Below are 57,315 nucleotides of genomic sequence, written 5' to 3'. Positions count from 1 at the left end.
AAGAAAAGTATTGGTGTCTTTTAGGTAAGTCTGTTGCACCTGAATCACAGGTTGTAGGTAATGATCCAGGTACCTGGCCACATTGTAATAGATGGAGTCCCTAGCGGACACAATAGGGCGTCCAGGAGGGTTGTTTTGATCCTTATGTAATTTAGGGACTGTATACAATATAGGTATCTTGCTGTTGGTGATTTTTAAGGCTTTTCTGGTGTCCTCAGTTATGATGCCATCCAACACCGCTTTGTTCAGTAATTGATCTAGTTCCCGTTGATATTGCTGCGTAGGATCTGCCTCCAATTTTTGGTATACATCTGTGTCATTTAGCTGTCGATAGATCTCTGTTTTGTACTGTTCCAGATCTTGTACTACAAGGGCCCCTCCTTTGTCCGCCGGGCGGATAATAATGTCTCTATAGGAGGATAAATCTTTAAGGGCATTGTTTTCTTCCCTGGTTAGATTATGTCTCCCTTGGTATTTGGTTTTTTTTGTAATTTCTGCGTTCAATGTCCTGGTGAACGATTTTATAGCTGGATTTATGGAAATGGGGTCAAAAGTAGATTTGGTTTTTATTGGACAAATATTTTCTCTTTGTTCCACTGGGTCTTTTTTGTCAAAGTACTCTTTTAAACGTAATTGTCGATTGAGACGGGTCAGATCAACTTTGTTTCTTAATTCATTGGGCTTGTTCGTCGGCACAAAATTAAGTCCTTTATTTAATACTGAAAGCTCTGCAGAGGACAACTGTCTGCAAGAGAGGTTATGTACTATTTGGCTTTTTTTGCCTTCCTTCCTTTGGTTCCTCTCGCATTGCTTTCCTCTTCTGGTTCTGGCGGTGGTATGCCTCCTCTTTGTCCTCTGGTACGTACACCTAAAGGGTGTGCACGAGATGATTCTGCTTGTTCTCTGGATGTTCCTTCAGATTCACTGTTGCCACTAGATGTTTCTGTGTCGAATCGGTTTTTAAATGGTCGTCTGTTATATCTTCTGTTCGATCTCCCTCTATTAGGTTGGAAGCCCGTCCAGTTATAAACACGGTTATCTTCATAGTCTTTATTTACTGATGCAAACTTTTTCTTTTTAAACGCTATGAGTTCACTCTTGTATTTATCCACTTCTTTGTTAAGTTTGTCCATCCAGTCGCATGTTTTGTCCGCTATTAGCAGGGGTATGGTTGTAGTTTCAAACTCTGTTATTCTTTCCTTTGTGAGGTTCAACTCCCTAGTTGCTTCCTCAATAACTAGGAGGATAAGGTCAAACGATGCCTTATTGAGAACTGCGGCCCAACGTCTACAAAAATCAGGATTGTTTCGTCCTATGGTGGGTTTGTTTCGAATTCGGAATCCTCTAGGGATTTTGCGGTCTCTGAAGTAGTCGGATAGACATACTCCATGCAAGTAATAGTCGGTTTCCTTGTTCCTCAATTTAAGTAATTGTAAATATTGAGTTTCACAAGTCTCCTGCGGCTCGGTGCTGGAGAATTTGTCTTTGAACAGTATACGATTGGCGTCCACATCAGATAGTGAAAGTATTTCCCCAAGTGGTAGTTGGGTGTTGCGATATCCAGCAACTACCTCCTCCGACAAAGGTTCCATAGGTAACGAGTGAAAGTAGTGTTTCCCAAGAAAACCCTTTTAAAAGTATATCCTTTTTGTAGAATTGCGCAGGTGCCTTAGAAAAAGTCCCGTAACAAGTGATGTTGCAGTCAATATTCACCAATAAATTTGGTCTCGGCACTCCGGCTGTACAATCATTCAACGCTGCGGTGCCCTCCAAGAACCAGGCGTTCAAATATAACAATAAAGTAGAACGGCGGCACTCGCTTTCAACAATGAACTGAGACCACTCAGTAGCTGCGTGTAAACGTTTTCGGTTTATTCAACCTTCATCAGACATATAACAGACAGTGAGTACTCACCAAATATATAGACGTGCCTTAACCCATTCTCGTGTTCACCCTGTGTGCGCCGTATCTCTTCCCTCCTCCTTCCGTTGCGGGTGGCTGGAGGGGTGTCGGATCCGGCTAAGACGTTACTATGGTGACCGGTAAACAATAGTCACTGTTAGAGAGAGATCTCTACAGCGGTGTCGGGAAAAATTTGTACTGTAGCACACAGGGGGAATTCACGTGTCCGGGTGTGCACAAATACATCCAAAGTGTAATTCAGCACGTAAACTTAATGAAAAAGCAGTCTTAATAATAATATATACGTTTTATCATAAGAAACAATTCAGTGGCAATTGTTCATTAAGTCCCGCTGGTGCGACTGTATTCAGTCTCAGTATCCAGTATGATTCGCGCTGTAATAATTTCAGGTTGCGGTCTCCCCCTCTGCGATCTACAGGGATGTGATCAATCATGATATATTTTAAACTTGACAGGCTGTGTTGACATTGTTGGAAATGCTTGGCCACAGGTTGTTCCGCTGGTTTTCCTTCCAAGGCAGTTTTAATGGCACTTCTGTGCTGTGCCATCCTCATTTTAAAACTGCATATCGTCTTGCCAATGTAGTATTTACTGCACGGGCAGATTATGCAGTATTTATTGTATACAGTCCCTAAATTACATAAGGATCAAAACAACCCTCCTGGACGCCCTATTGTGTCCGCTAGGGACTCCATCTATTACAATGTGGCCAGGTACCTGGATCATTACCTACAACCTGTGATTCAGGTGCAACAGACTTACCTAAAAGACACCAATACTTTTCTTACGAAAATAAAGAACTTGAGTAACCTGGCTGAAGGAGATTGGTTATGCACGGCAGATGTCATTAGCCTGTATACGAGTATCCCCCATGGAAGAGGAATACAGGCAGTCAGAGACCTCATCACTGACAATGTGAATTATGAGGGGCCACAAGTTGACTTTTTTCTTGATCTCTTACGTTTAGTTCTAGAAAGAAACTTCTTTCTGTTCAACAAGGAACTGTTCCTACAAACACAAGGATGTGCGATGGGGGCATGTGTCTCGCCTTCCTATGCTAATGCCTTTATGTCTAAAGTAGAACAAAATCTTTTTTTCAGCAATCAACAACATGCATCAAAAATCAAAATGTACACGAGATTTATTGATGATGTCTTCCTAGTGTGGTCGGGCACAAAAGAAGAATTTGATCAATTTATGGGCCAAATCAATACTCAGGATCAGCACATCAAATTCACTTACAACATTCAAGCTGAAGAAATAAACTTTCTGGATGTCAAACTACGAATCAAAAATAAAGAAATAAGCACATCAATATATTCCAAACCAACTGATTGCAATAATTTACTATTAGCTTCCAGTCACCATCCAGAACCCTTAATAAAAGGATTGCCATACTCGCAGTTTCTAAGAGTGCAGAGAATCTGCAGTGACCAGGAGCAGAAGCTAGCGGAGATGGAAAAGATGAAAACTAAATTTCTTCAAAGAGGCTACAACAATAAGCTTATTGGAGAAGCTATGAACAAAGCGTTAAAACAGAACCCAGCAACAACAACGTCTACTAACACCCAAACGCAAGAAGATCGTATGGTGTGGGTGAATAACTACAATACAGAAACGACTAAAATAACCAAATTGGCAAAACATATCTGGCCAATTATTCAAAACGATCCGGACCTAAAAGGTTTCCAGAACAGAAGATTGCTACCTTGTTACACAAGGGGTAAAAATGTTAGAGACCATGTAGTGAAAACTGACATTTCTGAATTTGACAAAAGAGAGGAAACACACTTCCTCAGGAAAAAGCTGGGCAATTTCAAATGCACAGGTTGCACTACATGCATGCATCTGATTGTAGCAGACTACATTAGACACCCGCATGATGGATACAGAATTTCCATCAAACATAGATTGGGATGCAATAGCAACTATGTGGTCTACTGCATAATCTGCCCGTGCAGTAAATACTACATTGGCAAGACGATATGCAGTTTTAAAATGAGGATGGCACAGCACAGAAGTGCCATTAAAACTGCCTTGGAAGGAAAACCAGCGGAACAACCTGTGGCCAAGCATTTCCAACAATGTCAACACAGCCTGTCAAGTTTAAAATATATCATGATTGATCACATCCCTGTAGATCGCAGAGGGGGAGACCGCAACCTGAAATTATTACAGCGCGAATCATACTGGATACTGAGACTGAATACAGTCGCACCAGCGGGACTTAATGAACAATTGCCACTGAATTGTTTCTTATGATAAAACGTATATATTATTATTAAGACTGCTTTTTCATTAAGTTTACGTGCTGAATTACACTTTGGATGTATTTGTGCACACCCGGACACGTGAATTCCCCCTGTGTGCTACAGTACAAATTTTTCCCGACACCGCTGTAGAGATCTCTCTCTAACAGTGACTATTGTTTACCGGTCACCATAGTAACGTCTTAGCCGGATCCGACACCCCTCCAGCCACCCGCAACGGAAGGAGGAGGGAAGAGATACGGCGCACACAGGGTGAACACGAGAATGGGTTAAGGCACGTCTATATATTTGGTGAGTACTCACTGTCTGTTATATGTCTGATGAAGGTTGAATAAACCGAAAACGTTTACACGCAGCTACTGAGTGGTCTCAGTTCATTGTTGAAAGCGAGTGCCGCCGTTCTACTTTATTGTTATATTTGAACGCCTGGTTCTTGGAGGGCACCGCAGCGTTGAATGATTGTACAGCCGGAGTGCCGAGACCAAATTTATTGGTGAATATTGACTGCAACATCACTTGTTACGGGACTTTTTCTAAGGCACCTGCGCAATTCTACAAAAAGGATATACTTTTAAAAGGGTTTTCTTGGGAAACACTACTTTCACTCGTTACCTATGGAACCTTTGTCGGAGGAGGTAGTTGCTGGATATCGCAACACCCAACTACCACTTGGGGAAATACTTTCACTATCTGATGTGGACGCCAATCGTATACTGTTCAAAGACAAATTCTCCAGCACCGAGCCGCAGGAGACTTGTGAAACTCAATATTTACAATTACTTAAATTGAGGAACAAGGAAACCGACTATTACTTGCATGGAGTATGTCTATCCGACTACTTCAGAGACCGCAAAATCCCTAGAGGATTCCGAATTCGAAACAAACCCACCATAGGACGTAACAATCCTGATTTTTGTAGACGTTGGGCCGCAGTTCTCAATAAGGCATCGTTTGACCTTATCCTCCTAGTTATTGAGGAAGCAACTAGGGAGTTGAACCTCACAAAGGAAAGAATAACAGAGTTTGAAACTACAACCATACCCCTGCTAATAGCGGACAAAACATGCGACTGGATGGACAAACTTAACAAAGAAGTGGATAAATACAAGAGTGAACTCATAGCGTTTAAAAAGAAAAAGTTTGCATCAGTAAATAAAGACTATGAAGATAACCGTGTTTATAACTGGACGGGCTTCCAACCTAATAGAGGGAGATCGAACAGAAGATATAACAGACGACCATTTAAAAACCGATTCGACACAGAAACATCTAGTGGCAACAGTGAATCTGAAGGAACATCCAGAGAACAAGCAGAATCATCTCGTGCACACCCTTTAGGTGTACGTACCAGAGGACAAAGAGGAGGCATACCACCGCCAGAACCAGAAGAGGAAAGCAATGCGAGAGGAACCAAAGGAAGGAAGGCAAAAAAAGCCAAATAGTACATAACCTCTCTTGCAGACAGTTGTCCTCTGCAGAGCTTTCAGTATTAAATAAAGGACTTAATTTTGTGCCGACGAACAAGCCCAATGAATTAAGAAACAAAGTTGATCTGACCCGTCTCAATCGACAATTACGTTTAAAAGAGTACTTTGACAAAAAAGACCCAGTGGAACAAAGAGAAAATATTTGTCCAATAAAAACCAAATCTACTTTTGACCCCATTTCCATAAATCCAGCTATAAAATCGTTCACCAGGACATTGAACGCAGAAATTACAAAAAAAACCAAATACCAAGGGAGACATAATCTAACCAGGGAAGAAAACAATGCCCTTAAAGATTTATCCTCCTATAGAGACATTATTATCCGCCCGGCGGACAAAGGAGGGGCCCTTGTAGTACAAGATCTGGAACAGTACAAAACAGAGATCTATCGACAGCTAAATGACACAGATGTATACCAAAAATTGGAGGCAGATCCTACGCAGCAATATCAACGGGAACTAGATCAATTACTGAACAAAGCGGTGTTGGATGGCATCATAACTGAGGACACCAGAAAAGCCTTAAAAATCACCAACAGCAAGATACCTATATTGTATACAGTCCCTAAATTACATAAGGATCAAAACAACCCTCCTGGACGCCCTATTGTGTCCGCTAGGGACTCCATCTATTACAATGTGGCCAGGTACCTGGATCATTACCTACAACCTGTGATTCAGGTGCAACAGACTTACCTAAAAGACACCAATACTTTTCTTACGAAAATAAAGAACTTGAGTAACCTGGCTGAAGGAGATTGGTTATGCACGGCAGATGTCATTAGCCTGTATACGAGTATCCCCCATGGAAGAGGAATACAGGCAGTCAGAGACCTCATCACTGACAATGTGAATTATGAGGGGCCACAAGTTGACTTTTTTCTTGATCTCTTACGTTTAGTTCTAGAAAGAAACTTCTTTCTGTTCAACAAGGAACTGTTCCTACAAACACAAGGATGTGCGATGGGGGCATGTGTCTCGCCTTCCTATGCTAATGCCTTTATGTCTAAAGTAGAACAAAATCTTTTTTTCAGCAATCAACAACATGCATCAAAAATCAAAATGTACACGAGATTTATTGATGATGTCTTCCTAGTGTGGTCGGGCACAAAAGAAGAATTTGATCAATTTATGGGCCAAATCAATACTCAGGATCAGCACATCAAATTCACTTACAACATTCAAGCTGAAGAAATAAACTTTCTGGATGTCAAACTACGAATCAAAAATAAAGAAATAAGCACATCAATATATTCCAAACCAACTGATTGCAATAATTTACTATTAGCTTCCAGTCACCATCCAGAACCCTTAATAAAAGGATTGCCATACTCGCAGTTTCTAAGAGTGCAGAGAATCTGCAGTGACCAGGAGCAGAAGCTAGCGGAGATGGAAAAGATGAAAACTAAATTTCTTCAAAGAGGCTACAACAATAAGCTTATTGGAGAAGCTATGAACAAAGCGTTAAAACAGAACCCAGCAACAACAACGTCTACTAACACCCAAACGCAAGAAGATCGTATGGTGTGGGTGAATAACTACAATACAGAAACGACTAAAATAACCAAATTGGCAAAACATATCTGGCCAATTATTCAAAACGATCCGGACCTAAAAGGTTTCCAGAACAGAAGATTGCTACCTTGTTACACAAGGGGTAAAAATGTTAGAGACCATGTAGTGAAAACTGACATTTCTGAATTTGACAAAAGAGAGGAAACACACTTCCTCAGGAAAAAGCTGGGCAATTTCAAATGCACAGGTTGCACTACATGCATGCATCTGATTGTAGCAGACTACATTAGACACCCGCATGATGGATACAGAATTTCCATCAAACATAGATTGGGATGCAATAGCAACTATGTGGTCTACTGCATAATCTGCCCGTGCAGTAAATACTACATTGGCAAGACGATATGCAGTTTTAAAATGAGGATGGCACAGCACAGAAGTGCCATTAAAACTGCCTTGGAAGGAAAACCAGCGGAACAACCTGTGGCCAAGCATTTCCAACAATGTCAACACAGCCTGTCAAGTTTAAAATATATCATGATTGATCACATCCCTGTAGATCGCAGAGGGGGAGACCGCAACCTGAAATTATTACAGCGCGAATCATACTGGATACTGAGACTGAATACAGTCGCACCAGCGGGACTTAATGAACAATTGCCACTGAATTGTTTCTTATGATAAAACGTATATATTATTATTAAGACTGCTTTTTCATTAAGTTTACGTGCTGAATTACACTTTGGATGTATTTGTGCACACCCGGACACGTGAATTCCCCCTGTGTGCTACAGTACAAATTTTTCCCGACACCGCTGTAGAGATCTCTCTCTAACAGTGACTATTGTTTACCGGTCACCATAGTAACGTCTTAGCCGGATCCGACACCCCTCCAGCCACCCGCAACGGAAGGAGGAGGGAAGAGATACGGCGCACACAGGGTGAACACGAGAATGGGTTAAGGCACGTCTATATATTTGGTGAGTACTCACTGTCTGTTATATGTCTGATGAAGGTTGAATAAACCGAAAACGTTTACACGCAGCTACTGAGTGGTCTCAGTTCATTGTTGAAAGCGAGTGCCGCCGTTCTACTTTATTGTTATATATATATATATATATATATACATACATATATATATATATACACACAGGGGTGTCAACAGCAGTGTAGACCCCTGGGCATAGCAATGTATTGGGGCCCCTACTGATCCTCCAGTGGTAGGGGTGGGGGGTGCTATGAGCGGAAGCTTTGATGTCCCGCGGGTGGTAGAGGGTATTATATCAACTGCTCAGCATGTAGGGCCTGGATCAGTTATTTCCACTAATTAACCCTTTACTGCACAGATGGTGTGGGAGAAGGGGGCATTGGGCTGAATTAAGGGGCCCTGATACATAACTTCCTGGGTGGTAGAGGATGTTTAATACGCAGAGGAGGGGTGTATAGTGGAGTGGGCTTATTATTCATAAGTTTCTGGTGGGAGGACAGCTTGCTTGACTGCAGATATCCACAGTTCCCGGAAATTGATTTCTTGGATTTTAATGGAATTAAAAACTAGAGAATCCCACCTACCAAATGGTACTGGGGACTAGGGGATCATAGTTTAGGAGGCAGAGCAATCTGCCAACGAGAATATAAAACTACATACCAGGTGTGTGGAGCTGGAGCTGTAACCAGCTGCTGGAAGGCAGATACCTCTGGTTCTGGGAAAAGTAAGGACAAGCTACTAGTGTCCATCAAAGGGGGAGAGTCCCAGCTTTTGGAATATACACTTGGAAAAACTCTAAAGGACCATACACACTGGGCGACTTTGAGCTAAAAGTCGCTCAAAACACCCAGTTTGAGCGGCTTTCAGCTCAAAGCCACCCAGTGTGTATGCCCCGGCGATGAGCTGTGATTGCTGCTGCGCGCTCCCGCATAATCGCCGGGTTATACCAGCAGATGAGCGGCATTGAGGTGCCGGGCAGGGGGAAAGCCGCTCAGTGTGTAGGCACTGAGCGGCTTTCCCCACAGCGATGATTGGCATCATCGCTGTCCATACACCCTGGGCATAGTTGCCCAGGGTGTATGGACCTTTAGTCAGACAGATCCTGAAATATCTGACTGGGAAGAGCAATTAACAGGCTTGGATGGGGACCACAGCTTTTAAGCCTGGTGCCCTTAGACTCCAGGGGGGTTTCTGGGTACTCAGAACCCCCCCCTGCATACGCTGCTGCCCCCACAACCCCCCTCCCATATTTCGCAGACCCCTCACGAGAAGGGGGGATGCCGTGCCACCCATAGGCTAGTAAGCTTGCGAGCAGGGCCCTCCTACATTTTGACTGTCTGTAAATATTCTGTTTGTTGTATCACTGTCTCCTTTGTAAAGAATATGCTGCGCTATATAAGAAACTTAATAAATAAATAAATCTTGGTACTTTGTTTCCTAGCACGTTTCCCGTCGGGTTGATCGCATGCCTTAAGTTTAAGGTACTTAAGGCATGCGATCAACGCGATGGACCCGATTTTATGTCAATCACAAGTGTATTTGCCGGTGATAGACAAAATCGCATTGATCGGGTCCATCGCGGCCCATTATAATGGGCCGCGATGCTACCCGATGCGATCAACGCGATTTTCCCATAGAGAATAATGTTAACCCGATTTTACATAGGGAACAATGGGAAATGGGCCTGGTTAGAAATAGTTCATGCCCCCCATTGTTAACGCCACCCCACTATTGACGCCAAGCCGAAGCGTGGCGAGCGCAGCGAGCCCGTGAGGGGCGGTGGTACGCGTCCGACCTTTTAATACCCCCACTATCCACGTCGGCGTGGAGTTGATTTTATATAGTGTGGCAAGCGCGGCGAGCCACCGAGCCCGAAGCGTGGCAAGCCCCGCGAGGGGACGCGTATACCTGTGAAGTTATGCGCGTGCGCTCGCCACACTATATAAACTCAACTCCATGCCGACGTGGATAGTGGGGGTATGAAAAGGTCGGAGGACGCGTCTCAGGGACCATTTTACATTGATTCCAATGTAAAAATCGGGTTGATCGCATCGCATGCGATTTGGTTGGCATGCGATGAACGCGATTTTTCCGACCCGATCAATACAATCAAAATCGTGGGCACTGTGCTAGGAAACAAGTACCTAAATCTGGCCCTGGGTGAACCACTTTCCCAAGTACAAAACTATGGAAAGTGGTTCACTCGGCTGGTAAAATAGCCCAACGGATAGCAGTGGCCGGCTGACACAGGAGCACGCATCAGTGCTCCTCGCCGGGCCGTACACACTGGGGTATTTTGAGCTGAAAGTAGCTCAAAACACCAAAAGTCAGCTACTTTCAGCACGAAATCAACTAGGTCTTTTTTTGTCTCTGACTGCACCTGCTATCAAGACCGCAAACAGAGGTTCTAAATCAGGCATGTCCAAACTGTGGCCCTCAAGCTGTTGTGCAACTACACATCCCAGCATGCATTGCCAAATTTTTTGAATTCCCTAATAGCAGAACTGGGGCAAGGCGTGAACGGACTTGTAGTTTCACAACAGCTGGAGGGCCATAGTTTGGACATGCCTGTTCTAAATGAAAGTTAAACACAAACACAGTGGGCAACAGAAGAATGACCCCACGTGCGCCCTTAAGTTCTAAGCAGCTACTCTATGTCCCCCCCTGTTAGTGGGAGGCAATATTTAGATAGGAAGGATAGAGATATAGAGAGCGCTTTTTAACCACCAAATGGAGATTCCACCAACAGATTGTCAAAATACAAAACAGTACAAGTATTTATAAAACCAGTGTGCCTTTTATTAAGTAATTTTTCAGAATCACATCTGGAAATTGTGTCCTTTTCGGAAATAAAAGTAACCCGACGCGTTTCGTCTTGAAAAAGACTTCATCAGGGGTTTAGTACTGCAGGTGGTAAAAATAACAATAATGGTATATTAAATACTGATATTTACAGAAACATACACATTTTATACATACATTTAAAAGGTATTAATAAGAACCAGCGGACCTGTCTGGTCACTAAAAAGCTTATATATATGTAACTTAAGAAAACGAGCACAGAAAAATGGACGAAGTAGAGTGCTAGATAGCATAAAGAGAGGACTGGATGGAAAAAAGGACTTGAGGGTTATTAGGAGGGTATTAAACATACCGCAGTAATATTATAACGCTTATACCAGTGTGTGTTTCCTCAGTTTTGCGTAGATAGTAATGACCTCCCTCAGTGGGGCAGCTTTCAGGAATCTGTAGGAAAGCCATGTGTACAACATCATTTCTATACGTTTTTATACTTGATGTGCAAAAAATCATTTTTTGTATATTAAATAAAGAAGGTTTGGAGGAAGTTGGACGTACCAAAAATAATTAAATAATGCTTATTGTCAGCTTGTTACTCTTCCATATTACGTGGGTGGTAGTAACCTCCCTCCCTGGGACAATTTTAGATGTCTGAAGGAAGAGAATCATTTTTTATATATATATATATGTATAGGTTTTATACTTTAAAAGTTCATGGAAAGGTAGTGTAAATAATAGACATACCTAAAAGATAATTTTGAACATATATACTGACGTATAATTTCTTTTGAGGTGGGGGGCTGTAGAAGCCTTCTCTTCAGAGGGATTATTACCTAATGGTCATAGAAAAAATGTATAATGAGCAATATCTCAAAACCATTTGAGGTAGAGGAAATTTTATACTTCACATACCCGAATTATCCCCTTAAAGGGTCAAGGTAACCACGGTGTGTCGAAAATCTTTGTAAGTCTCGAATATGAGTACCTTCAAAATACTTTCTAAATAGATATGGATGGGACCATCATATTGCAAAGAGTTGCCAACAAGTAAAATTCAGTGTTTGACCCGGTCCAGTTCAGTGTTTGGTCCGGTTTGAGTCTGCAATATCTGAAATAATGGGCATCTAAGTATATGGCGGCTATTATTAGTATACCCATACCAATATAACTGTGGGGTGGGTGGGAACATTTACATACCTACTGGTCCGTTGTAAAAATGGATAAAACGCACATAGGAAGCAGAGCAGAAGATTCAATTTCTGTGAATAATGTAAATTGTACCAAATTAGATCTATACGATTGAGAGGGTAAGTGTCAGTCACATTCATCTAAGTGCAATATTGGTTAGTTACACCTTCAGGTATAATAAGCTGTTAGCCCTTTCATTAAATTAGTGCAGAGCACAGTATTGTTATACTAACAACATGGGGTGTATGGGCTTATAGCCCTTTGTTGAATTCCCACAATGAGTGTGATTGCTTTAAACAAGTAAACAATTTGACCTTAGCAAGGCTCTATGTGCAAAATGTAGCATTATTATCAGTACATCAATGTCATAACAGTACATCTGTGCTGAAACATTGTTGCTCTAAACAAATAATAGCAATCAACAGTATATCTGTGACATTCATGGCAATTGCAACCAAAATGGGTTTAGTGCAGAAAGTTAACAACAGTTCTAATAACCATGGTCAAACAACACACCACCTCCTCTTACCTGGTTTCAATGGGAAGTTCAGTAATGCTCTGTCAGCCAATACAACTAGCTGTTAAACTGGCTGCCTTATAAGCCCAGGGGTAGTGACATCACTTCCGTATGTCAGAAGTGACACACTGAGAGGATTCGTACTAATTACTGGGGACAGCGTTCGTCCTGTCAATATGTGACGCTGCTGCAGTTAATGTGAATTAAATGCTGGCGTTCTAGATGTTAGGGAGCTGGGGTTTAGGTCCCCTGGGTCCCCACGCGTGTCAATTAGGTACCCCAGGGGACCTAAACCCCAGCTCCCTAACATCTAGAACGCCAGCATTTAATTCACATTAACTGCAGCAGCGTCACATATTGACAGGACGAACGCTGTCCCCAGTAATTAGTACGAATCCTCTCAGTGTGTCACTTCTGACATACGGAAGTGATGTCACTACCCCTGGGCTTATAAGGCAGCCAGTTTAACAGCTAGTTGTATTGGCTGACAGAGCATTACTGAACTTCCCATTGAAACCAGGTAAGAGGAGGTGGTGTGTTGTTTGACCATGGTTATTAGAACTGTTGTTAACTTTCTGCACTAAACCCATTTTGGTTGCAATTGCCATGAATGTCACAGATATACTGTTGATTGCTATTATTTGTTTAGAGCAACAATGTTTCAGCACAGATGTACTGTTATGACATTGATGTACTGATAATAATGCTACATTTTGCACATAGAGCCTTGCTAAGGTCAAATTGTTTACTTGTTTTAAGCAATCACACTCATTGTGGGAATTCAACAAAGGGCTATAAGCCCATACACCCCATGTTGTTAGTATAACAATACTGTGCTCTGCACTAATTTAATGAAAGGGCTAACAGCTTATTATACCTGAAGGTGTAACTAACCAATATTGCACTTAGATGAATGTGACTGACACTTACCCTCTCAATCGTATAGATCTAATTTGGTACAATTTACATTATTCACAGAAATTGAATCTTCTGCTCTGCTTCCTATGTGCGTTTTATCCATTTTTACAACGGACCAGTAGGTATGTAAATGTTCCCACCCACCCCACAGTTATATTGGTATGGGTATACTAATAATAGCCGCCATATACTTAGATGCCCATTATTTCAGATATTGCAGACTCAAACCGGACCAAACACTGAACTGGACCGGGTCAAACACTGAATTTTACTTGTTGGCAACTCTTTGCTATATGATGGTCCCATCCATATCTATTTAGAAAGTATTTTGAAGGTACTCATATTCGAGACTTACAAAGATTTTCGACACACCGTGGTTACCTTGACCCTTTAAGGGGATAATTCGGGTATGTGAAGTATAAAATTTCCTCTACCTCAAATGGTTTTGAGATATTGCTCATTATACATTTTTTCTATGACCATTAGGTAATAATCCCTCTGAAGAGAAGGCTTCTACAGCCCCCCACCTCAAAAGAAATTATACGTCAGTATATATGTTCAAAATTATCTTTTAGGTATGTCTATTATTTACACTACCTTTCCATGAACTTTTAAAGTATAAAACCTATACATATATATATATATAAAAAATGATTCTCTTCCTTCAGACATCTAAAATTGTCCCAGGGAGGGAGGTTACTACCACCCACGTAATATGGAAGAGTAACAAGCTGACAATAAGCATTATTTAATTATTTTTGGTACGTCCAACTTCCTCCAAACCTTCTTTATTTAATATACAAAAAATGATTTTTTGCACATCAAGTATAAAAACGTATAGAAATGATGTTGTACACATGGCTTTCCTACAGATTCCTGAAAGCTGCCCCACTGAGGGAGGTCATTACTATCTACGCAAAACTGAGGAAACACACACTGGTATAAGCGTTATAATATTACTGCGGTATGTTTAATACCCTCCTAATAACCCTCAAGTCCTTTTTTCCATCCAGTCCTCTCTTTATGCTATCTAGCACTCTACTTCGTCCATTTTTCTGTGCTCGTTTTCTTAAGTTACATATATATAAGCTTTTTAGTGACCAGACAGGTCCGCTGGTTCTTATTAATACCTTTTAAATGTATGTATAAAATGTGTATGTTTCTGTAAATATCAGTATTTAATATACCATTATTGTTATTTTTACCACCTGCAGTACTAAACCCCTGATGAAGTCTTTTTCAAGACGAAACGCGTCGGGTTACTTTTATTTCCGAAAAGGACACAATTTCCAGATGTGATTCTGAAAAATTACTTAATAAAAGGCACACTGGTTTTATAAATACTTGTACTGTTTTGTATTTTGACAATCTGTTGGTGGAATCTCCATTTGGTGGTTAAAAAGCGCTCTCTATATCTCTATCCTTCCTACAAACACAGTGGGGGAGTGTTTGTATGGGGACAATCATTGGAAGGAGATTCCAGGAAAGTTATTATAGAAAAGGTATAGGATCAAGGAACATGCACACTGAACATCAGTATCATACAAGTGTTCTAAAAACAGATGTTTCTAACAAGGAGCTATACTCCCAAAATTCCTGTCCCAGACATGTAACAGACGGTGCATTGCGGGTTGGGAAATCCGTGTACAGTATGCATACAGAGGGAGCCGCATTCCCCGCAGCAGCTCCAGCGCACCCTCCCCTCCCGCCGCCATCCATTGTGCTGCTAAGCTGCAGCCTGCGGCTGCTACCACACTGTGACAGCGGAAAACGCTGCAGCAGAGGCAGCCGCGCCCTCCACGGCTCCGGCCCGCAGATTGGAAGGCGGAGAGGGCGCGGAAACGGACGTATTGGAGGTGGGGACAGGATGGGGCGGCATCGTACGGACGTACCCCGGGGATGGGCAGCGGTGGCTGACGTCACACGGTCCAGGGGAAACTGACAGGGGGAGGAGCCGCAGCAAAGCACGGAGAGCAGAACCAAAACAACGAGACACGCCTGCTGCAAGACCCGCACACCCCGCCGCTCTCCACCGCACCCGCCGCAGGGCTCCGGCATGCAGCAGCGCAGGAGATAGACCCTACGCGAGCAGCGCCTGCTTTTGTGTTCCCGGCAAGGGCAGCATGCAGGGGAGCGGAGTACGCAGCTGAAGACTCCCTGGACGGATCTGACCTCTGCATGCGCAATGCCTAACGTGAAGAACAGCAAGGGGAAGAAGAACAAGCGCGCCAACAGCAGCGGGGATGAGCAGGATAATGGAGCAATGGCAGCCGCAGCCGCCGCCGCTGCAGGAGGCATGGCAGCAGCAACAGCAGCCGCCGCCACCGCCGCCACCACCACCACTCTGGGAGCCACAGCCGCCGCCCCCTGCTCTGCACTGCCCGTCGCATCTTCGGCTATAGCTCCGGTGGCGTCGGCCGTACCTCCCTGTGACAGCAATAGGAACGGTAAGAGCGGGGAGGGGGACACCGCACAGCAGCCCCCGCTCACCTGTCACTGCATTGTGTGTGTGTGTGTGTATAAATATATATGCTATGTGTAATAGCAGCAGAGGAGGTGTGGCAGTGGGGCACACGCTGGGCAGGGACACCACCATGTACGGAACAAGTGAGCAACGCCAGTAGCAGCAGCTGATGGCCCATGTTGCACAGTACTTCTGCCGGATTCCCCCCTATAATGCAGCACATGGGGTCATGCTGGGGACGATGCCCCTTTAACTGCTACTGTACAGGCCTATTCTAGCTTCAGGATTTAGCACCTGTCCATCAGCAGCCCCTCAGTGACAAGGGGGGAACATGCTGCCTGTGGTATGAGTTTTCTACATAATTATCTTAACAAAACATCTTGGTAGCTCTGTTTTGACCATTCCTAAATAATGAAAAATTATTCAAGCTGACAAATGAGTTTTTGCTTTGTTCTGCATTGGTATAAAAATTGCTAGTTTTGGGCTATGATTCAATCATCACTTTTGTTGATCATTAGATGGAGCTATCTATAATTAATATATATAATATTATTATAATATGTATATATTTTTTTTCACTTGATAAAATAATCTATAGAAAATATCTGGTGCCTAGTATAGACCAGTCAGCCAAAAGCAAAGCTTGTCATATTACAGTGCATACAGTACATGCCTGAAGTTCCTCCTCTCTATTTTTCTGTTGGGTTCTTGGAAACTGTCACTAAACTGCTTCTGTCTCTGAAATCACATAAATCATTCTCGAACTACTTGCAGCATTATTTACTAACTGTATGAACTAGAAAAAAAATACATGAAATATGTAAAAAAAGAAATAACCCACACACCCAGCTCAATAGCCCCCCCCCCCTCCCCAAACAAATCCTTTATAGTCCAGATTTCTATTTCAATTTTATAAATGGTAGATTGATTGTTTTACATGTGGAATTGTGAAACCAGCCACTAAAATCATGACTCCCGTTCGATTAACGCCCAAAACCGGATTGTGTTCTTCCCTTTAAGAAACCTTTCATCTCATAGCAAACCATTAAGGTGACCTCCATTACCCACAGGATTTTTGCACAAATCAAAAGTGTTTATTATTAATACTTTCACCGTTCCATGTGACCCAATTATAACCCATAGGGGTCAATCCAATTCTCAGCTATATACCATTGAGTCATTGCAGTAGCGTCCACACTTTAGGACAGCCGAGAATTGTTTAAAAGTGTTTGGGGCTCCACCATATTGCAATCTTGGATTGACCCCATAATAAAAAAAACAGAAGGTGTCAGCAATAAGTCTTGAACACTTTAAGATAACAGAAAATCCACTGATCTTAATACACAGTGGCCGTTCTATTTGCCGCTCAATTAAATGGCCAATATAATGATGCATCATTGGCCAGTGCGTACAAGCGATATATCCAGTCGGCTGTGCAACTCATCCGGTGCCTGATATATCTAAAGATGCAGGCAATCCGTCGACTGCCAGGAGCCGCCGGTGATTGACAGCTCAGTTGTGACAGCTGTCGGCAATGCTGTAATGTCAGTCCCGACGAATCGGGCAGCGTGTATGGAGAACACGGTCTATTGATCTGCAGATATATCTATTAGTGTGTACCCAGCTATAGTTGCATATATGCATATTTTGCAAAGACATGGTTACGCCTCTCGACTGCGCCAAGGCTTCTTTTGATACTAGAGGGTACTTTTTGGTGTGCTGGAGGAACTCCTTTTGGTACTTGTTTCCTAGCACGGCCACAATCGTAACTAATCGTGTCCCTTAATTAAGGGACACGATTAGCCCGATGGACCCGATTTCTTTTGAAATCAGGTCCATTTTGCCGGCTAGGAAACAAAAATCGGGGGCATCGCGTCGGTCGGGACCATTAACATTGGTCCCGACGCGACCGACGCGATGCCCCCGATATTTGCATTGACTTCAATGTTAAAAAAAATTTTAACATTGAAATCTTGTCGGGAACTGTAAAATATCGGGGGCATCGCGTCGGTCGGGACCATTAACATTGGTCCCGACGCGATGCACCCGATTTTTACATAGGATTCAATGTTAAAAAAATTTTTAACATTGAAATGGTGTAAAAATGTTAAAAAATGTGAAATGGGTCAATATGACCCATTTCACATTAAAAATGTCCCCGTCGTCGCCCCACGATAGACGGCAACCCGAAGCGTGGCGAGCGCAGCGAGCCCGCGAGGGGCGGCGGTACGCGTCCTCCGACCTTTTCATGCCCTACTATCCACTAGGGCGTGGAGTGAGAATAGAATAGTGTGGCGAGCGCAGCGAGGCGAGCCCCGCGAGGGGACGCGGATACCTTCACAGGTAAACGCGTCCCTTCGCGGGCTTCACAGGTGTCCGTGGCGACGCCGACACCTGTGAAGCCCGCGAAGGGACGCGATTACCTGTGAAGGTATCCGCGTCCCCTCGTGGGGCTCGCTGCGCTCGCCACGCTTCGGGCTCGGTGGCTCGCTGCGCTCGCCACACTATTCTATTCTCACTCCACGCCCTAGTGGATAGTAGGGCATGAAAAGGTCGGAGGACGCGTACCGCCGCCCCTCGCGGGCTCGCTGCGCTCGCCACGCTTCGGGTTGCCGTCTATCGTGGGGCGCTGTGTACGCGCTTCAATTTGGGGGGGTTTGGAATTTTTTTCATTCAATCCAATGTAAAATTGGGTCCCAGGGACCCAATTTACATTGGATTTAATGAAAAAATCGGGTCAAAAATCGGTCGGATCGGTCGATCGCATCGCATGCGACCAAATCGCATGCGATGCGATCGACCGATTTTTTTCAGCACGACCACCCCGATCTTAATCGGTGTGGCCGTGCTAGGAAACAAGTACCCTCCTTTTTTTTTTTCCAGAAAAAACACCCCCCTTTTATGAACCTGGGATATATTACGGTACTTATGTAGTATCTGGGCTGCCGATTTCTAAATCGGGTACATCGCATCGCATCGGATGCGATGCGATGACCCGATTTTTCCATAGGAATCAATGTTAAAATGGACTGAGTCCATTTTAACATGGAATTCAATGGGAAAAAGGGGTCCTTTTCATACCCCTACTATCCAAGTGGGCATGGAGTTGGATATAAACCTGTGGCGAGCGTAGCGAGCCACCGAGCCTGAAGCGTGGCGAGCGGACACAGAATACCGTCCCCTCGCGGGGCTCGCTTCGCTCGCCACGCTTCGGGCTCGGTGGCTCGCTACGCTCGCCACAGGTTTATATCCAACTCCATGCCCACTTGGATAGTAGGGGTGTGAAAAGGACCCCTTTTTCCCATTGAATTCCATGTTAAAATGGACTCAGTCCATTTTAACATTGATTCCTATGGAAAAATCGGGTCATCGCATCCGATGGTCGCATGCGATGCGATATCGCATCGCATCTGATTGTATGCCTTAACTTAAGGCATACAATCAAAAAATCGGCAGCCCAGATACTACATAAGTACCTATATTACTAAATTAATTGAGCAGCTATTTTATAATGCACTTCAGTGACCGAGACAACCCAAATTTCTTGTAAATGTTGCATGCGCAATACTGTCCGAGGTTTTGTTAGTATGGAATTAGGGGGCAGATGTATTTACCCCATTGCAGTCCAATTTTTTTATTTTTTGCAGTTCAGTCTGGTGTGCGCGTGCGTGTATGTATGTGTCTATATAATAATTTTTTTTTTTTTAAATGGTCTACATTGAATGTTGAACAATGTTAATTTTCCTATTTTGAAGTGGCTCACCAATGGATCTGCAGCTAGCGCTAGGGCTGTTGAGCCTAACTAGACATTGGACCTGAAAGAGTTAAGCCTAGGGAAGTAATAAAGTAGGAGGTGATAATTCAGCAGCCAGACAGCCCCCAAGTGTCATTTTTTTTAAACCAGCGACTTGAAGGGGCTGATTTGCGGCTGTGTTATCACCTTCCCCTTTTCCCTTCCCCAGACTTAATATATCTGCCCCTATGAGAGAAATGCATCACGAGCAAAACTCAGAGGAAGGGCATACACTTCATGATTATAATACAAAGGGCCATATGTGTCAACACTTGTAGAGAGAGAAAATATAGTTTTCCCACTAGGCTGTTTTAGCGGGGTGCTGCACCCTGCCCGATTTTTAAAGGGAAAAATGCGCTCTGCCCCTCTAGCAGTGCTAAAATAGCCTGCTGCCTGTCCCTGCCAGTGTGCATGGGGAAGCCCAGCACCGCCAGAGATGGCGATGGTCGGCGCTTCTCCGGCAGCGCAGCGTCTTCGGTTGGGCCAGACCCGTCCACTTTCATGAGGGTGGCGGCCGAGCCCGCCCCCTTTATTGATGGCGGCAGCCAGGCCTGCCCTTTGTTGTGCCGTCGGCTGGGCCAGGCCCGCCCACTTTCATGATGGTGGCGGCCGGGCCCACCCCCTTTATTGATGGCGGCGGCCAGGCCTGCCCACAACAGTGACATCGGCAGGCCTGGTCAGCCCCCTTATGCTGCCCCCTGCAGAAGCATCCTGCCATTTCCTGGAAGGAACACTAAAATACACACAATCAACTCTTAACTGATATGTTACAATCGGTGTCTGAAATACTACAGAAGCTGATTGGTAGGTATTTTCTCATTCCAACACCTAATAAATATGTGGTACCCCACTCTAGGTATCCCCGTGTCCCCCGGAGGAGTTTAAAAATTGCAGCCAATGCTGCCTGCGGAACCCCTTTCCATGTGATCAGGGCTGTGAAGGGTAATCCAGACCCGGCCAGCACTAGGACCCTGCTGGCTGTCCCTACCTGGATCCTACAGGAGAAGCCTGGCCCGTGCGGATTGGCTGTCAGGCAGCACGAAGGACTCCAGTGGAGTGGCAGTGTGAGGAGAGAGGACGAAGCTGGAAGTCTGGCACGTGCTAGGAGGAGAAGTTGGCAGCGTGCGGCATATCAGCGGGGAAGTGCGTAGACTTACAAGGAGAGACTGCCCAGAGAGGAGAGCCGCTGACATCCTCACCACACCGCCGAATCCCTGCAGCAGCCCCAGTGATGATTGAGAGCCGAGTAGCGTCACGGGCGCGCCAGAAGACGACGCTCACCTGAAGTAGCCAGCCGGGACACGCGTCAGCAAGGGGGCGGGCCCCGGGCGCAGGAGAGGCGGCATTGATGGAACCACCGAGCAGATGCGCTGACCCCGTCGACCCCAGCTGATTCCAGAGGCAGGAGGCAGGAGCCAGTCCACCAGAGGAGCCGGGAGAATCACTACCGGCAGCAGAAAGGTCAGGTACATCCCGGATGGCCGGCAGCACAAGGGGCATATCAGTTACCTCATGCACTCCATAACCAGCTGCCCCACCGAGACCGCCCTCACCGACCGCTCCGGGCGTAAGATAGAAAGTGCCTCATCTCCCCAGACCCTTCACCCTTGTGTAGGGGGTGGGTGACCATTTTGGGAATCATCGCTACACCCAGCTGCAGTAATCTCCAACCCCTTGTTGAAGGACAGTATAGAGCCCGGAACTGAGGAGCATCTGTTAGGCTCCCACTGTTAAGGCCAGTCTTTTATCCTGGCTAACCCCTGCAGGCTGGTCAAAGTACCAAACAGGAGGTTACCCTAAAAGTGGGAACTTTCCTGTCCCTCTAACTCGAGGACTGTTTGCCAATCCTTTTCTGTGGATTATAAATTGGTTTGCACACTATTGTAGGGACTTAATATGTTTGAGGACCTGTCATCGTGGGACAGTTTCTTTGAGCCAGTGACTGTTATCTGGGACAGTGTATGTTGATTTGTTGCTAACTCACAATAGGTTTATTGAATGGTTTAGATTGACTGCAGAGTCAGAGATTGGAGCTAAATAAATACAGGTTACGGAGCGCTGCCTGATCCCTTTTAATTAGTCGCCTTATATGTATGGTTATAGCACTTTAGGGAAATGATGTTCTTTCTCTGCAAATGTTCTTTCTTCCTTGTAGTATTTGTTCTTCATATCGGTTATAACCGCTAAAGCCAATTCAATTGAGAATGTTGAAAGTGATTATTGTTTTATTGAATGCATTACCGTGACTCAATATCTGAAGAATCAGCCGAGTCCCCACGGAGGCGGGGAAACGCGTCATTGAGCTAATTCTTAACCTTTTCTATCTCTCCGGAGTACAGGAGGTCTTACCCTTGATACCTGCCTACAGCTGACTGCTCCTGAGACCGGGTCACCTACACACAGCTGATTGCTCCCGGCACTACAGGGAGCCCCATTGGCAAAAGCCCGGGCTCTCAAAGAACATTGCTGAATACAGCCACAAACAGCATAACAGCTGCTGCCGAAGAAGCAGGTACAGGGAGGACGCTCCCATAGTAATTCAACTATTCATTTTTATTGTCATTTTTATTTTTTCCCTATCTTTTAAAATCAACACTAAAAGTTTTTTCTTAAACTCTATGTCTGGCCAGACTAAGTCTAGAAGACTCTACAAATAGAGAAGTCTCTGCAAATGATCAATTACACAGAGATCAATAGTCCATTGCATTACAAATATGGGACCTTGATACCTCTATCAAGAAAGGTTAGACATTGAGGAGTTTTTAGATGCATGGTTTTTATATTCAATGTTAATTGTTTACATTTATTATTGTGTATTATCACTGGCCAGTGAGTTAAAGTGTAATAAATAAATATATTTTTTAATTTTATCGATATATGGTTCTGAGCGCGGTTTACGTATATTGTTTTTCTGCTTCTTTGTACCCTGGGGAAATTGGCATTTCCCATAACATACGCTGCTTAAACCTGCTGTGGAGTTTAAAACTAGGAGCAAATATACGCAGCAGTGTATACGGTTCATACCAAAAAATATTTTTTTTTAAAGTCAGTGTGTTTGAGTTTTAGCGCGGATATACAACCTTTTTGTTTGTGCATTACCGTGACTGCCTGCCAAGAATTTGTCATTTTATTTATAAGCACCTATTAAAATATTGCAGCGACCAATCTGTGTGTCGTTTTAATAAATCCTTGTCGCTGCTACTAGTGGTAGTTTTCCTTTTGTGGGTCCTCCCTGGGGTATACCATTCCCTGCCGCAGGCTCTTCCAAAGAGGCCGTGAAGAGTACTGAAGCTGCTGAAGTCGTTAGATCCAGAGCCAGGTACGACATCGCACTACACCGTCACTGTTACAACTATGCCCCTTAATGATAATTGTCACCAACCTAACATGAAAAGTATAGGTGGCCATACATTAGGGCAGTAGTAGCCAACTCCAGTCCTCGAGAGCTACCAACAGTTCACATTTTCCAGACAACCTAGCTGCTGCACAGGTGCACTCATTACTTACACATTTTAAAAGATCCACAGGTTGAGCTAATTTCTTCACTTGTGATTCTGTGAGGAGATCTGGAAAACATTAACTGTTGGTAGCTCTCGAGGACTGGAGTTGGCTACCCCAGCATTAGGGCATCTTCTCTCAGGGGAGAATTCACCCGCGGTCCCCTCTTGAGTCGCCCTGGAGGTTCAGTCATTTTGCATATGTGTCATATGCAATCCCAGCTAAGCCTGCTTGGCTTGGCTGTGGAGGTGACTGATCATACCAGCAGCCTGTGCAATCGCATGAAAAGTGACCAAATCGCATGTGATTTGTATGGGCACCTTTTAAAAAGAGCCTTGTTTGGATGCAGGTTTTCCTTAAGATGGCAGGGTCAATGTTTATGGAACTGCATGTTTACCTTCCCCTATTGTGCTTTCTTTCTTTCTTGATGACCAGAGCACCTGGTTGACCAATAGATTTGAGTAGCACGCATACGCTCTATATGAAATTGTGTATATATCCACTGTATCTGAAACCATTGATATGTATTTGTTGCTTTTGTGGAACAACAACTGAGACCGGGTTTTCCAGGGACTTTCTTGTGGAAACTGTATTTACTAATTAATTCCAAAGGATGTTTCATTAATGCAACAATGCTTACAGATGGCGGGGAGTTGTGACGCATTTGTCTTATGAAATTACTTGGTACTAATACTTTTATTTTTTTCATCTACAACATGAAGGTAGGGATGCCAATCCCTGGTAATTTTTTCAATCCCGGGATTGAAAACTGCTCAATTCCAGGATCCTGGGATTGGCATACCTACAAAAAAAAAAACATGCCCCTTCGCCCCCCACCAGCCGCCCTGCAGATTTACTTACTTGGTGGGTGGCCGGGAGTGGTGCAGAGAGCAGCAGTGCTTGGAGTCCAGTGCCTTTAGACTAATGGCGGCGTCAGCAGCATCAGTACAGCAAGAGGTACGGCCGGGAGCAAGGAAGCGGAGATGTGACAGCGCAGCGTGATAGTCATAGGTCACACTGAGCAGGCCGCATACCGGGGTCGGGTACATCTGGGCAGCGTCTGAGCAGGTGCTCAGATGCTGCCCAGCATTAGACTGTGCATGTGCAGTCTAATCCTGAAATCCCGGGATGATTGAAAGCCCGGACATTTTAGGTCCGGATCCTGCCGGTCCCGTGATTTGCCACCCTACCTGTAGGTCACATGTTTACAGCTCCTATGTTATGGATACGATTCAATTAGCTGTAATAATTAACTGTGGGCTAATTGAGTTTCAATGGCTATTCAATTACAGCCCACAGCAGGATGCAGTAAACTCAGAGGGAGGATTGTAGAAGCAGGGTTCTGGTTGGTGGCTTGTAAAATGGTATTTATGTCTGTTGGTTTTTGGTATAAATTATTTTTCAGCTTGTTGTTCACAAGAGATTAATGAATATCCAAGTACTATATAGACACATAAGTAATTTTGAAATTTTAATTTGATTGCTTGATGGATATCTCGGCATATCAGAAAGAGGTCATCTACAGTATGTACCACTTTTCACCTGATTCCCATCGAATTGGGTGAAAAAGTGGCCAAATTGAATGTGTTTAACATCCCATCCAATGTTTGGTCCTGTAAACATAGATCAGAATTCTAGGTTGGACCTGCTGCACTTCTGACCTCTGACTTGGCCACCCTCCCAGGAGTGTGATCAATTGTGATATGTCACATGCAAAGTATCACATGCGTTCCTGCCTCCCAGGAAGGTCTCGGGAGGCTCAAAGGAAACTGTATAATAAACTGTAAATAAAGGGGATCGGATGACAATGCACTGCTGCAAGAAATCGCAGAAGTAAATGCCCACTATTACTCTCCATAGTGAGATCAGTAAAGGAAATGTTTATTTTATTTACAGTTTCGTATATAGTGCAGCAGATTCCGTTGCGCTTTACGTTAAACATGTAGGAGTTGGCAAAAGCTGGGTGTTATGTAACCTATATCGCCACCTTTGGGTGGCGATACCCTATAGAAGCCTATGGGCTTCTTTTAGCCACCCGCTACCTCCGCCGACCCCCCCCCCCCCCCCCCTTCCCTCCTCCAGCTTACCGTGCTGCAGGTCCCACTGAACCCGGAAGGTAAACCCCCTCCTCCCTCTAGCCAGGCAGCCGGACGTCCTTCCGGCTGCAGGGGGAGGCGCCGGGGACAGCCACGCTAAGCTGTCCCGGCATGAAGGGAGAAGGAGGTGGCAGGGAGGTGACGGAGACGCCCGCACACCACATTTCAGATATTGTGGGGGGCCTCTGTCATCGCTCCGCGATGCCAGCCGCATATGTTAGTACATATGCGCTGGCATCGCGGTGAAGGGCGGTGATGTATATTAATACATCCCGCCCTTAATCCCTGATGATGCTGCCCCAGCCCAGACTCTGGCAACATGTCTCTCAATGGTAGTTCTCTCACAGCCTGCCTAACGGCCCAGGCATTTTATATCTGCCGCTGTTAACCAAATTTTCTTTCTGATCTTGTGACTCCCTGCACGAGCATTGCTATCAATAAAGATATATTATTTATGTAATATATATCATGGGTTAGCAAACTACAACCGCCCCGTGTAAACTAAGTGGTGGACACATGCTCGTGAAGGTATAATACGGGTAGGGGGGCACTGAGTGTTAGAAGCATTGCGGAATGATGTTATAAAGTTCCCTACATCCACACATTGTGTCTTTGTCATTAATGCATGAAAGAAGGTCCTTTCAAGAAAGGCCCTGGAAGACCCTCAAAATGGGTTCAAAACTAGCCAGCTCAGTCCAGATCTAAATGCAGGATGAATTACAGCGATGAGTGCTTTCTAGCGCAATTACCTCTTTCAGTGTCAGTTGGTCACTGTACTTAAGACTGTAATGGCAAAACATCCCACCTGCTGGTGACCGAACATCAGTGTGTATGTGATCCATGCCACATAGATTGAAGAATATTAGTTTTATTATATGTAGAGGTTATTTTTCTTTTCTTATTTTTATAGCTTTTTTCCCCCCCTGATTTTAGGTTATCGATTTTGACATAACATGAGAGGATGGATGGTTAAAATTAGAGATGAGCGGTTCGGATTCCACGGAATCCGAACATAGCCGGCCTGAGTGCCCGCGAGACGCGCTTGCGAGTTTCCGGCTTTGTTCGGAAACCCGAGCACGGCCGAACGCTGGAAGCTGACGATGGATTCTCGCAAGACGCCGAGTCTATAAAAGCTTGGTGTCTCGAGAATTCGGCGCAATTTTACAGTCACTCTTCCTGCTGCGCACAGCTCTGCGTGCACTGGGGTGTTTTAAACTTTAACTGAGGTGTTTTGTGCAAACTGCAGAGTCAGAGAAAGGGGTGTTGTGTGCAGTGCATGCAGAGTCAGACTGCAGAGGGGTTTGGCAATGGGGTGTTTAACTTGAACTTGTCATCATTAATAACTCATTAGTCATTAGTGTGCAGAGGGGTTTTGTGCAGTGCAGAGTAGACAGGGGTGTTGTGTGCAGTGCATGCAGACTGCAGAGGGGTTTGGCACTGGGGTTTTTAACTTAAACTTGTACTTGTTGTCATCAATCACTCAGTCATCATTACATTAGTGTGCAGACTCAGAGGAGTGCTGGGCAGTGCAGACAGAGGGGTGTTGTGAACTTGTGCAGTGCAGACTATACACCATATATACTGTCAGAAGAAACAGAACAAGTTCAGTGTGTAATTGATCTGCATCCACGGTCCACACAGTGTTATCCAAGGGCCATCCATAAAAAAGAAATACAATATAAAAATACATTTTGCTGTTCTTTATTTTTTTGCTGTATACTGCACCCCAATAATATACACCACAAGTTGCATGTGTGATTGTTCTGCGTCCAAGCAGCGTTGTCCAAGCTGCGCAATAAAAAAAAAGTAATCAATTTTTCTCGTCTTTATTCATTATTTGTATGTAAAGCACCCATAGTATATACTGTCAGAAGGATGGGTGTGTGATTTGTTCTGCGTCCAAGCAGCGTTGTCCAAGCTGCGCATTAAAAACAAATTTAAAAAATCCTAATCAATTTTTCTTGTCTTTATTCATTTTTTGTGTGTACTGCACCCATAGTATACAGTCAGAAGCCACTTTGTGTGGCTTAGCATAGTTATCCATATTATCCTCGGTGGTTGGCGGTCAAAATTGTCTGGAAACTGCTGGAAATTAATGTTATTGAGGCTAATATTATTATAGGGACAAAAAAAAAAAAATCAAAAATTGCGTGATTTGGTAATTTTTTTTTTTGACCATTTTTCAAATAAATCCAAAACTTTTCACCGCCGCTCGACAAATCCAAATCTTCGGTCCTGGTGCTCATCCCTAATTAAAATGAGCAGACTTTATTAAGCTCTTGTAAATAAGCCAAGACTAAAATGAATTGTTGAATGCAATGCAAGTTCTGGAGTTATCACCTAGGGGGGTCTGTTGAGCTTGCTATTTGTTCAAGTGTTTATTTTCTCAATGTGAATTATGTATTTTCCAAGCTCGTGTACTCATTGTGATCTTTTCACGAGTTTCGAGGCGAGCTCGCTGGTTTTTGCGTTTCGTTTTGCTCGATTGTCGAGTACCTAGTCGACCGGTGAGAATTTTTTCCGGTGATTTGGGTCCGCATATTCAATGCGGGTTGCAGAACAAGCGGTCGACATGTTTGAAGGCATTTTTCTCCCTTTCTTAAGTCGCCATCTTTCTTTGTCAGGACAATGTAATTTTTCCAGTTTAACATGTTTTAAATGTGTGAAAATACAGTAATGTTCCATATTTTATATATTTGATCTTATCTTGGGAAATTGTCTGGGCCAAGAATACTGCTATTGCTACCTTTATTGCCCCACCCCTAGAAAAATCACAAGACATCACATGTATCAGTGGGAGCAGGGTGGGTCCACACACTTCAAGCATATATTTAATACACGTCGCAATCTGGTAACAGTAAAGCATATATTTTCAAGACTGGTGTAGTTCTCATGGCCCCTTTGCCTCTGTGGAACTACTGCAACCAGCATGCCCTGCCACAGAATCTATTAATGCTGGTTGCAGTAGTTCCACAGAGGCAGATGGGCCATGAGAACGACACCAGTGATATATATATATATATATATATATATATATATATATATATATATATATATATATATATACTATTTAATAAGTAGTTTAATATACATAAGGGTCATGTACAAAAGAACAATATGATTCTAGAAGCCAAAGATAATGGGATTTAAAACCTATGTGGCAATATACAAGTATCTCGGTACTTATGTATTATCTGGGCTCCCATGTTAAATGCACCCCATTTTTTCATACCTCTACTATCCAACTACGCATGGAGTTGATTTTATATAGTGTGGCGAGCGCAGCGAGCCACCGTGCCCGAAGCGTGGCGAGCGGTCGCGGTCTCTTAAGAAAAACGGGAGCCCAGATATTACATAAGTACCAGTATCTCATATAATATGAGTGCATAAAAGGGGTAATGTGAACACAATCTAGCATGAGAGAGAGGTATTAATATACATCGCCACCCCTTGCGATGCCAGCACAACATATGTATTAACATATGCGGCTGGCATCGCGGTGCTGTGGCTCCCCGCGATACCTGTAATGTGGTTTGCGGGGGGGGGCTCCGTCACCTCCTGTGCTCTGCGGCGTCCCCGGCAGCACGGAGGACACACAGTAGTAGGACATTTTATTCTGAATCCAATCCACTCATCCCTTGCACACAAGCTAACACAGATTTAGGGCAAGATGGATCAAATTTAAAAAAGTGGAGCCAATCAGCTCCTACCTGTCATTTTTCAAACTCCGCCTTTAACATGAGAGGTAGGAGCTGAATAGCTGATTGTTTATCACTCTTAATTTCATCACTTTTTGAAGCTTGATACATTTGGCCCTAAATAACAGATGTAAGCGCGAGAGAGCACATATTTTAAAATGTTAATGTTTCACTATAGGTCATGAGTTTTCACATATATTTCACGTGCTTTATGATTATTTTAATTTATCTTTAATAAATGTTCTGCTTTTACCACCAGTGTGGTCTTACCTGGTTCACAGAAATGTCTATTTAAGAACTTCATATTGGTTCTACAGAGTGCCCCTTTTTATAGGAATATTTTTTTCTTCCATTTCTGTAGACTACTATTATTATTTTCCGGGATGCACCTCCCCTTATTATGTAAATTTACATCCATAGGGGAATATTTCCATTAAGGCATGACAAATTTTGAGGACGGGATTGAAACAATAATATGTATAATTTAGAATTCTCTTCGGACACATCTACACTAATCCGTCCAATCCAAAAGATTTTTTAATATGCAACACTTATACGGCATAGACAACTGGATAATGCCCCTTATCTGACTTTAAGGGAGATGTACTAAGCCTTGGAGAGTGATAAAGTGGAAAGAGATAAAGTACTAACCAATAATCCCCTAACTGCCATGTTACAGGTTTTGTGTGAAAAGTCGGAAAATAACTTTTCAGGTGCTAATTCAAGACAAAATAACATCCAATATATAAAATAATTTAACAAAGAGCTGCAGGGTTTTAATATGCATGTGCTAGCATTTTTAGATGCTCTTATAAAAAAAAAAACCTTAAACGTTGTGCTTACAAAATTGAATACAGAGTAAGACCGATATGTCTAAAGGGCCACAATTTGTTTTAAAGAAATTTTCACAATAACCTGAAACAAAACTTGTAGATATACATTAAGAATAATTGAGGTGGAAGCTTCCATTTAAATCAATAAAAACTCCATGTCCCATTGACATCAGTAAAAGGACAAGGGTCCAGATGTATCAAGCTTCAAAAAGTGATAAAACGGAGAGTGATAAACAGCCAGCTAATCAGCTCCTGTCTGTCATTTTTTAAACCCAGCCTGCAACATGGCAGGTAGGAGCTGATTGGCTGGCTGTTTATCACTCTCCATTTTATCACTTTTTGAAGCTTGATACATCTGGCCATGAGTCCTGTGCAAATACTTTCACCATACTCTGCTCCACTGCGAGAGGCAGGAGTTGGCCAGCCCGATTTTATATCCTGTTATCGCTGTCCGCACCCCCCCCCCCCTGTCCTCCGTGCTGCCGGGGACGCTGCAGAGGAGCCACGGCACCGCAATGCCAGCCGCATATGTTAATACAGATGTTGTGCTGGCATCGCAAGGGGCGGCGATGTATATTAATACCTCTCTCATGCTAGATTGTGTTCACATTACCCCTTTTATGCACTCATATTATATGAGATACAGGTTGAGTATCCCTTATCCAAAATGCTCGGGACCAGGAGAATTTTGGATAACGGATTATTCCGTATTTCGGAATATTTTTATATTTCAATGATGTATTTTGAAGTATCTTGCATTTATGCTGTATAAACACATAATATACACACAAATATATTTTATTACCACATAAAATACACACAAATATATTTTATTTGTTCAAAAAAAAAGGTTTCAAAACGTGAAACAAAATGTGTGTACTATCTCAGCACTGAATTTGAATGCCAAGCAATCATTGTCTTGCACATATACAGTATAGTGCCAGTTACATATCATGTCCCCAGTGATGCTGTTACAAATGTCCCCAGTGAGTTTTTAGCAAAAAAAAAATTATTTTTCACTTTCTGGAATGTCTGGTTTTCGGAATAATTCGGATAACGGATATTCGGATACGGGATACTCGACCTGTACTTGTATATTGCCACATAGGTTTTAAATCCCATTATCTTTGGCTTCTAGAATCATATTGTTCTTTTGTACATGACCCTTTTTGTGTATTGATGGAAACTAAATTTTTTTACTTTTTTTTGCACTTGATACAATGAAAACTAAATTTCAAAAAATCATATGATACTTTGATTACGTGTTTCACAAATAAAACCCCTAAAATTTCAAAAAGGCAGTGTACATCTACTTTGCCGACACAGAGAAAGCTGGTCAATCGCACAGGACCCTCATTAGTGCTTGAGGAAGATCAAAGGACCCCCCAGGAATATCAATATATTGGGAATTTCCTGGAAATGAATTTACGGGAGGTGTGCTACCACTGGACACAGTACAAAGTATATAGAAGACAGGAGAAAAAAGACGTGTCTCGGTGTGGTGCACCTTTAATAATTTTTACACATAAAAATTAACTTTTATTTCATGGTATAAAACAAGCGAAATATAAAAACACACAGGACAGGAACAACATGAATATGGTGTGTTTAAAAAACGGTGGTTCACTCTCTCAGCAAAGTGTCAAATTATGATACACTGTCGACAGGTACTTTCCGTTGACACCTGTTTTATTTTATATAATTTGGATTAATTTCCATATACAGGTGTTTGATTCGGATTTCAGTATGGGGTGCGTGTCAACTTCTGTGAAGTATCTATATAAAAGTATCTATATAAAAATATGCTAAGCACGAATGTTCTGCTAAATCAGGACAGAATTGAATAGGTGGTGTTCCCCAACCAAATTCAATATTTTGTCACCCACTACAAATCATCACACTGGGTTATACTACAACAGTGTGTTTGTATTCTAGGTATTTATACAGTTTCTCCTAAGTGCGGCCGCACTTTATTGAGGAAATACCTAAAAGATATATGGTATTTCTGGATGGGTTTTAAGCTATATACCAATATCATGTGCAGTTACATTTTAATTGTCACCCAAATTTATACACGAACCCTATTTATCATGGGCTATATCATATGCTGTTTATTCAGAATCAATAATATATGCATATTTGCTTAAATGATCAGCCTAATGATACATATGAAAAGGGTCACCGAACTGAGTGTCGACCTTTGTGTCCACACTTATATACTGGGTTCTCGATTTATTTGTTTTTCTGCAGATGCAGTATATAAAGTCAGGGCTATCCGCGTAGATCAGCGCTGGCTAGTATGTTTCAAAGTTTACAAGCAGTGACAATTTCTGCTGGTATGACTGCATCAAACGATATTATAATAACAACTGGTGTGCCTGTGTCTATTATATGAAATAGCTACAGTTGCTGTTTGCTGCTATATTGGCCAAGCAGTCTTATACAGGAGTAATTACTCCTTGTAGTGCACAGGTGTTCCCTCTTATATGATCCCAATACATACCTGTAAGGAGTCTCAATTCCGTCAATGTGAAATATTGTGATAGTTCACTATGAATAATTTATTTTTGCAGGATATGCTACTCATATACATAAAGAGAGCCTTGTTATGACCCTGTAACTAAATGTCCACAAAATAATGTCAAATAGAATATTATAAAAATACACATCAGTATGTCGGACACAGAAGAAATCCAGATTCTTGGGAATAGGGGTGTCCGGTATTTAAAAGCACACATCGCAAACCGGATTCCTCAGAAAATATAATGTAATGTGTAACTGTACATTACAAAACATACTTACGTCGGGTCAATCTGAGAATTGTCCAACAGGAGAGCGCACACGAAATGCAGCTAGCCGTGTGGCAGACGGCAGCTGTCAATCTGGGAGATAGGTGGGAGTGAACCAATGACGCACTCAGTGCGGGGAGGTACATAAACAGCTGAGATGCGGCCAGTCGGGTTGGCCTTGAAAAAGCTAATAGCGAAGCGTACGCCGGCTAGCGGTGACGTTCACTCAAACTCAGCATTTAGGATGTATTTTTGATCTGTATTAATTTAACAGGTACAACCAGGGGGGAGCGCGGTGTCATACTGTGTGATTACCTATCTATCTGGAACATATAGAAGCTTAGGCACGCTGTACAAATATCTATTACCAGACCATGTGCAGACAGAGTACATATTCACTGACCCTGTCTGCTGCTATTGGTCCATAACACCTGTGCACTACAAGGAGTAATTACTCCTGTATAAGACTGCTTGGCCGATATAGCAGCAAACAGCAACTGTAGCTATTTCATATAATAGACACAGGCACACCAGTTGTTATTATAATATCGTTTGATGCAGTCATACCAGCAGAAATTGTCACTGCTTGTAAACTTTGAAACATACTAGCCAGCGCTGATCTACGCGGATAGCCCTGACTTTATATACTGCATCTGCAGAAAAACAAATAAATCGAGAACCCAGTATATAAGTGTGGACACAAAGGTCGACACTCAGTTCGGTGACCCTTTTCATATGTATCATTAGGCTGATCATTTAAGCAAATATGCATATATTATTGATTCTGAATAAACAGCATATGATATAGCCCATGATAAATAGGGTTCGTGTATAAATTTGGGTGACAATTAAAATGTAACTGCACATGATATTGGTATATAGCTTAAAACCCATCCAGAAATACCATATATCTTTTAGGTATTTCCTCAATAAAGTGCGGCCGCACTTAGGAGAAACTGTATAAATACCTAGAATACAAACACACTGTTGTAGTATAACCCAGTGTGATGATTTGTAGTGGGTGACAAAATATTGAATTTGGTTGGGGAACACCACCTATTCAATTCTGTCCTGATTTAGCAGAACATTCGTGCTTAGCATATTTTTATATAGATACTTCACAGAAGTTGACACGCACCCCATACTGAAATCCGAATCAAACACCTGTATATGGAAATTAATCCAAATTATATAAAATAAAACAGGTGTCAACGGAAAGTACCTGTCGACAGTGTATCATAATTTGACACTTTGCTGAGAGAGTGAACCACCGTTTTTTAAACACACCATATTCATGTTGTTCCTGTCCTGTGTGTTTTTATATTTCGCTTGTTTTATACCATGAAATAAAAGTTAATTTTTATGTGTAAAAATTATTAAAGGTGCACCACACCGAGACACGTCTTTTTTCTCCTGTCTTCTATATACATCTACTTTGCAATGACTGCAATGTCCTCTTTATTTTAGTTGCGCAATATGTGTGTGTGTGTGTGTGTATATGTATATATGTAAAGTGAAAGGATGGGACTTTTGCATCACATGAATTGGAATTCAACCTGTACTCCCTTTTAGGTGCCGAATGGAGTAAGACCTGTATAGGACCATATCCAAAGGCGTAACTACCATAGGTGCAGGGGGTGCAGCTGCTATGGGGCCCAGAGATGAAAGGGGCCCACTTTGCCTGTCACAGTATCATGTGCTGTATACATTTTTTAGCATTAGGTGATAAATAGGGGCCCTTACAAACTTTTTGCTATGGGGCCCACATGTATCTAGTTACGCCACTGACCATATCCCCATTTATTCTGTCACATGTGAATCTGAATAATAGGACAATTAGCCACATGGGAGCTTTAGACTAAAGTTTAGACATTTGTGTCTGCTTATTGCAAATTATGCAGAATTATTACTGGCACTGATGAAGCTGTACAGTATCTTCAGGCCTCGTGGCATTTGTCCTCGTGGACAGATGCTTAAGAATTTCAATTCCAATCAATATTGAAATGCTTAAGTGGTCAGTGCTAAGATTTTTTGAACAGCGTGTAAAAGATGGGGTAAATTCAATTTGTGAACTGCAATCAACCTGCATGCAATTTGAAGGCAGCAATTACTGCTCATTACTGCTCACACCCTATGGGAGGCATCAGTGATGTGTGCTGAGGTACATTATTCATATGGATTTTCTGATGCTTACTGTGGTATATCTTCACTTGTTGATTGATAGTATATTAATTGATTTAGTCAGGTAATATAATTTAATGATGTATAGCTAATGGAAATATTGGGAGGGATGTAATGAAGTCAAAGTTCCACAGACATGCGGGATGCCTTGTTGATTTCCCCTTCAAAAAAAGTCTGGGTTCGACTGGTATCCTGCATGTACGCTGAACTTTAACTTCAATACATCCTGTTCATTATCATGATCTTCCATGGAACCTCAGGGTTCCATGGAATAGTGTTTGCAGATATCCTTCTTGGTGTTCTCCACTGTAATAGTTGCAATTGATATTAAATTAGAAAATTTTAATATTTTTCAGTCTGGCATTCTTACTATATTATTTCTCTTTCATCCATCCTGGTGACACAGCTCAACCATGGGATGTAGGAGGGTCTGCAGATGCAAGGCACCTATGCTGACTTCTTTGAGAGGCAGGCTCCTCCCTTCTGCATCCCAAAATTCCTCAGTTCATTGTAGGTGCCCACTGGAGTGGGTGCTGTGCTGACTGGCTGCGGGCTGCAGCCGTTTGTGTAGAGTAGCTAGGTGTCTTTTATTTTATTAATTTTCACAAGTTAGTGCAGGCACAGTGTGTTACTTCCATAGGAAGTTAATACACACTGAGAGTGCAGCAGAGGCTGACAGAAGCGCATCCTGTCAGCTCTCTGTGTGCAGAGGGACGCTGTCTGACCTCTGCACATCGCTTCAACCTCCTTGGTAGACCGGTTTCCTGGGCCCCGGGCTGAGTCTTGAACCGGCTCCCTGCTTAGCGGGGGATCTTGGGGGACGGACCCAGAGTGGTCCCAGAAGGAGGGGAGACACTGGAGGTGAGGAGAAACACTGGTGGGAGCGGCTAAAGGGGGGAAAGGTGCCAATAGGCTTTCTTCCCTGCTGAAGCAGAGACTTGGTCTCTTCCTGCTCTCTGTCCTGGCACCCTTTCACTCCATACTGCGGAGCTAAAGGAGGATTTCATTGCAGTTCAGAGTGGAAGTTTCTCTGGGGCAGCGCTTTCCTTGGTGATCGCTGAGGATCCATCGCAGCAGCACAGACAGATAAGTACACTGCTACATTATTCTGTGCAATCACCTGACATTGTGCACTGTGTGTAATTATGACAGAAAGGTGTAGTGCTGCTGTTCTTGGGGATGGAGCGCTTGCCATGTTAATTAACTGCAGATTTTGTGTTGTTAAATTAACCATTGAACAGATGGATCAGTGGTATTTGTGCCCCTCATGTGAGTCTGTGCCCAGTGGGGCTCAAGTCCAGAGGTCTGAGCAGTCTGGACCTGCGTGGGCGGCTGCTTCGGGGAGGTCTATGAATGCTTTGGTAAAGGCTTTAAAAAGGCAGAGCGATGACCTTGTGAAATCTCCTGGCACCCTTTTCCTCTCTCAACCGTCTGTGGGCTCTGTTGCCCATTCTCAGGGGGACCCAGCTTTACTGCATTTTATGCAGGACACTGCACAGAGTGTTCAAAAATGAATACATTTATGGAACAACTTGCCAAAACCCCTGAGGTCACTTCTCCCAGACACCCCTTATCTACACCTCCCCTATTGAATTTAGATTCTAATGAAGAGATTGTGTGCACTGAGGATGTCTTTTAGGACCAGAAGGAAGAAGTTGAATCTTCTGTCCCTGGGATTGAGGATTTGATCCTTCCTGTTAAGCAGACTTTAAATCTTTCAGAGGAGGATAAAGTACCTGCTCATTGTGTATTCAAGAAAATACGCAGAGATTCTGTGGCCTTTCACTCACATGAGGGCATGATAGCTTTACTGGGAGAAGCATGGAAAACTCCTGATAAGAGGCTTCTCATGCCTAAAAGATATCCAAACATGTAACCAATGCCAGAGGAGCATGTCAAATTATGGGAAAATACCCCCTTAGTGGATGTGCCTGTTGCCAGGCTGTCTAAATGCACAGCCTTACCTGTTCAAGGGAGTGCTGCATTTAAAGACCCTGCAGACTAGAAAATTGAAGGATGCCTTAAGGCTGTGTTTGAAGGAGTGGGGTTTACCTTACGCCCTATTGCCTCTGCGTGGGTATCCAAGGCTATAATTAAATGGGCTGAAGCCTTAGGTAATTAGTTCCAGCCTGACTCTGAGGTGTTTGCCATGGCGAAAAGATTAGTGTGCTGCAGAGTATGTGTGTGAGGCTGGGGAAGAAGGCACCAAGATGGTGTCAAAAGTATCGGTCACATCTGTGACAGTGAGAAGAGCTCTCTGGCTTAAAGCTTGGGAAGCTGACAGCGAATCCAAGAAGTTTCTTGAGGCCTTGGCTTTTAAGGGAGAACTTCTTCTTTTTGGGGCAGAACTTGAGTCCATTATAAAGCAAGCCACGGGGGGAAAGAGCACTTTCCTGCCTACCACATCTAAACATTCAGTGTCCAAGTTTGGGGCTTTTAAGCCATCCTTTCATTCCTCCTTTCGAGGGGGTGCATCTAACAGAGGACAGGCAGGAAGAGGAAAGTTTCCAGCCAGCAAGTGGAGAGCACCCAGATCCCGTTTCGGGGCCTTTGCAAAGAAACATCCGGCCAAGAGTCAGGAAAAGTCCTCGGCATGACGGGGCGGAGACTCCCCGTTCTGGATTCAGAGTGGGGGGTCGCCTCCTGCAGTTTCGGGACAGGTGGAACATCACCTCCACGGAGCCTTGGGTTCTATCCATCATTTCTCAGGGTTACAGAATAAATCTCAGGGGGCTTCACCCAAAGAGATTTCTTCCAACACCCCTACTGGGGGAAGCTCGCCTGCGGAAAGCTCTCTTGGAGGCGGCAACTTCTCTTCTCGAAGGGAGTGGTGGTCCTGGTACCTCGGGAAGAAAGAGAGAGGATTTTATTCCATTCTTTTCTTGGTCCCCAAACCAGATGGGTCTTTCAGACATTCTAAATTGAAAGTCTTTAAACCTGCACCTGTGGGTGGACCGTTTTCGCATGGAATCTCTTCGATAAGTGCTGTTAAGCATAGAGTCAGGAGAATTTCTAGCATTGGTGGACATCCAAGATGCTTATCTTCATGCGCCTATCTGCAAGGAACATCAAAATTTACTGAATTTCGTGATAGAAGAGACTCCTTTACAGTTCCAGGCTCTTCCTTTTGGCCTGGTCACAGCGTCGAGAGTCTTCACAAAAGTGATGGCTGTCATGGCAGCAGCTCCCAGGCTTAAAGGGATAGTGATTATCCCATACTTGGAAGACCTCCTGTTGAAGGCGGAGTTGGCGGAGAAGTTACTGGAACATCTGGCCTTTGCAACACTGTTCTTCAAGACCATGGGTGGTTGTTAAATCTCCCGAAGTCTCATTTGACACCCACACAGAGACTTCAGTTTCTGGGGGTGATTTTGGACATGCACCTAACCTTGTGTGTTTTTTCCGGAGCCCAAAGCAGTGGACATTCGACAGTTGGTTCTGTTGATTCTTCTGTCTCCAAATCCAACAGTATAGCAAGGAGTGAAGCTGCTAGGCAAGATGGTGGCATCCTTCCGAGACACTGCAGTTTGCAAGGTTTCATTCAAGAACCTTTCAGTGGAACATTCTGTCCTGTTGGTCAGGAAATTCAAAGACCATGAAACAGGAATGGCTGGTGCTGTCCCAGGAGACAAGGGATTCCTTGATCTGGTGGACGGATCTGGAGTTTCTGCAAATGGGGCGTTCCCTCCGCTCGTGGGATTGGCTGGTTGTCACGACCGACGCCAGTCTCAGAGGTTGCAGGGTCTGTGGTCCACATTAGAATCCAGACTGCCGATCAACATCTTGGAGCTCCGGGCGGTTTGGAACACCCTTCTGTAGGCAGAGGATCTCCTGAAGGGATCACCTGCATGCATACAGTCAGACAATGCCACGGCTGTGGCTTACCTGAATCATCAGGGTGGGATTCACAGCAGGATGGCAATGCAGGAAGTCTTTCAGATTTTCCAGTGGGCAGAGGTGAACATTCCTACTCTGTCGGCTGTGTTCATTCTGGGGATCCGGAATGTAGAAGCAGATTTCCTCAGCAGGGCAGAACTGCTAAAAGGAGAGTGGGCACTACATCAGGTATTCTTTCAGGAGATAGTGACTTCTTGGGGGCTCTCAGAGATAGACTTGATGGTGTCCAGACACAACTTTCAGGTTCCCAGGTTCTGCTATCGGACCAGGGATCCGACCGCGTGGGTAGTGGCAGTTCTGTGGTGTTTCAACCTTGCCTACGTGTTCCCTCCATTTCCTATGATTCCTCGAGTCCTAAAGAGGGTGAGGACGCAGGAGGTACAAATCATTCTGATTGCACCGGACTGGCCCAGGATGTCGTGGTATTCAGACATACTGAGGTTGTCGACTGACTCTTGGAGTCTTCCTCTTCGGCCGGACTTGCTCAAACAAGGACCATTTCTGCACCTGGACCTAGCTCGTCTCAATTTGACGGTCTGGCTTTTGAAACCTCCTTACTAAGGAAGAAAGGTTTTTCGGAGGCTGTTATCCCGACTATGCTCAGAGCTCGCAAGCCTGTTTCAGCTGCAAATTAGCAGGGCTTAGCCTGCAGTCTTTAAAGGTACAGTTGTCGCCCTTATCAATTTTCTTTCAAAAAAGAGTAGCTTTTTTACCTGAAGTACAGACTTTTTTTGCAGGTAGTCATGAGGCTTAAACCCCCATTTAGGCAGCCGGTGGTGCCTTGGGACCTGTCTTTAGTTTTGTCAGTATTACAAAACCCTCAGTTTGAGCCTTTAAGATTGGCTTATCTTAAATTTCTGTCTTGAAAACTTACCTTTTTGTTGGCTATAGCTTCGGCTAGGCAAGTTTCGGAATTGGGCGCCTTGTCCTGCAAGTGCACTGTTGAAAACAAGACACACAAGACATACAACACTTTACATAAAAAGAGGCACAATAGCTGTTTGAGGCTTGCTTGGCTATATATGCATTCAATAGTTAATATTGTCAATTACTATGAGGCTGTAATATTGAGATAGTTACCAGTCCCGCACATATATCAATGGATCTCCTTGATAGGGCATTCAGAAGTGGACACTTTTCCCTTTTTTTGTGGGGGAGCTTTTATGGATAGTAATATCCTCCTGTGACAGGCAGTAACACCCTTCAGCAGTATAGGGAGCGCTCCAGGTGTCAATGTCCATATAAATGTAGTCCCATATTATGATGATCCAAACAGTGACTGGTCCAAGGACTGGCAAACCGGGCTGTGTGGGGCTCCAATTGGGATTTCTACCCAGGTCCTGACCTGGGTGGATTCTGGAATCGACCCGGGATCCGGTCAGTGTGAATGGTCCCGTAACCGGGATTGGGTACACGGGACTTTAAAAAAACAGCTGATTGGAGCTTTCTTGGGCTCACAAATGCTGATGTCATCTTTCAGAGCCCTGGACTCCATTTCTAATGACATGCATATGTATTTGCAGGGATTTCCCGGGATCAGTGTGAATGAGGCTGTCTCGGGTCGATCCCAGGTCTGAATGCAGCGTGAAAGGGTACATTCCCGGGTATGACTCGGCTCCAATCAAATCCTTCTTAGATGGACAAAACCATATGCACTGCAGATGGGGCAGATGTTACTTGTGCAGAGAGAATTAGATTTGGGTGGGGTTTTACTTCAAAGTGAGATCTATATGGCAGTGTAAAAATAAAGCAGCCAGTATTTACCCTGCACAGAAACAAAATAACTCACACAAATCTAATTCTCTCTGCACATTTTACATCTGCCCCCCTGCAGTGCACATGGTTTTGTCCATCTAAGAATGATTTTGTCCGAAAGAGTGAACCAAAATAAGTCCCTAAGTGTGAAAGGGGTATAATGTACCCTAGTGTGCTTTAGAAGTTGAACTGAGGCATTCTGGGATGCAGACGTGAGGAGCCTGCCTCTCAAAGAAGTCAGCATAGGTGCCTTGCTCTTGCGGACCCTCCTACATCCCATGGTTGAGCTGTGTCGCCAGGATGGACTCAGAGAAAGGGATTCAAACAGTTCTTACAAAAAATCCCCTTTTTGCACTTAACACCCAGTAATGTTATTGGGGGGATCCAAGTGGCTGCACCAATAGATTATAAGGAAAAAATGGGCATTTTAATAAAAGAAATGTTGCCGTACAGTCATTTTCGTCCTATCTAATGTTACAGCAAACAATTTTCAGTGCAAACAATTACACTATGGACGCTTTTGCAGAAATAATGGCTACTTATCTGGGATTAGGATTTTCCTGCCTGAAATCTATCATAACCGTTATCAATTAGCTGTGGTAAATTAATGCAGTTAATTGGATACTGCCCTAAATCAATTATCCATCTTGCTACAAATAACTCTTTGTGTAATTGATTGTAATAAAAATTGGCATGCTTTTTGATATCTGTATGAGTATTGTGACTGGTTTCACCCAAAATGTATTTGTATAATAATTGGTATCTGATCTATGTTTAAAGTGTTTAAATAGGAATGATAAGCTGATTAGCAGCTTTTGGCAAATGTTAGCATTACATTTTTGGCAAACACAAATGATCTGTTCTGTGTCAACTTTTAGCTTTATATTACAAATTTCTTATGCTTGTACTCCCAAGTAGCATATGAAATGTCATAACTTTCATATCGCCTTATTTGTGATGTGAGGAAGGCTAGTATACGACATAACATAATTCAAGGATTAAAGTAAAAATATCAACTCTGAGTGACTATATTCTTTACAAATCTATTTTACACTGAAGGGGGAATTTAATTCCTTGCTATAATCTACAGCAGGCTAATTGATCATCTGGGGCTATCCAATTAGCAATTATTAAACCAATTAGCCCAGAAGACAGCCAGACTGCCACCTCTCAGATTTTTTTTCAGGATCTGAAAAATATGCCCGATAAATCCCTTTTTTTCACAATCATGGCTGTGAAACTCAGCCTGAATTATATGTGTGTGTGTGTGTGTGTGTGTGTCTGAAAATGGGACAGTTTCAGGGCTAAATGAGTTTGTGCCCCCAAACGTAATAGAATCTGTCTATAAAAGTACAGTGTTATTGCACAACAATAAATGCGCTGCTTGGTGATTATTGTGATAGTCCTTATTTAAATGTGCAATGTTTTAGAGTACTAGCTTTGTATATTATCTAAAAAAGTTTTTGAGTAACTGGACTGTTGGTCATAACTTTCTTAACATTGTCTCCTTTACTGACAAAATAACAGGTTCACTCAGCCAAAAGTCATAGGGGGGAATTTACTAAGATGTGTATTCTACATCACATGTGGTGTTGCTATGGGCAACCAATCAGAAACTACTTCTAATTAATTTAGCACCCTAGACAGGATCTGATTGCTTGCCCATAGCAACATCACATGTGAAATACACATCTTAGTAAATTTCCCCCATACTGTGCTGTTTTAATGTATATCGTGATTTATATATCTGCAAGAATTGCCACATGAAGTGTGGCTTCTACTGCCAAAGTGCACAAAGTATTGTATTATTTGGTATTGCTTTTCAGATGAATATTTACAGTGTGTTAGGCAAAAGTGTATGTTTATCACTTTGTATAAGTAACAGTTTTTTTATGTCTCATTCTTAATTCCAATTGCTATTTAAAATTCTAACAATTATGTATTCACTTTTGCAGAAGCTGCTTGTGCCACGCCACTTATTTGTAGTCTAAGTAGACCAGTTGAGTTGGAGAAAGATGACTACCAGAAGGTGATCTGTAACAACGAGCACTGTCCCTATAGTACTTGGATGCACCTGCAGTGCTTTTATGAATGGGAGAGCAGCATTCTTGTTCAGTTCAACTGTATTGGTAGAGCACGCAGCTGGAATGAGAAACAGTGCCGCCAGAACATGTGGACTAAAAAAGGATATGACCTGGCTTTTCGGTTTTGCTCATGCCGTTGTGGACAGGGCCATATGAAGAAAGATACAGACTGGTATCAGGTAAAACGAATGCAGGATGAAAAGAAGAAAAAATCTGGCCCAGATAAGCCCACAGGTAGATCCATGTCCGAGTCTTCCGATGAAGTGAAGAAATGCCGTGGAACAACGAAACCTCAAAAATCACTAAGCTTTGACCCTCCCCGTAGGCACTCCGTGGACAGACAGAACTCCCAAGAAAAGAGTGGTAGTGGCAGTTCACATGGATTACGATCTCCATGTATTTCTCCTGGCCAGTCTCCTCCTGCTGGCTATCCCATTCTGTCCCCTTCCCACTTTAATGTTCCCAGAAGTTCTAGATACCTAGGTGAATTTTTAAAGAATGCAATTCATTTGGAGCCACATAAAAAAAATATGACCGCCGGAGGAGTGCTCAGGAACACACACTTTGACTACAGTGTTTCTGGATTGCAGGCTCACAGGTCAGGGCGTTTGGACGCACCAGTACAATTTCTCAGAAGACTTGACCTTTCTGAGTTATTGGCTCATATACCGCGGCATAAATTGAACACTTTCCATGTGCGTATGGAAGATGATGCCCAAGTTGGGCAGGGGGAGGATCTACGAAAATTTATCTTATCAGCTCTCAGTGCTAGCCACCGAAATGTAGTCAACTGTGCATTATGCCACCGGGTGCTACCTGTGTTTGAGCAGTTTCCTCTGGTGGATGGGACATTATTCCTTAGCCCTTCAAGGCATGATGAGATTGACTATGATGTCCCTTGCCACCTTCAAGGTAAAATATTTGTGTATGAAAACTCCTAATATCTCTTACAGATATGTCCCCAATACGCTATGTAGTGCGAGGTATCTGGCATGAGTGAGCCATTGGGTCGGGTCCCTTGCTACTCTGCTAATAGTTTTTTGTTATTTTGCCAAAAATGTCTTCGTTGCAATGTGATGGAACTATGGCATACCAGGTGACTGTGCCGATTTTTGAATATGCATCACTTTTATATTGTATGTGACTGATTCTGATACACACAGCTCACAATGGAACTTTGTATTAGAAAAATAATTGCAGCACTTGTTATATAGATTCAGAGACCTAGTCGCTCAAAGATATACAAGTTTCACATCTAAAATTACGCAACAGTTTACTTATGTGTGATAGCTGCATCATGTTGCGACTAAAATGCATGTGGGGGGGGGGGGGGGGGAAGCCTGGTGAAGTCAGAAAGTGGCCTGTCAAAATGCAGCAGCCGCTACGACTGTAACTTGTAAGTTAGGATCCGATTGCCTGGTACTTTATCATCGGCCACTTTATTACTTCACCGGACTTAATACACCTGCCCCTGAGTGAGAGTCAGTCAGATTTATGCATCTAAATTGACTTTGTTCTGTTACAGAACTAATCCGTCTTTTTGTCCAGAAATGTTTTGAACCCTTGTTAATGCATTCTCAACTGCTAATAGAGTTATCAGATTTCAAAATACAGGCCACTCTGCATACATGTCTGAGATTCAAACCACATAAAAAATACAGGCCACTCTGCATACATGTCTGAGATTCAAACCACATAAAAAATACAGGCCACTCTGCATACATGTCTGAGATTCAAACCACATAAAAAATACAGGCCACTCTGCATACATGTCTGAGATTCAAACCACATAAAAAATACAGGCCACTCTGCATACATGTCTGAGATTCAAACCACATAAAAAATACAGGCCACTCTGCATACATGTCTGAGATTCAAACCACATAAAAAATACAGGCCACTCTGCATACATGTCTGACATTCAAACCACATAAAAAATACAGGCCACTCTGCATACATGTCTGACATTCAAACCACATAAAAAATACAGGCCACTCTGCATACATGTCTGACATTCAAACCACATAAACCCTTTTGAGCGCCTTTGATCAAAATATCCTCTAAAAATACCTGCCGCTCACATTTGTTGTATAAATTCAAATAAACAAATGTTATGTAAAAAAAATTCTATTACCTATAAAAGGTTTACATGACCGGTCATTATGATGAATAAAAATCTTTGGTAATTTTCACATCTAATTTCACAATTCACTTTGGCACTCAAAGGGTTAAGACTGTTTGAGACTTCCTCTTTTTCGCTGAACTGCAAGTGAGATGGGAACCCCATAGTGCTGCTTAGTAACATGCGGCAGGATATAATGGAGTCCCAGTTTGCCAGAGGTGCGGGATGCCTTGTAAATGAATGCTGAATTTAGAAAAACATCTGAGTTCGGACAGCATCCCACAGCACCGTCAAACTGGGACTCCATTACATCCCACATATAGTATTTGACAACAGATAAAAATCCACTTGGCACCCCCCCCTTTTTTTTTTATAATAAAACTTTTTATTAAGGATTGAGCATGTTTTCATCATAGTTTACAGTCATAGTGAAACTTTTGAAAATAACATTCTTTCTTATGTGCATACATTTAAGTTGGCACCCCTTTTTTAACCACATTGTTTACTTCAAACCCTATTTGATCCTTATATCTTTGTAAGGATATACCTATGTCTATTCCAAAAATGTTTAAATTGTAATAATGTATTAGTCTCTGATGGAGGTTTAGTCCTTAAGTCCACTACCCTATCTGTCCTTTTTCCAGAAATGTCTTCTGAACCATTCTCTGTGCATGTTATAATACGTCTCTTCCTTTGAACAGTGGACCTTGTTAAAAGCCTTGATAGATTTGAAAGTTTCTATAATGTCCCCCACCCCTTCCCCTTTTCCTTCTCTGCTCCAAACTATACATACAGTATAGTTGATCTTTTAGGCCATCATTCAATTTTCCCTGAAGAAACATCAGGGGTGAAATTTAATAGTATGAGAGATTCAGAAAGTGAGAGATTTGGTAAGAAATCTGTTACTTACCAAATCTCTCTCTTTCTGGATTTCTCATAAAATTTCACCTCTGGTGTGAAAGAAAATGTCACTTAAATTTTTTTTATATATATATATATATATATATATATATATAATATAATATATATATATATATATATATATATATATATATATATATATATATATATATATATATATATATCACTTTCTTTTTTGTTTTTCTCGAGCTGTCCAATTTGGTTTATTGAAACCTGTGTTCAGGGATTTTGCTTTGCCTGCCGGAGGCAGGTGACACAAAATAGCCAATAAGATACGGCACACACCGGCTTATTAGGGCTAACTGACTGGACCCCTTGCTAGAGAGTAATTGATGGTAATTGACAGTAATTAATGATAAATACTGACCAAAGGTCAACCAGCAAATCCATGCTGTTTGGGATCCTACTTGTTTCATGGGTGATGTTGATTACTTTTTATTTTTAAGTGGAATTATCATTTTTAATATGATTTGATTATATGTGATTTTATTGTAAGTTTACATCTTTCAAATAAAATAATGTCATTAGGAGGGGAAAGTCCATGCTTGGGGAATACAATTAGACAGGTCAGGTACGATTAGTGTATGTAACATGCAGTTTCTAAGTGGGATACCTTTTTGTTTGGAGCAAATAAATTATTATAGTTTAAATCTTTACAGAAAAAAAATAATTCAACTCACAGGACCAATGGGTGTAGCGCTAACAAATAATTCTAACATGCCAGTGTGCATTGTCTATGACGTGAACGGAAGGGATGCGGTTAATTTCCCGGCGTTCAAAATCCCGACGCTGGAATCCCGACCACCGAAACTTTCGTCGTCCGTGGGCGTCCACGACACCCATAGAGGGAGAATAAATTAGCGTGCCGAGCACAGCGAGGCACCGGTCCCGCTGCGTGGCGAGCGAAGCGAGCCCGCAAGGGGGGTCGATCCATGCGCCCCCCCCCCCTTGTCGGGATTTTGAACGCCGGGACTCCATACCGAATCCGAACTGAAGTGTAGATATTTTATCAGAGTCTGCTGCCTTTCTATGTCTCATCAGCGTTGTTTTTTATTCTTCCTTAGGAAGACTTATGCACCTGTATGCTGTCTGTGTGGACTGTTTAGAAGGTGTTCACAAAATTATATGCATAAAATGCAAATCTCGATGGGATGGAAGCTGGCATCAACTTGGAACGATGTACACATATGACATTTTGGCAGCCTCTCCATGCTGTCAGGTTTGTATTTAGTAATACAAATGTTTTAATAATTCTGTTATTTCTTTTTCTTTTAACAGGGTATATACAATCATGTAGTTTGACATAATCGGATTCAGTATTCCCATTTATTACTTGGTCTCCATTCTGTTACAGAATTTTCAAAGTCTGTATGAAAGTTTGGTTGGCTCAAGTACAGTGAGTTTTTCTAAAGCCCAAGGTATGTGCAGCCTTGGTACTGGATCACTCAATGACTGAACCCAATAGTATATACTTAAATTCTGGACATGGTCCCAGGTTAGTACATACAGATGTAGCACCTCTTCTTCTTTGCCCGGTGCCCGCCAGATCCCTTTCACTGGCGTGCGCCGGTGATAGGGACTGGGACGCGCGTGTGTCTCATGCACACGCGCGTCCCAGTATCATGGCGGCTGGGCAGAGTCTCCCTGCCGGTCTCCGCTTCAGGGAGACGCTGCCCAGTTAGGTGTGGGGGGGCGGGGGGACCAGCGGTGGTGGTGGGGGACCCCCGGCAGGCTCCATTGCCATGGGGCGCACGAGCCCATGGTGATATCCGGCCGCTGGCGGGGGCCTGCAAAGATGAAAAGAGCTACATCTGTACCATGTGCTTTTAAAAATTTTAAATATCTTCCAACACCATACTAGAAATATTGAACTTTATCATTGTCATGGTTTCCCTAAAGGTTGTGCTTCCTGCTGAATGCCCATAAACCAGATTTCATTTGTCCATATAATTACTGTGCTAAATTAAGTTGGGTTTTTTACTTATATGGTTCCTACAGATGGAGCTGGGCTCCCTCTTGCTGGCAAATCGCCAGACTGTCTCCGCTGGCATCCATCTGATGCGCACGCGTCCCCTTTCGCAGAGCAGATGGCGGCTGGCGGGGGATGGCGGCTGGCGATTCTGCCGCCATCCCCTGCAAGGACAAGGCCGGCTCCATCTGTATGTGGGAAGAATGGAATTTGCTAATCACTTAACCCTTTTGAGTTCCAACGTTGCTGTGAGAGATCCTCCAAAATATCCACTAAAAATTCCAGCATCACAGCGACTGTTCTTTTAGTATAAATAAATACAATTACAGACAAGTCAATTCATTTTAGTTAAATATTGCAATCCCCCCAAAAGGTGCTGTGAGTAGCACTGGCATTTTTAGTGGATATTTTGAGGATCTCGCACCGCAACAGTGGCACTCAAAGGGTTAAGGATGGAATAAATTGGGCTATGACAGTGTTGAGAGCTAAAGAGACATATGAAACATAAGTGCCTGTGAGGCTATATATTGGTATGAGGTGAGGTTTGACTATTAAATAGCAAGACTGTACTTGGAAGAAGAAAAAAACAAAGGGGCAGGAGGTACAATAGACCTTGGATTATCCCAAAATTATTTTGCAGTTCCCCCCCGCTCTTGCACAGATAGTTTGCTGTTACACAGTGTAAAAAGTAGTTGTCTTTTTTTCCTTAGATCAAAGCTACTGTAGGGCAATGTGTTTAACTTAAAATGTTTCATTAAAATGCACAAAACATCCACAGGCTCTATATGCTAATCAGGGTTTATGGGGCAGATTGTAACATAGTAATTAAGGCTGAAAAAAGACGTTAGTCCATCGAGTTCAACCTATCTAACTTGTAACTACTGACTTGAGTAAATCATATCTATAGGATTCCCATAGTGGCCAAAAATGCATCCAGTTTTCATTTAAATTCATTGACAGTAGTTGCTGTAATCACCCCCACCGGCAATAATTAAGTATGAAATTTCTTTTCCTCGAGCCTCAGTACATGCCCTAAGTATAGGCCTGTTAGTGAACAAATCATGTCCCAGTCCTGTATTTGAACATACTAATAACACCTCTCAACCTCTGTTTCTCCGGTGAAAACCTATTCAGCCTGGTTAACCTATTTATGTATTCTAGTGACTCAATTTCGTGTTGTCCGCAAATATTGCAATTTTACTCACTATGTCACTTTCAGTATCATTAATAAATATTTTAAACAAGGTGGGTCCCAATACTGAATCTTGCGAGACTCCACTTTGGACCTTACCGCAGCTGGAATGTATGCCATTTACCACCACTCTCTGTCCCCAATTGTGCAACCAGTTTTTAATCCAATTACAAATTTTATCCCCCTAATCCTAAATTACCTAGTTTCATTAACAACCTTTAATGAGGCACCGTGTCAAAAGCTTTAGTGAAATTAAGCAGTATTACATCAACAGATTTCCCTAAGTCCAGCCCCCAACTGACTTCCTCATAGAAGCTAATTTTTGACGAATCCATGCTGAGCCTTATCACTTTCTCCTGTTCTAAGAAATTTTGGATACTATCTTTTATTATTCCTTCTAATATTTTCACCACAATGGATGTAAGGCTATAATTTTCAGGCTTAGTTGGTAATACGTTAGCTATTGGTAATACGTTAGCTATGTGCCAGTCCGTTGGTACCGTCCCCAATTGTATGTCACTTGCAGGTGTGTTTGAGTGGCACAAAAGATTTAGGTACGGTCAGAAGGAAATCAAAGGTGATGAAGGTCATGGAAGGCCTTGAACATAAAAAAAAACATACAAATGGGAAAAAAAGGTACTTCTGTAGTAGCTGGGCGCCTAATTTACATACGTACGCTTGCAGAAGGAAATCTTATCACATTTCCCATTTTAGTGCCATACGATGCGATCCCAATAGTTTGTATGCATAGAATACTGTTAGACGTTTGTCAGTTACCGTAGCTATGCTTTCTGAATAAGCTTAAGATACGCAATTAGCGTAGTCAGTCAGAACTTGCGTAAGAGGTCCCGGTCACTCACTCTGAGGTGATTAGCTGACAGTGATGGATGCTTCTCAGAGTTCTCCCAGTGTGACAGTGACCGGTGTGCAAAGCGCAGGCATGGCAGGTGAGCAAATGTCCATGTTCACCCTGCCTACATCATAGGAGGAGGCTGTGCTGTTTTTTCAGCAAAAGCAATTGCTGCCCATTACTTACTTGAACGGCCATCCGATGAGGCTCTCTGTAAAGGAAGGGACGTGGCGCTGCCACATTAATTCCTGCCGGAAGAAGGTTAGCGTTCGAGCGGACCACTGGTTCCCCGGGTGCCGGTTACCGGTTCTGACCCTGGTCTGGTTTGTTTACTCTTGGGCACAGGAGCTTACCAGTGTGCAGTACTGAGAGGGAGCTGCACATGTCTATAAAGACGACGGTGCAGTACAACGGCCTCATGAGGGAGGCGTGCACCATGGATCTCTTGTCTCAGCTGTAGACACAAATTGGAGGCCCTGGCATGGTGGTGGAGGTAGACGAGAGCCTCTTTGTGAAGAGGAAATATAACGTTGGGAGGATGCTGCCCCAGCAATGGGTACTTGGCGGTATATGCAGGGAGACAGGGACCTGTTTCCTGATCGCCGTTGAAAGGCGAGACGCCACGACCCTCATGGCTGCCATCAACGCTAATGTCGCTCCCGTGTCCCTAATATATGACTGCTGGAGGGTGTATAATACCCAGGAACTGCAGCAGGCAGGGTACGAACATTGCAGGGTGAATCACCGTTACAATTTTTTGGCCCCTGAATCAGGGGTACACACCCAAAACATTGAGCGGCTGTGGGGGGCCTGCAACTGGCGAAATAAAATGCAGAGAGGCACCGCAAGACACCACTTAGAATACTATCTACAGGAGTTCATGTGAAGGAAAAGTTTGGGAGCAGAAGATCCGTATCAAAGAATTACATGCTCTGACCCTACTGCCAAAGGCTACTGCAGTGCCCTCTCAGTGACTGCTTTTTTATCATTCTTTAATCTTTTATTATTGTTCCTAATCTTTTTATTATTCTTCATATATGTTATGAATTATCGTTATTACAGTTAATATTCTTTGTAATTGTTCATATGTCATCATTACTAATAATCATTATTAAGTAAATTCCCAGTTTAACGTTAACATGTGTCCACATTACTGTGTCAGATGTATTGTATGGCTGCTGTGAATGTGTTTCTTAAACACCCCCACTGTCCACGCGTCCTCCGACCTTTTCATACCCCCACTATCCATGTCGGTGTGGAGTTGATTTTATATAGTGTGGCGAGCGCAGCGAGGGGACGCGGACTACTTTACATGTATTCTGCGTCCGCTCGCCACACTATATACAATCAACTCCACGCCGACGGGGATAGTGGGGGTATGAAAAGGTCGGAGGACGCGTACCGCCGCCGCTCGCCACACTTCGGGTTGGGGTCAATAGTGGGGTGGCGTTAACAAGTGGGGGCCATTTCACCCATGAGGGGGGTTTAGCAATTAAAATTGGGGTTTTGGGGTCTTTTTACAATGATTCCAATGTAAAGATCTCATCGATTGCGTCGATTGCATCATCTTATGCCGCACAAACACATGAGATGCTTGCAATGTAAAAATCTCGTCAATCTCGTTGATCGCATCATCTCATGCATCTTATGCCGCACAAACACATAAGATGCATGAGATGCTTGAGATATCAGCCCCACACATACAATCTAGATCGTGGGCGCCGTGCTAGGAAAGCAGTACCTTATTTATAAAATACAATAAAGTAAAAAATCACGGTAAAATGCTGGAGAGCCTCTATACCAGAATCTAGTAGATATCCAGCATTGATTTGCACTCAAACACTGGGAGTATTATCCAGCCTAACCGAACAAACACTCCTGTAGGCCAAGCTTTGAGGTATTTCATGCCCCTGTAACAAATACTTCTGATGAGCTGGACGCTAAAAACGCGTGAGGCCTTATTAGCAAGAGTTACAGCAGTGGGACAATAAATACCAGAGGACAGGAGGCCAGGGTAATATTCACCAGGACAATCGGTACAAGAGGGCCACATCATTTGTGGGAACACCTATGGTTGCAGGGGATAATCGTGATGCTCTTCTTTCCATATATAGAAAGCATATATTCTGTAGCACAGGTTAAGGTTGTCTGGTGATCCCCAGAGAAAATGTACTAAGAGATCTCATAATTTGAAAGACAGGATTGCCACCACCTCTTTAAAATGTGGGTGCTATTGAATTTATGGATTCCATGTTGCAGGGAAACCTTCCCTCATTCCTGGTCTCCATTATTATTCCTATATGTAGGGGGTTTAATGTCTGGTGACTACCAGATATCTGGGGGTAGTTATCTAAGTTTGGATAAAAATGTTTTAGTATCACCCAATCAGTCCCTCAGCGATTTACCAATCCTTTTTGTTATTTTACAAAAAGTGTCAATGACTGTTGTCTGTTAAAAAAAAAAAAAAAGGAATAAAGATACAAGGTTCTGGGATATAATGTGTTAAATATGGAGACTGACAGTACATTGCAAACAAATATAAACATTTATCTTAATAACAACATAAAATATTCAAGCAGCAGTTCTATTCTATCACAATAACTGTGTACTTAACTTGCACAGATGCCGACCATCGAATGATGTGGAACAAGCACGCAAAACTAAGACACTCTCTCGGGTGTCTTAGCTTTGCTTGAATCCTGTACGAGGACAGGGCAGGCAGTTGACATCCAGAGATGTCAGCTACCTGCCCCCGGCAGCCATGTCACTGTCTCATTACCATGGGAATGCCCAGCATTTTCATGGGAACACCCATGAAACGTTGGGCATTCCCATGGCTACGTCCACCAGCCGCTGCCCCCCTTCTGCACTGGTGGGTGCAAATGGGATGGCAAACTTGCAGTTCGCTGTGCCTGTTTGCACCCGGCACATGTGCAGACGACAAAAATCGCTCCCTTGTGTGAACATGCGGGGGAGCGAAGGGACCAGAATAAGGTCCCTAGTTCCATCTGTAACACTAGGCTTTATAGCCTTTTTTACGTACAGTGCATGTGAACAAGAGTGTTTTCATGTTCACATGAAACAATTTATCTTCAACCTGGTAGGTTTCCCTATGAAGGAACATACTGTAGTACCAGTGGCGCAACTATAGTCCCGCAGCCCCCGCGGTGGCGGGGAGGCGCTAGGCAGGTGTGGGCGCCTGGGGGGTCTGCGGGACTATAGTTACCACCTGGTCCCGGCTCCCATAATGTGGGGCAGCCATTTTCCGAGTGTCTGTTATTATATTATTATTATTATTGTCGGGTTAGAGGCAGAAGCGCCGGCGGCAATGGGGACGGGTAAGGAGGGGGTTAATATTTCGGGGGGGGGGGGGGGTTCGCCCGAAATGTCCGGCAGGGGGGCGCAAAAAAAGTAGTTACACCTCTGTGTAGTACACAAATGTGGCCTGCTTGACAATTTCCCTTTGAGATAATGCTCATTGGTCAGTCTAAACAGCTGTCTACACTCCCCACTTACTATGCCTCTCCCCACTGGGTCAAAGGTGATCAAAAGAAGGCAATATTTCTAACTGGGGCCTGAGTGTCTGTGAATGGAGAAACACTGACATAATAAAAAGTACATACATATAATCATCTGTATGACTAGTGCATGTGAGTCTCTACTGGCAGAGAGTTAAACTACATCTTTCTCACATATGCACAAACACAGAAGGTAACAGACTAACTTTCAAAGCTTTTACTTCGAGTGGGCTTACTAGTAAGTGTGTGTGTATGTGTATATATATATATATATGTGTGTGTGTGTATATATATATATATATATATATATATATATATATATATATATATATATATATATATATATATATTAATATATATATATATATATATATAATATATGCAAAATAGATTCACACATGAACAAAATGGAGTAAAAAAAAACTCCATACAGCAACAACACTAAAAAACACATTGATGCCTGTCATCTGAACAGGAAAGGATTGTGGGGTTGTTTATTTTTATTGTATATGTAAAAATACTTGGCAGGAGCTTTAGTTGTGGGGAGTATGACTAGTTCCAACAGGGAATGGGTTAAAGTACCTGTAAAAGTACCTGTGCGAACCACATTGACTGAAGAAGCCGAATATCTGTCCCAGAGTACTAGATTTGCCTAATACATGTTTTCTGAAAGTTCCTTGGAGTGCCGCTGTTTCAGTTCTGCATTTACTTATTGTGACCGGAGGGCACTAGGGCAATTGTATATTTTGGGAGAGTGCCGGGCCACATACCTTTACAAGATCTATAAATATATATATATAATTATAAAATTCTGATCAGATGTGTATTATCTTTATACCCATAAACCTATACCACTGATTACCAAATTGTGTGCCGTGGCTCCCTGGGGTGCCTCAGGACACTTGCAGAGGTGCCATGGGTTTGTAGTCCAGGACTAATTCACATTATTTATGGTCAATTATTTATGGACAAAACCAGTGCTGGTGGCTGACTATTTTAAAATGTGTACAAACAGAAGCAAATCATGTTCTTTACCACATCACTGAACAGAAGTATCACATCTAAAAACAATCTAATATTTTTTTTTACAATTTTTTTTGGCTCAGGGGTGCCATGAAAAAATTCTGATACAGTCTACGATCCTTGGTTTTACTTTTATATTTATTATGATTATTTTGAAATGCCCAGGTTTACAGTTTTATATTTAATTTAATTTGTCTTATGTTTTGTGTATTGCAGGCCAGACTGAATTGCAAGCACTGTGGAAAGCCAGTCATTGATGTACGCATTGGAATGCGTTATTTCTCAGAATACAGCAACGTTCAACAGTGTCCTCACTGTGGGAATTTAGACTACCATTTTGTGAAGCCATTTTCCTCATTTAAAGTACTAGAGGCCTATTGACGAAAGCTTTGTTTTAGTAATAGCCATTTTATAGGTATTACTACTTTGTTATATATCTTTTTATAGGAAATATTCTGTGGAAAAAATAACTTCTTTTCTAATTCACAAAAAACAATTACAGCGGTTTTCTTTGAATTGTGTTACTAAAACTGTATATAGTATTTACAGTTTCCCCAATTTAAGTGGGAACTGTAACATGGAAATGTGACGGGTGAATGTAAATCTATGCCAGCAAAGTGTATTTTTTCTGTCTTGTTTAAGTATTTGGGCATAGTATTCTAACTTCTATTTAATATAAAAATTTCCTCATTGACTAAGCACTTAAAAAAAAAAAAAATTCCACCAAAGTAAGTTTAGATATTTTTAACAATAAATTTGATATTTTAAGCCATTTGATTTTTTTATTAGCAATTTTGTTCTAATTGAAGACATGTGGTCAAACTGTTATAGCAATTTTTATATTTTTTTGAATTAGTATAAAAATGTCATGCTTATTACACACCTTGACTGGTAGAGTGCAAAATGAGGTATTTTTCTCACTTTTAGTCTCTTTTCCAAAAATAAAAAAATTGATTTTGTGTTTTTAATTGGACTCCCTAACATAGACAACTTTTATTTTATGGTAGTCCGTGTATCTGGCGGGTCACTGGGTTTTTTTTATGGTTTGTGTTGACCTTTTTTGCTGTGGTAAAGTCCCCTTATGAACTTCCTGTTCATGTGAATTGAAGGTTATAAAGGAAAGGCTTTGAAGCCCATCCACAAAGTCCATTGGTAAACCATAATTTTGAGAGATTTGGCAGATCTACTGTAATGTATAAAATACTGATAATACAATTTGGTATATTTTAGGTGCCCTAATTTAAGGTGCCCTAATTTAATCTACAACTCTTAACACAGTTAGATATGCCTTTTTGTTTGAAACCAAATATTTAATGGTCTTCATATTATACTGCTGCTGGGCAATTATTTTAATCATATCCAATAATTGTAAATTTGATGTATTTGAAAATCAAGACATTGTTAAAACAATATGGATAGGCTAGAGGGTATCATTAAAATAATTATATTTAAAGCTAATTAGCTCTTTAAGGAATAGTTCACACTTATCAGAAAGAACACTTACTGTACGTGAAATAAGGTTTATTTTGTTCCCATTATCACAGTTTGTATTCCAGAATTTGAATCCCACATTTAAAATTGAACACTACCGGTGTTGTGTATTTGTGCATTTTATCTGCGCAATTTGCCAAACAATAAAAATATTCTAAAAATGTATTGCTTATATGGTAATTGTTATGTGTAATCATACTTTAAGGGTTAATTCAATTCCATGCCAAAGTTTACGGAGTGTGAAAAAAAGGTGGTATCTTTGGGCTTTAACAACTGGAGTTATTTAATACCCTTTTTTATGGCCCAGAAATTACCGTAATAACGGGTATTTACGCATAGATTCTGGTTCAAAAAAGTTTAACATGACCTTGGCATCTGAAAAATGGCTATTTATCAGGGATTTATTTTCTTTTTAACTGCAGCCTACGAACTGCATTTGTGATTTATTGCTTCAATTAGCCCGTGGTAAATTGTCCATGGTTAAATGAATTTCCCCTTCAACCCTTTGAGTACCAAGTGAATTTGTCAAAATTGGTGTGAAAATTGCCAACAAACATTTTTATTAATCATAATGACCTTTTATTTTTACCTTTTATATAGGAAATATAATCTCTTTTTTTTTTTTTTTTTGGTAACATTATATAACAAATGTGAGTGACCCTGGCATTTTTAGCCAATTTTTTGCACAACTCTTAGGGGTTTATTCTAGTTCATTCTTTCTGACAAAATCCTTCTTAGATGGACAAAACCATGTGCACTGCAGGGGCGCAGATGTAACATGTGCAGAGAGAATTAGATTTGGGTGAGTTTTTTTGTTTCTGTGCAGGGAAAATACTGACTGCATGATTTTACACTGCAATATTGATCTCACTTTGAAGAAAAACCCCACCCAAATTTAATTCTATCTGCACAAGTTACATCTGCCCCACCCGCAGTGCACATGGTTTTGTCCATCTAAGAAGGATTTTGTCAGAAAGAATGAACTAGAATAACCCCCTTAGAGAGATGTTGACACTCAAAGGGTTAATGTTTTGGAAAATAGAAAACCTGAATGCATAAATTAAGCCACGACAATCTGTCCAATTACCATAGAAGCAAGCATTTTAGATGTTTCATGAATAAAGTATCCTACAAGTCTAGTCTAGTATGAAATTGTGAGCTGTTGTATGTAGATTGTATCTTTTAAACTGGTACTGTACTCAAAAAAAATTAAGGATACCATTTCCTGTTTCTTAAAAAAAAAAAAACTTTGAGCATCATTTAAAACTATAAAAATTGCTGCACTAATGCAGAAAGCTGGCTAAAATAATTGCATAATGCTGAATTTCCAAATAGTAAGGTGGTGTTTTGTTATTTACAGTTTTGGTTTTTGGGGTATAAAGCCGCTTTAAAAGAAAAAAAAAAAAAGGATAATCATTAAATTAGTGTTAGCTAACTCCAGTCCTTGAGAGCTACCAACAGTTCATGTTTCTAGATCACCTAGCTGGGGCACAGGTTAACTCATTATTGGGGCATCACGGATGGTGCAATACTGCC

At 42.4% G+C, this 57,315-nt stretch overlaps 1 protein-coding gene across 1 annotated transcript; it reads left to right on the top strand.

Moving 5' to 3' along the window:
• Positions 1-15,414: 15,414 nt before the first annotated feature.
• Positions 15,415-55,256, top strand: HECA (HECA ribonucleoprotein granule regulator). The gene is made up of 4 exons (XM_083176582.1): positions 15,415-16,052; positions 42,565-43,605; positions 46,801-46,955; positions 54,505-55,256. Exons 1-4 carry the CDS (start codon positions 15,791-15,793, stop codon positions 54,667-54,669), a joined length of 1,623 nt encoding a protein of 540 aa, XP_083032708.1. The 5' UTR covers positions 15,415-15,790; the 3' UTR covers positions 54,670-55,256.
• The last annotated feature ends 2,059 nt before the right edge of the window (positions 55,257-57,315 follow it).

The sequence above is a fragment of the Crinia signifera genome, chromosome 3, assembly GCF_055691185.1.
Source record: "Crinia signifera chromosome 3, ASM5569118v1, whole genome shotgun sequence".
Classification (NCBI taxonomy): domain Eukaryota; kingdom Metazoa; phylum Chordata; class Amphibia; order Anura; family Myobatrachidae; genus Crinia; species Crinia signifera.
The sequence above is the reverse complement of the archived record's forward strand: the minus strand, read 5'-3'. Positions and strand labels throughout refer to the sequence as shown.

What these genes read in the sequence shown, in the direction of transcription:
- HECA (XM_083176582.1), top strand. Translation starts at nt 15,791, where the DNA reads ATGCCTAACGTGAAGAACAGCAAGGGGAAGAAGAACAAGCGCGCCAAC. An exon ending in CTGTGACAGCAATAGGAACG is followed by an intron (nt 16,053 to 42,564) that starts GTAAGAGCGGGG and finishes TCACTTTTGCAG; the next exon opens with AAGCTGCTTGTGCCACGCCA. An exon ending in CAGCCTCTCCATGCTGTCAG is followed by an intron (nt 46,956 to 54,504) that starts GTTTGTATTTAG and finishes TGTGTATTGCAG; the next exon opens with GCCAGACTGAATTGCAAGCA.